General features: G+C 53.7%; 3 protein-coding genes and 1 long non-coding RNA gene across 4 annotated transcripts in view; 1 reads left to right on the top strand and 3 right to left on the bottom strand.

Annotated features, from left to right (window-relative positions):
- LOC119100250 (extended synaptotagmin-1) overlaps positions 1-17,171 on the top strand; it is a 21,299-nt gene extending 4,128 nt beyond the window's left edge. Inside the window, exons 7-21 of the mRNA XM_037223357.1 lie at positions 5,165-5,335; positions 8,847-8,938; positions 10,881-10,933; positions 11,172-11,260; positions 11,641-11,750; positions 12,219-12,321; positions 12,680-12,832; positions 13,205-13,314; positions 13,873-13,915; positions 14,298-14,435; positions 14,893-14,981; positions 15,352-15,444; positions 15,676-15,769; positions 16,359-16,496; positions 17,054-17,171. Coding sequence (XP_037079252.1) covers positions 5,165-5,335; positions 8,847-8,938; positions 10,881-10,933; positions 11,172-11,260; positions 11,641-11,750; positions 12,219-12,321; positions 12,680-12,832; positions 13,205-13,314; positions 13,873-13,915; positions 14,298-14,435; positions 14,893-14,981; positions 15,352-15,444; positions 15,676-15,769; positions 16,359-16,496; positions 17,054-17,140 — 1,563 coding nt within the window. The 3' untranslated portion in view covers positions 17,141-17,171. The remainder of the gene's footprint in view (positions 1-5,164; positions 5,336-8,846; positions 8,939-10,880; positions 10,934-11,171; positions 11,261-11,640; positions 11,751-12,218; positions 12,322-12,679; positions 12,833-13,204; positions 13,315-13,872; positions 13,916-14,297; positions 14,436-14,892; positions 14,982-15,351; positions 15,445-15,675; positions 15,770-16,358; positions 16,497-17,053) is intronic.
- A 4,659-nt stretch (positions 17,172-21,830) lies between these two features.
- Positions 21,831-27,677, bottom strand: LOC119100249 (regulator of G-protein signaling 8-like; the record flags this gene model as incomplete). The annotated part of the gene is given in 5 exon segments (XM_037223356.1): positions 21,831-21,898; positions 23,605-23,791; positions 24,565-24,728; positions 27,613-27,634; positions 27,636-27,677. Coding segments are annotated over 5 exon segments (483 nt in total), but the record flags the coding sequence as incomplete, so codon positions are not given.
- A 33-nt stretch (positions 27,678-27,710) lies between these two features.
- Positions 27,711-62,451, bottom strand: LOC119101530 (uncharacterized). The gene is made up of 3 exons (XR_005094573.1): positions 62,277-62,451; positions 47,708-47,811; positions 27,711-27,750 (listed from the first exon to the last, which is right to left on the bottom strand). It is a non-coding gene; the product is annotated as an uncharacterized LOC119101530 (long non-coding RNA).
- Positions 62,452-67,707: 5,256 nt separating this feature from the next.
- Positions 67,708-70,882, bottom strand: part of LOC119100248 (death-associated protein kinase dapk-1) — a 4,240-nt gene continuing 1,065 nt past the window's right edge. The window contains exons 2-5 of the mRNA XM_037223355.1: positions 70,233-70,415; positions 68,886-69,098; positions 68,168-68,304; positions 67,708-67,729 (exon numbers count right to left, since the gene is read on the bottom strand). Coding sequence (XP_037079250.1) covers positions 67,708-67,729; positions 68,168-68,304; positions 68,886-69,098; positions 70,233-70,415 — 555 coding nt within the window. The remainder of the gene's footprint in view (positions 67,730-68,167; positions 68,305-68,885; positions 69,099-70,232; positions 70,416-70,882) is intronic.

Below are 70,882 nucleotides of genomic sequence, written 5' to 3'. Positions count from 1 at the left end.
GCTGTCCACCAAACTCTGCCGTTTCGTAAAGTACCGCGGGCTGATGACCAGCTGGAGCCGGGTCTAACACATGGCTCGTGTCGTATGACAGGCTGGCCACACCCGTAACGACGACCCCGGAGGAGAAAACACGCCACGTGGGAACTGGGATACGGAAAGGGAATATGTCACTTGTTTGTGGTTGGGACCGAGATAGCTTACTTGTGGTCTTCGAAAGGACGCTCACACAAACAAACTTTGCTCAGGCCTTAACGCTTAGGTCCTGAGGTTAATTATGACTGACTACTTTACTGACGTATTCAAAACCAACATGCTTGGGAGAAAATAAATTAGTTGCTCGCCAATAGGAATGGTAGAGCAAACTACAACATGGCAAAACCTTTCTGAAAAACTTCGGTACTTCCGGCGCTGTCGGACGAACACATAGCATACCTGTGTGTACCGAACGCCGTCTGATCACTTGTATTTTGATAGGTCTGGAGCGTGACTCATTGATGGTCGATGTAAATCACGCGCACATTGAATCATTCCTCTGCAGTGCATATCGCGGGTACCCGAGGCCAGCTTTGTGTGACATTTTATGTGTGTCGGAAGGCATGCATACCAATGGTCGGAGTATATATATATATATATATATATATATATATATATATATATATCCTTTGGACGGAAAAGTTGCGAATGGTCTCAACTGTAAGGAAAACTGTGGTCGGGATGTCATTTTAACTTATATACAACGCACGCCTGCATTATTTAAAAGCGTCACCAATGAACAGGACAACGAACGATTTTTGTCCAGGAAACTCTTGTGACTGTCGTTTTGGGGACAGTCAAGTATTGGCACGAAGACATGTCATTTGAAAATCGAAACGTAACAGGCGCTGCCCGCTGTTTTGAAGCAAGTCGTTTTAGTGCCAGACGTCGGGAAAGGGTTTTCTTCGTTGACCTCTATGCATGACGTTAAATTTGTCCAGGATGGATGCTTTGGTGACGCTCGGGCTTGTGTCGCAACGAGACTCTTGTTGGCGGCGCGGCGGCGCAGACCTGAGTGGTCCGACTGAGGGCCGCACCGGCTCGGCGGTGGATGCGGGCGGGGCTGGAGCGTGGGCCAGACCCAACCGCTGCACAAGATATGCAAATCTCTAAGATGAGATAAGCCAATGCGAATGTATCCCTGTAAAATAGTAATGGGAACTTGTGCTTTCCTAAATGTCGGCGTAGGAGAATAGTTCCCACAAACCACGAATTTTCACCGGCGCACTGTAATCGTGAACCGGTTGTGAGTGGACGGTCGAAGTGAAGTGCTCCCCGTTCTGGCCGCTTTACTTTCACGACGCGAAGAAAGATTGCATACCGGTGTACATTTGTCGTGCGAAGGCAGGCTCGGACCGAGACCACCATGCGCCCTTTTTCGCACCAGTGCCTCACCATAAAATCTGTAAACTCGTGGGGAGCGGGCCGCGGCTGCCGGCGTGAGTCTGTCCCACGACCTCTCTAGCGGGAGTCCCGCCAGAGCACCCCCACACCGGCAACGGCCAAGGGTCCCCGTGCTAGGGAGGCTGGGTAGCCGTAATAGCTAGGATAGCCGTGCCATTGCTCTGCCTGCTCACTATCCCCTTAACCACGTAAGTGTCAGCTGCCATGCAGCAATAATCCCGATCAGATGATCACTTGCGGTCCAGTGAGCTCGAATAAAAAAGGAGAAAAATGGAAAACGCGCCAGGGGTTGTTCTGATCACCTGTTAAATTTAAAAAAACCCCGTCTCAGCAGTTATAAAAATGCATGGCATAAAAGGCTTTACACTGAGGTTGCACCGCCCTGTGGAGTGGGGCCGTTACTCTCTGACCGAGGTGTTCGGTCCTGCAACAGGCGCAGCCCAGTTCTTTTAAACTGTGTCTGGTCTTAGAATGTGGCTTTGAGCCCAAGCTATGTTGGTGACATTTAACCAGTTGTGGGAAAGCACAGATTTCCCGACGTCTTGGCGGAAGTCGCTAATAGTTTCACTGCTGAAGCCTGGTAAGAAAGAGACGGATCCGTGGGGCCGCCGTCCAGCGGCGCTTACCTCCTCCATGTGCAAGCCTCTAGAGCGGATGGTTCGGGCACAAGTAACTTTTTGTTGTTGAAAGAAACGATGTGCTTACAAACGCCCATTGTGGTTTCAGGAAAAACCGTAACACGGTTGCTCATCTTTTAGGCTTGGGCTCTACTGTGTGGATTACTTACATCAAAGAGGTTTATGACACAACCTGGCGATATGGCATCTTACGGAAGCTGTTCCAGCATGGTATACGCGGAGATACGGGTACCTTTGTTGCGAACTTTCTTGCTGACCGCTACTTCAGAGTCTGTGTTGGTTCCATGCACTCGAACAGATACACCCAAAGGAACGGCGTGCCCCAGGGCAGTGTGTTAAGTATTGCGCTGTTTGCGTCATAATGAATGATGTCGGGGCAACCTACCCCAGGCGATTGGTCACTCGCTTTTCGTTGATGGTCTCGCCATCCGTTGCAACTCCGCCATGGCAGCGTCCATGCCGCGCCAGTTACAGTTGGCTGTGACTGGCTTAGATACGTGGAGCATGCTTAACGGTTTACGGTTTTCGACCTCGAAGATCATTTCCATCCACTTTTGTCGACGCCGGCGTCATTGTCCCGACATGGCGCTTAAGCTTTATGGACAGCCGATCCCTTGCAATGCGGTGACACGGTTTCTGGGGTCACATTTTGATAAGCATTTGACCTGCAAGGAACATCCCATCATTCTGCATCACGGGTGTTTTAAGACACTGAACACATTGAAATGCGTGGCACAAGCTCTTACGGAACAGATCGGAAAACATTTTAATTGTTGTACCGCTCACTGATCAGATCTAAAGTTAACTACGGATGTGATATACATAACCGTGCGCCCACCTCCTTCAAACTAAACACCACATGGCACACAGCACTGCGCAAGGCAACCGGTGCGTTCAGAACGTGTTCAGTTGCAAGCCTACTGGTAGAGGCAAGTGAACCCCGCTCTCATTTCGGAGGGAAATGCTTGAGGTGAGGTATGCTTGCAAGTTGGCGCAGCTCCCAAAACACCTCACCACCCGACAGTCTTTTCACGACGTGTGACGCGACCTGTTAGAAAGAACGGAGAACACGTGTTGTGGCATTTGCTTTTCAGGTCGAAGAGCTATTCGGAGAGAATGGGCTCAGATGGAAGGGAGTGCTCAGATCTGGTCACTTGATAACACCTCCTTGGGAAATATGTGCACCAAGTGCGGTTTTCATTAGCGTAGGTTAAAAACGAGAACCCATTACGTGTGACACTAGGGTTAGGGGATTGGAGCTTATCTCGTCACATCAAGGATGTGTAGCGACCTTTGCAGACGGATCCAAAGCCGCATCAGGTGTTGGCTCGGCGTTCGTGTTTGGCCTTGCCGCTCGTTCATTCTCGCTGCCAGAACACGCCTCTTTGTATACTACAGAGGTTGTTGCCATCATTAAAACACTGCCATATTGAAGTCGCGAATGACGACCGACACTTGATCTGGCCTGACCCCCTCAACAGCCTCATGACGCTCAAGACATTTTACCCTCAGTGTCCCTTTTTGTAGGACACTTTGACCCGCTTGACATGGTTGATGGGCATGGGCAAAACCGTAGCGCGATGCTGGATTCCAAGCCATGTAAGGATAGCGGGCAACGATCTTACCTTCGCTGCCCGCAAAGCGGGCCACTCATGCGCCTCGCACGTGTTCTCTTCCGCTCCCAGCTGGGAACTTCTACCCAGCCATCACAGCTTGTTTAAGAAGAAATGGCAACGCTGGTGGGACAACGAAAGGAGCGACAAGCTAAGGGTGATACAGCCACTGTTGGGCCTTCTAGGGCCGTCTGGCTGGCGAGCTGCCAGGTGTGAAGAGGTCCCCCGTGCCGTCTGCAAATTGTCTATACGTACGCGACACATGGGTACCTGTTGTTTGGTGGCGGGAGGCCTCAATGCCCTAATTGCGATGCACTGTGGACAGTTAATCATCTGCTTTACTCCTGTTCACTTTTCAGGGAAGAGCGCCGGCGTCCTTTTAGGTGGCAAGCCATGTATGTCATGTTTGACTCATTGCGATATGCTAGGACACGACTCACAGTGTTACCTCAAACCAATTGTTTCTTTTCCTGGGAGGCGTCAAGTTTTTAGCTGTACTTGCTTCGTGCTAATTAAAACAAAACACAGCCGTAAACAGCCGCCATGGGCGCAAAATGACCTATGGTGTCAAAATCCCACATCATCACCATAACACCGAGGTCAGCGATACGGAGCCGGCTATCTCTGGCTAGTGAAACAGGCCACCCGGCGGGGTTGGAGGTGCCGTGGCGAGTCGGCGGCCGCTGGACGTGCCCTCCGCTGCCCCACTGGTCTCGGCGTGGGTCCTGGCCCGGCCGTGCGCTGCCGCCCACGCGGCGGCGGCGACAGGGCCTCGTCTGGCCGCGTGTGTCGGACTGTGAGTCGCACATGGCAGAGCGCCAGAGATTGCTGGGACATGTGGGCACTGCACAGGCAATGCGTAGCTGTCGGTGCTGGAAGGACCAGACGCTCGGTTGCGCTTGCCAGTACACGACTATATCTTTATCAGTATCAATATTGCGATATACGACTAGTCATAGACCTTTCGATATCCTAGTCTGTGGACTAATAGATCGGTAAACATATGACGTTCTTGTATACAAATACTAGAGCTCGGCGTATTGGCCGCTCGGCGGTCTTTCTCATCGAGACGAACCCTTGGTGGAAACACAGCGCGTAGTACGCTGTATGGATACAGATAACCGGCTTTATAGTTGTGAGAATAAACCCAGTGTGTGATTGACTTCGACGTGATCATCACCGAAGTATGACGCAAATGATTGCGTCAACATTTTAAGCAACGGTGTCTTAAGTAAAGGTGCATTTAACGCTGATAATAATATTTCCTGAGTCATTCCGCTTCATTCACTTTTTACGTTATGGGGTGTTGAGGCGGCAGCGCCGCCTGCGGCTTTGCCCTTGAGGTGGTGCGCGTCCGCCGTCTGGGGCTCGTGACCGCAGCCTTGAACTTGTGCCTGCGACGCCGCTCACCGCGGCTGCCTTGACAACGACCGCGACCGCCTGTGGTGGTGACCGGCACCGTGGCCTTGACCCCAGGGCGTGCTGCGCCTGCGCCTGATCGAGGGCCGTGACCTGATGAAGAAGGACCGCAACATCTTCGGCCAGGGCAAGTCGGACCCGTACGCCATCATCTACATCGGCGCCAAGCAGTTCAAAACCAAGTACATCCAGGACACTGTTGACCCCGTCTGGAACTACGTGTGTGAGGTGAGCTGGCTCCGCTGAGTCGGGCCGGGCCGCTGCCGCTGCCGCAGCCGTCCCTTCCGCGCCGGCGGGGGACCGCCGCCCACGCTCCGCTGTCGTCACGGCTGTTAGTTGCCAGACGGCCGGCGATGGGCGCCGGGCCGGTCTGGGGCTCGGCCGGCGGTGGGCAGGCGAAGGGGGCGGGGGCGGGAGACGGAAAAACCGCAGTATGCGGATTCAGGCGCTGGGCAGGGTTGCACACGGAGGGGCCCAGTAGTGCTGTGTTCACTGGTTTTCTGTTTTGCTGGGTATGACGCTTCTTTTCAGACGTGCGTCCGGCGGAAAGGATGGGGCGAGGCCGGCATTTTCCCAGGGAATTGCATGGAAAGACCAAACCAGCTTACGCACCCCAAACTCTGAACGGAATCCTAGACCACTGTTTTTCGGCGGCAGTTTCATGGGGAGCGTGATTTTTCCGTTTCTGTCCCAACTGAGCGTTGGTGCCAACAGAAAGATTAGATCCATGCGAGGCGTCCCAACATATCAACATTAGGAAGAGATAGAAGTGGTGGGGTCATAGACGTTCTTTTTCACGGATCTTACAGGCAATTCATAATACACGTCTAGATTTTTAGATGAAGTTGAGAGGGACGCGTATTTAATACTGAGGCAATTGATCCAGCAGCCTTTTGGCATTGAAATGATCAGCGCCAAATGGCGGCCGGCACAGGTGCGGCGGCGATTCTGCCGCTTGACGCTGCTGAAGTACCAGCGCCTGCTTGTAAAGCGTATGGCTGATGCCGGTCAACACAGGAAGTTGGTTAAGAGGCATGCAGCAAGACTGGTGACGTTTTGGACGTGCGGAAACGTTGGCGATATTGTGAAACTTACCGGGAGTTAAGTGTGCGCAACATGACTGCGGTCACCTTTATTCCGTGTGGCCTCCCATTCGCCTCGCTGTACCCTGTCAGCTGATCACGACTCGCCAGGTGCGAGGGCGCCTGGCCCCCCGCCCGCCCTCCTCAGCCGGCTGTTGGCGGCGGTGCGATGATGTGCGGTCAGTGTCAGCCTGGCGCCCGCTGTGTGTGAGACGGTCTGTGTGTCGGCGTCACGTCTCCTGTGACGGCGTGTGTGACAGCGTGCACCGGTACACGCGTCCGCGCCCTCCCACTCTCTTTAACGCGCTCTGCTCGGCCCAGTTTGACTTGATCGAGTCGGTGGGCCCGCGCCTCTGGGTGGAGCTGTGCGACTCGGACGACCCGGGCAACAAAGATGATAACCTGGGCAGGTGAGCGCGGCCATCAGCAGCTGGTGCACGAACGTGACCCCACTGCGCCGCGGATGACGGCGCGGCGCGGCCTCCCCCCCTCCCGCCCTCTGACTTTGTCTCTCACGCTATGCCCCGGAGCTTCTGCAGTCTTCTCTCGATCTGTCTCTCTCGGCTCTCGATTTGCCCCCCTCTGCGGCTAATCGGTGAATCAGGCGACGCTGCCACCTTGCTGCGGTCCAATTTCCGCCCCCATAACATCCAGCTAGCCTCAAGCCTGGCTGCGACGGCCGTAGGCCGGTAGCGCTCAGGGCTGAGGTATAAAGCGGAGCCGGTAGGGCCTGGCGGTCCAGTCGGCCGCCACGGCCGCGGCGGGCCTACTTGACACTACCTCGCTCTGCCAATGGCGGGCTGCGCTTGTCCCGCCCGCCCCGCCCGCCCAGCCCCCGCCCCAAGCCCCGCCCCGCCCCGCCCCGCCCCGCCCCGCCCCGCCCCGCCCCGCCCCCTGCCCTGCCCTACCTTGCCCTGCCCTGTCCCGCCCACTCTGCCCCGCCCCGCCTGAGCGCTCTACCGCGCACCCAGACCGTGCTGGAGCACCCGACGGGCACGCGGCTGGAGCTGACACTGTCCGACTACGACCGTGGCCCGGCTGATGATGATGCGTTGGGCAGGTAACGCGGCCCAGCCGCCAGGCGGGTCTGGTCTCTCGTCGCGTGGCTCCGGCCTGGCTGGTCCGGGTTCCGCCTCTGTCGGACGTACGGGGCGACTGGGTGTGCCTGTTCAGCTCGACGTGGAATGTTTTGTTTCGGGGAACCGTGACGTGCATCTGGGAGAGAGTTGTAACTGTGCTGCGCTTCGCCGTGTCTGCCTGTGACGACGATTGGCTGGTGAGAATGCAATGGCGTGGCATGATGTCGCTGGGTTCCGATGTTTTGTTGCCGACTTTGGGGCGTGTCGACGTAATTTGCTTTGTATTGCTTTAGCATTTGCCGACGGGAGCCTCCTGAACGGAGATTTGATTTGGGATCGTAAGTCGACAGGAGCCACGGCCGTTTTTATCACCACCGGTTGATGACTCAAGCAGTCACAGTCCTCGTCTTCTCAGAGGTGGAACGAGTCAGCATTGGGCTGCAGTGGATGAGAGTTGCGAGTATTGTTGGGCGATATACGGCGGAATCAATCAAACAACTTTATTTAAGTTGTGGGCGTAGGCAGGTTTACCCCGGATGACCTGGCCGACATGATATTGAGATTACTCGGTGTCCTCGCGCACTGCTGCTGGTGTTTCTCTACTGGCATGAACTATCCATAGTTGGTGGCATTGCAACAGGCACTAGTCAGAGCGCGCGAGAAAATATCAAATTGTGCCCGAACTCACGCGAAAATGAACCATATGCCTACGCAATCTCCCAACATCTAGTGTACACCGCTTGGCTCGACGGGAGGGAGGGGGAGGATCCCCATGGCTGCCTGCGTGGTTTGGGGTGGCATGCTTAAGTTTGGGTCCCATCATCGTCGCTCTAAGTTGCTTACGTTCTGCGATGCCTATATTGAAAGGCTATCGTGCTGCATGCGCTCCAAACGTGAGCTCTCGATGCGTGCTCACGTTCGTAGATGGTGCGGTATCACAAGCTGGCCGGCAGCCTGCAGGCACGCCGTCCATCTTATCTGAGGACGGCTTCGTTGGTGCCCGCAACTATGTCTGATCGATGGCTTTTTGCCTAGCGCGGGGATATCTCAGGTGACACTGGGATTGTCGTTGGGTGGCCCTCAATCGTTGCGTGTCGGACCCTCTGGGCTCGATGAACTGTTCTCCGGTTTCGCTTCAGTCATACATGTGTGCGGTGTACATAACAAATATCCACTGGGCCGTGACTCGTGTGCGTGCACGTGCGCGTGTGCGTGCGCGAGGCGGGTCCTGATCATGATCTTTATATTTTCATCCGTTACATGTTCGCGCTTCGAAGCAGGCAGCGGTTTGGGCGCGCGGCGGGTTGACCGTATGTGGGCCAGCGTCGTGTGCGTTTGCTTGTGGCTGTGCTGCGTGTGGGTGTGGGTGGCTGACCCGTCGCCGCTGGGTTCCGTGCGTCACCGGTCTCCTGGTGCAGTGTCGACGAACTGGAGCGGCGCGCGCTCGGCCGCCGTGACTCCGTCCTGTCCGCAGCAGCAGGTGTGGGGCCCGCTCAGCCGCTGCACTGTTTCGTCGTGCCGCCTAGCCGACAGTGGCGGCGACCGTATCTGGTCTGACGCTGCAGTCTTGCCTGACAGACGCACTTGCTCGAGTTCGATGGCATCCAGCTGCGGCTCGATCTTTGGGACTGGGACGCCAGCAGTCTGGCCAAGGACGATTTCCTGGGCAGGTCAGGCGGCGGGCCGGCGCCGGCCGCCCGGCGCATGCGCGGCGGGCCGGCGCGGCAGCGGGTGCCGGCGGCCTCGCTCGGGGACGGCACGGGGTGCACCGGCTGGACCTAGGGGCAAGGTCGGTCGACCGGCCGTGCGTGTAAAAAGCGGGGTCGGTCGACCGGCCGTGCGTGTACAAAGCGGGGTCGGCCGGCCGGCGATGGGTGTGCGGAGCGGGCTCGGCCGGCCGGCGGTGGGTGTGGGGAGTGGGCTCGGCAGACAGGGGCATCACGAGCTCGGCACACCGTGCACGGAGCTTCTACCATTACGAGGTCGGCGCTGGATCAGGCCTGGCCGGGCGGTGGCCCGCCTGACCCGGGTCGGCCGCCCCGGCGCCCGCCCCGTCCCCGCCGGGCCGTCCCGGCCGCCCACGCGACGGCTGGTCGGGCGAGCTGCTCTTTGCTGCTCACTGGCAGATGGTGGCGCCCTGTCGTGCGTCTGGTTATTTTGCTTTTGTTTTTGCATCAGCTGAAACTGGTGGTGTTCGATGTTTTGTGGACTTGTTTGACAGGAGTTTGTTTGGCTTTGCGTTTGACGTTTTGATGCTCGAAGTCGGCGTTCGCTATGGTTTCTGTGGTGCCCAGAGATTTTGTTGGGCTTGAAAGCGTCCTTCGAGATTTGGTGTGTTGAATTTCTCATTATTTGTTGACGGGATTTAGCTATCTACGTTTGTGCATTACATTGTGCGCCGTGTGCGTTCCAGTCGTTGTCCTGGCACCTCACCCTTGCACTCTGATCCCTTTTCCTGGAAGACATCGACCTTTCCCCGTCCCATGACCTCGACCCCTGATCCTTTCCTCCTCCCAGGGCATGTGCGAGGCTCATTACCGCTTAGAGATGATACTGTACGACTACGACCGTGGGCGGACTGACGAGCTGCTCGGACGGTACGCCGCCCCGGCTGCCGCCGCCCCTGGACCCGCCCATAGCCAACCAGCGCCTCGGCTTCTGCCGCTCCTGGACCCGCCCATAGCCAGCCAGTGTCCCGGCTGCTGCCGCTCCTGGACCCACCCATAGCCAACCAGCGCCTCGGCTGCTGCCGCTCCTGGACCCGCCCATAGCCAGCCAGTGCCCCGGCTGCTGCCGCTCCTGGACCCACCCATAGCCAACCAGCGCCTCGGCTGCTGCCGCTCCTGGACCCACCCATAGCCAACCAGCGCCTCGGCTGCTGCCGCTCCTGGACCCGCCCATAGCCAGCCAGTGCCCCGGCTGCTGCCGCTCCTGGACCCACCCATAGCCAACCAGCGCCTCGGCTGCTGCCGCTCCTCGACCCACCCATAGCCAACCAGCGCCTCGGCTGATACGCTCCTGGACCCGCCCATAGCCAACCGGCGTGTCGGCTGCCACCCCTCCTGGACCCGTCCAGAGCCAATCATCAGCGCATAGGCTGCTATCCCTCTGGACCTGGTCCACGCGTTAACGCTGGTCTCTGTCGGAGCTTCCCTTGTGATCCGCTGGAGTATGACGCTGGTGACCCGTGCAGCCGCCGCGGGTATGCTTAGCTCACTGCCGCTCTAAACATGCATGCACACTAAACTGAGTCGCACCTCATCTTCACTGCATGCGCGCTAACAAGTTGATTTCTGCTGTGTTTCCATGAGGTCGATTTTTGCTGCAGTTGTAAAGCCAGCGTGCTTGATATCTTGCTGTCCTAAAACCTCTTGGCGATGTTATGCTTCGTTTTCCGTCCAGGAACATGCCGAACGGTGGATGCTGAGCATTAACTGTTAAGACATGACAATGAATATAGCGCCGTTTTCGCCGTTGCCTGAGCACATCATTTTGCTGTACACTTCAAACGTTCCCGGGCTCCTTGCGCAACGTTGTCGAATCGGAGTTGCGGTGCTGTCCCGTCCGTCCGGCTGCCGCGCGCGTGTAACGTGGGGCTGTCGGCGCCGCCAGGTGCGGTCTGGACGTGGCCGACATCGCCAAGGCCGGATCGCAGGACGTGGTGAGTGCGCCGGGCTCCGCGGACCGGGCCGCAGCCTGCCAGCCGGGCGGTTGAATGCTGTTAGCCCCGGCCGCGTGGTGAAACGTGCGACTCTGGGATGGATGTCTCGTTCAGTCTCGTTCAGTCGCTGCCGGTGCACCGCTCGTCGTCGGTCACGCCATGCGACAGCTGCCATCGCGGCGTCAGTGCTCATGCTCAGATGGCCATTTTTTAGGCTGAGGAGACGTTGGCCGTTATTTCAGTGGTGCCGCTGGAGCAGGCGCGCACCGGCCGGATCCACATGAAGCTGGACTGGCTGGGTCTCTCCACTAACGCGGCCGACATCAAGAAGGTGATGACGCCGGCCAGCGGACGGCAGACGCGGCGCTCTCGGTCACGGCCGGTCTCAGTTCGGCCGGAGCTGGGAGTGTGTCCAATTGGCTGGTGGCGGCATATGCCGACCAGCGGGCGGCAGACGCGGCGCTCTCGGTCACGGCCGATCTCAGTTCAGCTGGAGCTGGGAGTGTGCCCAGTTGGCTGGTGGCGGCATGTTTCATATCGTCTGTATTTTCTTCAATGTTGTGTCTTGCTTTTTTATTAGGCACGCGCCTTTGTCGTGCCCGGCGCGGTGTGCTGCAGGGGATGGCGAGTCTGCAGCGCTGACCTTGACTCCGCCTGAACCCCACCCTGCTCGACCGGTGGCGTGACGCGACACGCCGGCCACTGTTTCAGCAACTGAATGAAATCGAGGACCTGTCGGCGTTCGACCACTCGGGCCTGCACTCGGCCGTGCTGACCGTGTTCGTCGACTCGGCAAAACAGCTTCCGGTAACGGCCGTGACGTGACCCGTATGATAGCGTCCCGCGGTGCTCGCCACTCGCCTCTGTTAAGCCTGACCGTGTAAATACCGTTCAAAATGTTACGTAACGTCTCACCACATGGAATGAAAAGTGAATCTCATTTTCGGCTACTGTATTTTTGTTTTTGCTTTTTGTGTGCATGCTGTTCTTCCATTTTATTTTGTCTGTTACGTCGGTCGTTACGGGTCGGTCGGTGGTTTGTTTTATCAGCACGCTTATCCGTCGTCAGTCCGGTTTTTTAAATTTCAAGCAGTGTTGTGCAGGGAATTAAATCATTCATTAAAGTGCTTCGCTAGGGACTATCTTTTATTATACACTACCATGAGTTTTTATTAACCAGATGATTGGACTGGCGCCGTGTCGCCCTACATAAGGTCGGCTGTCGCCGGCAGATGGCGTCGCGGACGGTGGAGCCCAATCCGCTGGTGCGGCTGGCGGTGGGCAACCAGAAGGAGGGTGACTTCGTGCAAGTACCGCACCCTGGACCCTGTCTGGGAGGAGGGCTTCAGCTTCCTCGTCAAGAACCCGCTGACGCAGACCATGACGCTGGAGGTGGGCACTATGTCCGGCAACCAGAGCGAGCGCCTGCCAAACGCCCACCACCGCTGGCTGGCGCGGAAAGGATCCTTCCTTCTTGGGCTTTTTATTAAATGAAAAGCATAGGTAGGAAGAATCCTTGCTATCACATCAAATCACATCAAATTTTGATGTGAGAGTGAGCCGTTACACTCATTCAAGGACAGTAATGCTCGGTGATAACGTCCATGCTCGTACCGTGGCGTTTAAGCGTGTTGGGGCGTCCCGTGGGCCTTGATCAGAGCGGGCGCTTGTGTCGCCGGCGGCCGGCGAAGCCTGGCGGCAGAGCTGTAGCGATCATCCCGACGTGTATTCCGGCTCTTGCCGTCGCCAGGTGGAGGACCAGAGCTCGGGCAAGTCGCTGGGCATGCTGCAGCTGGAGGTTAAGGACCTGCTCCGCCAGCCGGAGCTGGAGGTCAGCGAGCACCCCTACAAGCTGCACGAGTCGGGCCGGCACTCCATGGTCGTGCTCTCCATTCAGCTGCGGGTGAGTGAGGCTGGCCTCGGTGGGGAGCACCGAGCACCGGCCGGGCCTCACAGCCCTGTCTTTACGTGGCTGCTTCCCTGTCCCGGCCACGGTAGGAGTCCGAGCACCGGCCGGGCCTCACAGCCCTGTCTTTACGTGGCTGATTCCCTGTCCCGGCCATTTCACCGTTGCCACACCTGTGCCTTCCCTTTTCCGTTGTTTGGTATCAGCGCCATTTTGTAAGTGCGGCTGCTTTTTCGGCTTTCCCACACATTGTGCGCAATTGCATCGAGATTAGGCTTGTGACAGCCTCGCCGGCGCCCTTGATGGTCCTTGCTGTGAGTGTGGACGGCGGCGCCGACCCGTGCCGCTCACAGTGCGCGTCCGCATCAGGTTCTGACGCACGACAAGGGTGGCGGCCCAGGACGACGAGGCCCGCATTCCTTCTGCCATGCCGCAGCGGCCGGTGGCGCCCGAGCCGCCCCGACAGCCCTCAAAGCCGAGTGAGTGCTGCGGGCCGCTGCCGCCTCCGACCGGGCGGGGCGCGCGTCGGTGCCGCCTGGCAGCGCGGCGCCGGCCGGGGCGGGCCGCGGCTACTGCTGCGGCTCTCGGGGCCGCACCGCCAGCCCGCCAGTCTCTGGCTTCACGCGGAAGTGGTGCGTGCTGAAGCCAGGCCACGGCGGCTGGGCGCAGTGGCGGTAATTGGCCCGCAGGAGGACAAGTGTATGACGTTGACGCTTAATTCAGTGCTGAGACGCCAGCGTGAGCCGAGGTGTCGGTGTCTCGCGCGCGCCTGGTGTACCTGTGACCGCATGCGCGGATGTCTGCGCTCCATGAGTCATTGCGCTCGCTGTGACGGTCAGATGTGAGGCGACGAAAGAAGAACTAGCACCGTAGTCCACCTCCGACCTCGACACACCGACCGCCCGTGCACCCTGTCCTGACCTGGCCGCCGCCTTCCGTCCCGCCCGCCGTCGAGGTTGCGCGTGGCCCTCGCCGCCGAACCGAGCCGTGAGTACCCGGTCCGCGTGCCGCCGCCTTCCGCCCCGCCCGCCGTCGAGGTTGCGCGTGGCCCTCGCCGCCGAACCGAGCCGTGAGTACCCGGTCGGTGTGCCGCGCCTCCCGTCCTCCCGAGGCCGGCTCGAACTGACCGCCGGCGTCGGCGCACCGGGACACGCCAGCCGTCGTCAACCACCTGCCGTCCGTCCCTGTCTGTTGTCCTGGTGTGTACCATCCGAGCCCTGCCGGCCAGAGCTCCGCTGGCACCGGTGCTGGTCGGTCGGCGGTGTGAACTGGGACGCCGCGCCGACGGCTGCTCCCCCTCCTGCTCCCCCGCCGCGCTCCCGGCGACCTAGCTGACCGGCCGTCGCGCCACCCACAGCGGAGGCCACGACTGAGCCGAGCCCGCCGGCGGCACCAGGGGAGAAGCCGGCTGCGACGGCCGCCAACTCAGCCGGCCTCCCCGCCGCCGGCCTCCCCGCCGCCGGCCTCCCCGCCGCCGCCCTCTCCGCCGCCGGCATCTCCACCGCAGCCCAAGGCGGACGAGCCGGTGCGTCCGCCCAGCCCGGTCCGGCCAGCGCCCGCCGCCCGCAAGGAGTCGAGGCCGGAGCCGGTGCCGGCGCAGGTGAGCCCGGTTTGTGCGCCGCGCCGGTGGTGCAGGACGGTGCACCGTCGACCCAGCGTGACGGCGGGAGCGAGCTGTGCCTGTAGGGAAGGACTGGCTGCATGGCGACCAATGCCGACGCCTCCTGACTCGCTGCAAGTGGGATGCGCCAGCCCTTGTAATGCCGTGCTACGCTGAGAGGCGCGGCGTGTCAGCTCACAGCCCTGCCGAAGTGTGCAACAGGCGGGAAAACTGTACCGCCAGTGGAGCTTGACTTAGTTTCACCCTCAGCTACGAATGCAATCGCACTGGAGGCTGCATCAGTAGCTGTGGCTTTCCCATGTGTCCTGTGTACCTCAGTGACTGCGAGCAGTCAATGAGCAATAGTCTGGCGTCTTCAGACGGCCGGGCGGTATTTGTAGTGGGCGGCCGCTACGTCTGCCACGCACTGTACAGACCGTGCTGCCCCCACCGGCAGACACGGGAGGCCGTCGAGACGCTCATCCAGGACCTGTCAGCGGACACGGCGCAGGCAGAGTCCGGACTCCGACAGCGCAAGCCAGAGAAGTAAGGGACTGCCGTCAAACACAGCCTATTCCGTGCTTCGGTTGCCAGCGAAACGTAGCATATGTGTGGCTCGTGCAAGTATTCGGTGGTGTTTTATGATGGATCGGTTTGGCATCACGTGATGGGTTAAAAAAAATTAATCGGTTGGGCGAAAAGTGCCTTTTCATGCTGCGTGTCTGGCGGGCCACCTTGCCGCGTGTGTGGCTGACCACCGTGCCGTGTGTCTTGCGGACCACCGTGCCGTGTGCCTGGCGGATCACCGTGCCGTGTGTTTGGCGGACCACCGCACGGTGTATCTGGAGGACTGCCGTGTCGTGTGTCTGGAGGACCACCGTGTGTGGTGACGCGCTGACAGAGGGTTTGTGGGCAGCCCGGCCGGCGCCCATCGTCTGGGCCGGATCCAGCTGACGCTGCGCTTCAGTGACACCCGCTCGGCGCTGGTGGTCGTCGTCCACAAAATATCGTGAGTGGCTGCCGCCGCCGTCCTGGACTAGCTCGGGCCGGGCGCCTCGCCGCCGAGAGGGGCGCAGTCGGGTCACCTCTGCGGGCCCGGCGCGCATCAGCACGCTGGGCGTCACCTGGTCTCGATCAGGAGACCGCGGAGCGGACCTGGGCTCATGTGACAGCAGAGTGCACCAAGTGTTAGGGATGTGACTCACGCTCGTCCCATGATGTCACCGTGGGTGGTCCGCAGGAGCCTGCCCATGCAGGGAGACGACATTCCCGATCCGTACGTCAAGACGTACCTGCTACCTGACCGCTCCGAGGACAACAAGCGTAAAACACAGGTGAGCCGGTTGCCGGTGGGACGCGACGCCAGGGCTGCGCCGGCCGCCGCCTGCCGTCGGCTGCAGGCTGGGACGGGTCGGTCTGCCGGACTCTGTACTCAGTGACCCTGTACCGGTCACGAGTCCGGAGGGCCGGCTCAGCGTCCCCGTACCAATCACGAGTCCGGAGGACCGGCTCAGCGTCCCTGTACCGGTCACGAGTCCGGAGGGTCGGCCCAGCGTCCCTGTACCGGTCACGAGTCCGGAGGGCCGGCTCAGCGTCCCTGTACCGGTCACGAGTCCGGATGGCCGGCTTCGGGCAGGGCTGTCTGCTGCTGGCGATTTGGGCCACTGATCAGAACGTGTTCGCAATGATCATGTCGGAAGCATGATTGCTGGAGGCCCACTTCAAAGCGCTGCTTTGTCAGTGTGGACCATTCAATCTGACAATCGTGCCTTTTGTCGAGTTTGACCCTTCATTTATCCCGAGTGGTAACTTTCGAATGCGTTGGGGTCCACTTCTTGCGAGTTGCCAGTGACGGCCAATAGTACAGCTGCCCGAGCTGGATAGTGCGGTGGCGACGCCTGAGTGCCCCACGTGCTGCTACAGAGCTTCAAAGACAACCGCGACCCGGTGTACGACGAGGCGCTGGAGTATCGCGGCCAGCTGAATGAGATCCGGGTGCGCACATTGGAGGTTCAGGTGGTCAGTAAGAAGACCTTCGCTCGCAACCCCATCCTTGGCATGGTAAGCGGGCGCCCGACGGCTACGGTGCTTGAACACGGGTCGGGGCTGTGCATTGGGTCACGCAGTGGGCATTTACATGTAAGGTGCAACATCTTTAAGCTAGTTTGATTGTCCTGTTATCCACGCTGCAGGTGGAATCCCGAGTAGAGCATCGGCCGAGCAGCGTTGTTGGATGCTTAGATCTGGTGGTCCGCATCTCTGTCGGGCTCGGTCTTGCGACGGTTCTATGCTGTTTTGTTTGAAGGCTGGAAGCGGTATTATTGCCTTTGCCATTGTATGTAACGCTAGAAAAAGTTGTGGTGGCATTGCTGACCGGATGCATACTGATGTAGACGGTCGTGTGCGGCGATGAAAGTTCTTCGCGAAATCCACTTGTGTTGCGGCTGACGCCGTCGTGCGACGCAGGTTAGATCACAGAAACTAGGTGGCCGGCGTATATTGGAGGTGGACGCGCCGGCCCGATGGGGAGGAGGAGGGAGGGGGGCTGTGGCGCCGAGCGCGCACACATCTGGCCGGGCGGCGGCCGGCCGACCGGTGACCCGTCCTGCTCCCGGCAGAAACACATCGACCTGAGCGATCTGGACCTGGTGGCCGGCTCCACCCAGTGGTTCGACCTGGAGCCGGAAGAGCACTTCGACTCGTAGGTGGCCGTCGGTCGCTGCGTCTCCGGGTGGCCTGCTGGCGCGGGGCGGGCTGCTGAGCCGAGGACGCTCCGTTTGCCGTGTGCCGGGCCGCCGCTGTCTCTGGAGCGACGCTTTCTCCCTCCCAGTGGCGGCGCGCCGGCCATGCGGCGATGGTCGGCCGCCGCCCTAGTGCTCTCCGTCACAAGCGCCTAGGCTGTGCTAGTCGGTAACGGTCTGTCCTGGCTGGTTTCGGCGTGTTGTGTGATCCTCCGGCGAGGCATGGGTCGTCTGTGGGTGAGTGTGTGGCTTGGGTGGGGTGCTTGGCTTGCCGCCTGGGTGGCGGTGGCTGCTGACTGCCGAAGGCCGGTGGTGGGTCGTGTGTGTCTCGGTTCTGTTGGCGGCGACGCTCTCGGCGCGACGCCGTCCGTCGCGCGGTTGTCGGATGCTCTCAGCGGCTGCTGGCCGCTCCCGACATCCCGGTCGCTCTCGACAGATCCCAGTCGCCCTCGGCCGCTGTTGGTCGCTCTCGACAGATCCCAGTCGCTCTCGGCGGCTGTTGGTCACTCTCGACAGATCCCGGTCGCTCTTAGCGGCTGCCGGTCGTCTCAGCGGCTGCCTGTCGTCTCGGCGCACTGTAGTAGCGCGCACGCTCGCCTGGCGCCGCCGGCGTCGCCTGGCCTGTCGGTTCACGGCTGTCTCTTTCTCTCTCCTTTCCGTGTATGCCGACGGGCGGCAGGCCGCGGCGCAGCCTGTTGCATGTGCTGACCACGCCCATCTTGAGGCGACGGAGCGGCGTCGCGGCGTCCGCCGGGCCGGCCAAGCGGAACGGGCGCGGCGGCACGCTGCCGCGCGCCCGCCACTGACGGGAACGGCGCGCCGTCCGCCGCCGCCTGGCGGCGCCGCCGACCCAAGGCTGCTGCCTCGCATCGCTTGGACGCCAGCCGGTAGGTGGGCGTCTCGCTGAAGTTCCTCTGCTGCCTGCGCCTCCGCTGCTGCGCAAACGGCTGTTACACGAGTGCCTGAGTGCCTTGCGCGTCCGCCGCCGTCGCCGCCGCACGGTGAGGGCCTAGGCGTGTCTTCTTGTTGTACTGTCACCCCTGCTGTCTCCAGCAGAGGCGGCGGCTGCCGCGACATGGTGGACGAGCGTGGGCGCGCGTCCGATCTGTACGGGTGAAACGTCTGGTCTTGCTGCTTGTCGGGGTTCCTCAGTGCGCGCCGTGCTGCAGTCTGCCGAGCTGAGGGGGTCGGTTGTTAAGGCCGGCGGGTCAGGCCAGGTCAGGTTCGGAGCTGTGTTCTCCGAGAAGGCCGCCGTCCCCGCCCCCTGTTGTTACTTACTGCTTCGCGCGGCATTGGTTGAACTTATTTTCACAACCAGTCTCGGATCTGCGTGCTTTGCTGTTGCCGCTTGCCTGTGTGTGCTGCGCGTGAGAGGCTTGTTTGATATGGACCGAGGGAAATCAGCCAGACGTAGTGCTCCACTCGGTAATCTTGTCTGGTAACAGAGTTGAAGTGTTTCGCTAATCGCCCTCACCTAAATACACGTTATATCGCCTCAGGTATCTGTGAACACCGCCGTTTATACTTTTAGAACCCATCATAGGAATGAAGCACGGTCGAGATCCGATGCTGATGTGAAAGGAGTACTTCAAGGAATGTGCTAACGGACACAACTCTCAGATTGTGATGGAGGTGGTCTCAGCTATATCGCGCTGTTTTGTCAAGTAAATCCAGAAAACATGTTCCTCAGCGTCCTTCTGCGCTGGCCACGCATGGCTTGACCGATAAATCGGAGACCGGTCATCTTCACCGTTGGCGAAGCGCATGCCCCGCGTCTGGCAGTAGGACAGGTCATAAGTTTAGACACGACATGAGGAAAACTCGTATGGCGGTATCCCAGTCTGCGTATGGCATGTGGCGTACAGGTGAGCGTGTTGAGATGGGTAGTTGCATCGCATCCTTCTTTGGTTCGACGTTATTCCGGTCCGTGCGTGGTACGCAGGTGAGTGTATCTAGTTTGTCAGCTGCATGGCACCCTGTTAAGGCTCGTTCCATGCTCTGTCCTTTGTGTATCGGCGCAAGTCAAGCTGAGGTCCGCTAGCCAATGACAGCCATGTAATTGTAGTGCGCACATATGGATGATCTATTTCTTTAGGCTACTAAATAATCAGGATAACCGAGATATTTCTCGCTACTAGGTGTTTCAAAATGCCAAAGTTCAAGCCTCACCACGCATTTTACTCGTCTCATACGGGGTCATTTTACGCTTGTACAATCGCAGACCAATCTTACTGGTCGTAAAGGAGGAACTTTTTAGAGGTACTATTTCGGTGCGTATCGTCAGGGCCTCAACTGTTAACTCGAGCACTACATACTGATCGCTCGCGTGCGTGTGCTGTGTGTGTACTGTTGAGCCAAGGATAGGACAACCCGCCAATATTTTTTTGCCGCCATCTGTGTAGCCAAGTCTAAACTCGGACCGCTTTACCGCTTCTCTCCAAATTGACACCGATCGAAAGCAAGAACACGAAATCTGGCCGTTCAGAAGCAGGTGACCTCAGGTTACCTGCTCCCGTCACCTGGTCACTGAGCGGCGCTGGCCGAGATGGTCACGATACCCCGCGCGGAGTGGCGCTGGCTGAGGTGGTCACGACACCCCGCGCTGAGCGGCGCTGGCCGAGATGGTCACGACGCCCCGCGCTGAGAGGCGCTGGCCGAGGTGGACGAGGCACCAAGCGTGCGTTTGCCGGATGAACGCGGGTGGTCCGAATCAGAAGACCTTGAGATGCGAGGTTGCGAAACCAATTGAATCCACTGGCGCGTTTGCTTACAGCCAGCTACCCCCCCCCCCCCCCCGTTTCACAACAGGCGTCCATGCATGAAGACTCTCCTGTCTTAAATACTCGGGTTTTGACTACCTGCATGTTTATTAGGTCCGTCACACAGAAATCCATCGTGTGGTTTGAAATCAAATGCAAGATGGCTCGTTTAACCTGCGTGCATGTCATGCGCGTCAGCCGCCATATATGTAAGTACCTTGCGACTGTGATTTGGCCTTAAGAAAGATTGCTTTGATGCCGGGTATTTAAAGTTAATTTTATAATCTCCAATGCTCACCCCTCTGACAATTATGCGTGGCGCTAAACCAGCGCCCAGGATGTTTATGCTATCCGCCGGCATGGAAATACGCATCAGTCTGAAAGTTCCTGTCGGTTTACCAAGATGTGCCACGTGACTCTTTTCCCCCATTTACTTCTAATCGTGACTTCCGAAAGCTTTGACGGCATCGATCAAAATGCGGACAGATCGGTTATCTTGAAAGATGTGATTATGATGGCATGTGTAATCTCTTTCAAACCACGCCCAAAACATGAACAGGGCATCCAACCTGTACCCAGCAGCAGCAACCCGGATCATGGCCGGGAGTGCGGCCACTTCGGCCACGGCTTCAGTGGCACTCACGCTCGGACAGCTAACACGCAGCGGCCTGGACCGGATGGGCCCGGCTGCTATCCCAGACACGACCGTCTCCGGCCGTACTCGCCAACCGACCGTCCCTGGCCGTACTCGCCAACCGACCGTCTCCGGCCGTACTCGCCAACCGACCGTCCCTGGCCGTACTCGCCAACCGACCGTCCCTGGCCGTACTCGCCAACCGACCGTCTCCGGCCGTACTCGCCAACCGACCGTCTCCGGCCAAACTCGCCAACCGACCGTCTCCGGCCGTGCTCGCCAACCGACCGTCCCCGGCCGTCCTCGCCAACCGACGATCTCCGGCCGTACTCGCCAACCGACTGTCTGCGGCCCACCTGTCAACCGACCATCTCCGGCTGTACTCGCCAACCGACCGTCCTCCGGCCGAACTCGCCAACCGACCGTCTCCGGCCGTACTCGCCAACCGACCGTCTCCGGCCGAACTCGCCAACCGACCGTCTCCCGCCGTACTCGCCAACCGACCGCCTCCGGCCGAACTCGCCAACCGGCAGCTCCAGCCGCGTGCCGTGTGAGCGGCCGGATCGAGCCTGGCAGCGTTCCGCTGGGGAGCCAGGCCAAGCCGGTCGGCGTCCTTCTGCATGGTACCGGTGATTAAGATCTGCTGCGTTCTTTGTTGTGTTCCCTTCTTTTTCCCTCCTTGACGACGAGTCTGTCGACGACTCCCGCTTAATGCGTTATGAGCCCGCCACTGATACAAGATGACGGCCTTGGCCAGTCACCTACCTGGCTTGTGAAATATGACTGGTGGACACGCGCGTGCCACCCAGCATATAGTCGCTTTTCTGAAGTAGCCAACTAACTTGAAGGCCAAAGAGAAAGATGCCACCGCTGTACCATCCCTGCTGTACACACATTGGTCAGGACCTTCTTTGCACTGACCAAACATCGTCCAACGGTATAGTTTTTTGTTATGCGCCAGAATAAGCTAATGATTCCACAGTCGAAACCTACGAGTTGGATCATCCCGCGAAGACCGTATTCCAGGGAAATTTACGAAATGATGATGCAGAATTTGGTACCCTTGTGGTCGATCTGCCCTGCTACACTCCCATAAGAGAACTGTGCAGAAAATTTAGCCCTAAACGATCCATGCTTACAGTCCATGCCTTGCCTACGAAGTTGTGGGTGCACACCTTTGCCTATGATTTTTTAGTTGCCTACCTTCGTCATACGTATGTTATCCATTACGTGCCCGTGCTCACGAACAATCGCGTGCGCACTACATGCACACGTTCTTTTCCTTACGATCTTTTGTTCTGGAGCTTCCCGTGCGGCCCGTGGCGGCGCCTGGCGGCTCGGCCTAACACCATCTGACGTCGCCACAGGGGCGTTGGGTCCAACAGTAAAACCGTGCTCTGTTCAGGGCAGGCGGGATTCGGCAGCTGGGGCCACTGAATACCCGAAGTGCCGCCCGCTGACGCTCACACGGCGCGGCGTGAGCCAGTGGGGGACGTCACTGTGTGTGTTGTGGCAGCACCGCGGGCCGGCTGCGGCGGACAGTGCAGCTGGGTAGACGCGTCGTGTTATGGACCTCAGCGCCCGCGACGTTTGAGCGGTTCTGCTTTGCAACCGAGTTCACACGAGCTTCTGCATGTATTAAGTCTAGGTAATATCAGATCAGCTACCCACCAGACAAACATCGGCGCACTCTGGCACAGCCCGGGGCCGCCAGCCTGGAGCAGCCACCACAGACGTACCGACCCAATCAACGACGGCCTCATGGGACGTGTGGACACGTCGGACACCCGGTCATGTCCGAGCCCCCCCCCCCCCCCCCCCCCGGTGCAGCGACCAGCGTCCTCCGGCTATCCGATCCCTGACCTCCACACGGGCGGGCAATGTGCGTCGGACCGCTCACGCCCAAAACAGGTGGCACCGGACTCTCCACAGGGGTGGAAATGATGCGCTACGTCGGTCCCTCACCATGCAAGTGGGCGTTCTGTGCCACATTACTGGCTCTCCAAACAGCTGGAAATTGGACGCTGGATCACTGACTCTCTAAGCAAGTAGAAACCGTGCTCCAGCTCCCTGACTGCATCCAGGCGGTAACAGTGCACGAGATCGCTGACCCTGCATGCAGACATGAACGAACACATCCCACTGGCTCCCGAGACGGACGCGAGCAGTGCATCAGACCCCGGCTTCTCAAACCTCAAACCACTGGCTCATCTAACGGGCATGCACTGGGTATCTCACCAACCACCAACAGGCATCGAAGTCAACACGCTGAACGCATTCCACAGTTTCTGTGTGACATGCTAGCCACTGACACTGAACCTTCCTAACAGTCGATCAGATCCACATGACCGACTGTCGGAGCCAGCCCTGCCCACCACATCAAAAACAGAGGATGTCATTCCAGCCGTAACGTCAGCCCATAGCATCTGAGCTAAATTAATGAGTTCCGTCTGCGGTTGTCATATGGTCCTTCTATCTCTACCACAGCAAAAAATGACCGGCAACAATGCTACTTCGTACTCTAATCTTTGATCGAATGAAAAACGCTCATTTGGTAACGACACTCGTAGAAGTATATGACACCAGACAACTTCCGAAAGCCTCTGGTTTCTTGTACGCACCAGCAGCGCCTGTCTCGGTCGGGCCGGCGGCAGGTGTTGACCAAAGCGACACAAACGGTTCGCGGCGCTCGGCTCGCTCCAAACAGGAGTTCGCTGAACGACGCGCACTGATGTTGGACTCAGGGGGAGCCGTTGGCCAAAGCGGGGGCGCGAACCGAGTGAGCCGGGACGGTGCAGGTGGCGCCATGGACTCCCTCCGCGAGCCGCAGATCCCAGCGTGGTCTGTTCTGAACTGGGTCGAAGGCGCCGCCGCAGCCGCCCAGTCGAAGCGCCGCCGCCGACGCGTCGAGAACCGTCAGGCCTCTCCTGTGATATGTGCTCCCCGTCCGGAGAGATAGCGCACGCCCTGCAGCGACCCGGCGCACAAGCCTCCCCTCACAGCCTGAAGTGGCGTTGGCCGGCCGGCCGGGCTACCTGCGCGCCCGGCTTTCGAGTGCTCGTCGCGTAACAGCTCCTGATACATCTCTGACTGGAGGAAGCGTGGGAAGATGTCGCTCTCCATCAGGTGCTGCACACGCCGCTGAGCCGCGTCGAACATTTGCACATCCGGGTCCGACAGCCGCTTACCGATCACCGCCCGTGTGGACGAGTCGATGTTGATCTGAGGGGAAGGAACAGACGTCAGTTAGGTCCGCACTTCCGAGCCGTGAACCAGCGGGAGTGTGCGTACTTAATTTCACACGTCTGCGCCATCCCGAGATACCGCAGTAGGACGGCATCGGCCGACACTTATGATTGGCAACAACGGGCACACAGGAGAAACTCGGACACCGATTGCGACCCAAGTACACAGCAATGGGCATATCCCTAAACGAATCAAAGCATTTCGCTGGAATCTCACTCATCCATCTTGTTGCAGCTTCACCTACCTGTTGCAACTTTCCATAAGTAATTACTTTAAGACGTTTCGTGCTATATTTAAGGAGATCTTTCATCTGAATGCAATGTTTTAAACTTAAATGAACCGACGAGCAGACAAGTACCACAAAGCCAATTTGCGGATACGAGATTCGTTTACGACCAGTCTGGAAACCAGTGCTGGCACGCTCCACTGCTACAAACCAGTATAGCGCCCGATAACGATCGCCTCTCTCAAAGCCTGAGCAGCCAAGCATTCACCTCTCTCAGGGGCCGGAGTAGCCAGACAATCACCTCTCCGAGCCTGTGCAGCGAGACACTCACCTCTCCCGGCGCCTGTACCGCCAGACACTCACCTCTCCCGGCGCCTGTACCGCCAGACACTCACCTCTCCCGGCGCCTGTACATCCAGATACCCACCTCCCCCAGTGCCTGTGCAGCCAGACACCCACCTCCCCCGACTTCTGTGCAGCCAGACACTCGCTTCTCACAGAACCTGAGTAATCAGACATTCACCTCTTTCGGAGCCTGTGCAGCCAGGAACTCATTATAGATTTGTTGAGCCCTGGCTGGTAACTTGCAGTGTCGCGTTTTCTTGAAATCCTCAACGGCAAGCCAGAATTCCAGATTTTCATCAGCAAACTCTTGTGACAGGAATCCTTTGAACAACGCCACTCCATCTGCAACAGGTGTGCACATTAAGCAACACAAAAATCGACCTGTGTAGCTTACAGGGAGTGTTCCACATTTGGATGGGCTTTTGAGCTGACAAACCATCCTGAAGATCATTCGGTGCAGTTCACAGCCCTGCCCATCTTCAGACCTAAAATACTGGTTTCTGAGCTACACGCCCGCGAAGATGTTCAGACTATTTCGTTCAGACTATTTCAAGGTTCCTTGGCATCCATGACGCCATAATAACATTATTCAAATCCTGTCATGCCACGGCCATGTGGCATCCAGGTTAAGATAAACGTAAGTGTCAAGTCGTTCACAGCTGGCGTTCGTGAGCACGATTTGCAGACATAACGGCCCTCGATGGCTCCCAAACAATGTTGCACAAGCTATGCAAAATCCTGACACGCATTACGTTTGGTGTTTTATAATGGCAAGAAGTGATAAATTCTGCCCAGTTATTACGAGAATAAGACTTGTTATGAAATAACTTGAGAATAGCCTTATAACCGAGTATGTGGATGCAGGTAAGCGCCTTAGCATCACCGGTAAATATGCAAGAACATCGCGAGAAAGTGCCAAAACACCAGCAGCTAAGGATATTGGTTCAACTCAAATCCAACAGCGTCGCGGCCAGTTCTCGGGAGATTGAAAAACTACACGTGTGTGCCGCATACAAACGTTCCATGACGCGATGAAACAATTACATATAAAAAAGCACGTTTACTTAATAGAGAAATTTGGCTCTCTCAAGCAGCTTTTTCCTTAATACATTTCCGCTCGATTCCCCTCAATAATAAGCCCCTTCACTGAGCGCATTTCATCATATCTGATGCTTGCCTCAATACATTCAAATGTGGAGCATTTCCTTTGACAGACTGCACACAGGCATCGCACATCGTTGGTACTTGACTATCCACCGGCCGCATTTTCCATTGCATTTGTAGACACAATGGAGTGTGATGTGTTGCATTGGATTTTCGCACTCGGCTTCAGGGTCGACAGAGCTGACGGCGGAGCCGTTTTTTAACTGCCTTTGTGTCGGCTGTTGGTGCTGTCCAAATGTCAGCTTCCATGGGATGGGTGACGCCTAGCCGCTCGCTCTAACCGTTCTATACCGATTCTGGAAGAGATGTGAGGATGTCTACAACCACCAGCGTTCAGATGCAGCTACGCTGCTGCACTCTGCCGGATCCCATCGCGACCACGTGGCCTTGACCTGGCGCTGGGCCGTGATACGAGGTCACAGCTGCGGTCCGCCTGGCAGACCATAGGCAGATTCAGGTCGTGGCCAGCTGGGTCGGATGAGCCACCAGTGGTTCTGTCGTACTGGAGCCGCGCACGAACGGGGGGGATGAAGAAGCCGGACGGCGAGAACGGCTGCGACACTCCCACACGGCGGACGACAGTGCGACAGTGCGACAGTCGGCGGACGCTGACTGTCGGCACGTTGTCCGCCGCCCGTGAGCCATCATCGGCTTCTTGGGTGCCGTCGCGCTGTGTCACGCCTCGGCCCCGGACGCTCTCGGTGCTGGCCCGCCCGACCATCGGGCAGACCCTGCAGTCAGCACGCACCTCCCGCACCAGTTCTGCCAGGCCAGCCGGCACGCTGTCGATCATCCACGCAGATGTCCGGTCGTCAGTCCTGGGAATGGACTGTGTGCTTCAGACCGTACGCGCCCATGACCTGGACGTCACGTGCATAACCGAGACGTGGCTGACTGACCCAGTCACGGTCAGGATCTTAGTGTTTCCCGGCTACCGGCTGGTGCGCAGGGACCGCCCGACCCGGCGCTGCGGGGGGTTGTCACCCATCTCCAGTGCCAGTGCAGTATGCGAGTCGTTGTGGGTGTCGCTGAGTGGCGGCCGACATCTCCCGGCACCGCGGGAGATGTCGGCCGCCACTCAGCGCCGGAGTGGCGGCCGACATCTCCCGGCCACTGTGGGCGTTGTCTGTCGTCCTCCGTCCGATCCGACATCAGGCGGCCTTGGCGAGGCACAGGACCAACCAGGAGCGGCTGGTGCCATTGGGAGACGCGTGATTGTTTCGGTGATTTTAACATTGACTTCATGCGTCCCGACAATCCAGCTGTGCGTGTCTACTTGTCTCTTTTAAAAGATCTGGGTCTCGTGCGGTTTTTTGACACACCTACCCATCTTGAGCCGACAGCGACTCTCCTGCACCACGTCATTACCAGCATGCCTAAACTGGAGGACACCGGTCTGGTGCCGCCAGCGCCGACTGCAGACCATCTCGCCACCATCCCTCGTGCCCCGTTCAGGTGGCAGCACTCACATCCTGTTTCTTTTCGTGCTTGCCCCTGGCGTGATATCTGCTGAGGCGCGTCCAGTCTGCCTTTGTTGCAGGCAGACTGGGACCCGTTGTACCGGGCCGTAAGTGCGGCGGAGGAGCTGGAGTTCATATGCGTCTGGTCAAAGGCCATTCATGTGCACTGTTCTCTGGAAACAGCGACACTCCGCCGTCCACGTTTGCCCCTGGATTGAGGCGAATCCCGGTCTGGTGTGTGTGACGCGGGAGCGCGACCACGCGTACCGGTCATGGCGAGGGTACGGTGGGAGACCGACCTCACAGAAGAATGTCGGCGTCTGCGAAACCCGGTTGAGGTTTACTGCGCCCAGGCCAAGCGCGACTTTCTACGCGCCAGCATGTTATCCGACCGGGCTAGTCTGCTAAGGTATCGGGCCTGCGTGCGGCAGGCCGGCACACTGCAGCCAATGCCTGGGTGCGGTACACACTCGGAGATGAGCAAGAGTTCAGTGCCCGCAGCGAGAGCCACGCCGCCGCGGAAGACGCGTGGGACGTTGTCGAGTGCCGGTCGAAGCACACGGGCGTGCGGACAGCTGCGACTCCGCACCCGCTGTACTCACATTTGGAGTTGATCAGGGTTGAGGAAGGAGGTGGCCCACTGCTGGGCCTGCGCCCGGTCCGGTCGCACCGAAAATGCTGTTGTCGCTGGCGCCTCCGCCCGAAGAAAGCCCAGCCGCTGTCGACACTGGCGCACCGCACTGCCAGACAAGAGGGACGGTCAGCTGACACAGGGACGGAGGGACCAGAAGGCTGACACAGGGGGACGGAAGGGACCGAAGCCGACAACAGGGGATGGAGGGACTCGAAGGTCGACACAGAGGGGACGGGAACTGTGAACCGAAGGTCGACACAGGGATGGAGGGGACCGAAGGCCGACTCCTGGGGGACGGAGGGACCGAAGGCCGACACAAAAGGTGGACGGACGGACCGAAGGTCGACACAAAGTAGGGGACGGAGGGAAACCGAAAGGCCGACACAGGGGACTGAGGGACGAAAGGCGCACAGGGAACGGATGGACGCGAAGGCCGACACATGGGGACGGAGTGACCGAAGGCCGACAGCAGGGACGGAGGGACTCGAAGGCCGACACAGGGGACGGAGGGACCGAAGGCGACACTGGGGACGGAGGGACCGAAGGCCGACACAGGGGACGGAGGGACCGAAGGCCGACACAGGGGACGGAGGGACCGAAGGCCGACACAGGGGACGGAGGGACCGAAGGCCGACACAGGGGACGGAGGGACCGAAGGTCGACGCAGGACGGAGGGACCGAAGGCCGACACTGGGGATGGAGACCGAAGGCCGACACAGGGGATGGAGGGACCGAAGGCCGACGCTGCGGACGGAGGGACCGAAGGCCGACGCTGGGGACGGAGGGACCGAAGGCCGACGCAGGGACGGAGGGACCGAAGGCCGACACAGGGGAAGGGACCGAAACGACCTGGACCAGACGCCGAGGGACCAAAGACTGGGGACGGAGAGACCGAAGGCCGGCACTGCTGGGGGCAGGGGACTGTAGGCTGACACAACGCCAGGGACAGAGGGTCCGTAGGCCAACTCCAGGGACAGAGAGTAAGCCAACGCCAGGAACAGAAGTTGCATAGGACAACGCCAGGGACAGAGGAGGAAGGAAAGACGTTTGATTCGCCGCGGGGAAAATAAAAAACGTCGCCGACGAGACGTACTTTCGTACACAACACCACACATACAAGAAGCTACATGACCTAGACATGAAAAGCCAGCAGTCACAGTTGAAACGAGATAAGCCTCACGTCGGCCTCGTGCAAGCCGCCCAAGCAAGCAAGTTGCAAGCCCTCTTCTGATCCCAGACATCCCACGCGTGCAACTTGAAGTCAGAGACGACGGAAGTCCTCTCAAGCTGGGGGGCAGCCATTTTTGGTTATTGATTTCCAGTCAATACCTTTAAGCCAAATTTTAAGTGCTTATAAAATTGGGAACAGCCCTCCCCCCTTCTCCACGACACCCTCAATTACCCCACGCCAGCATAGGCAGCTTCACAGAACACAGCACTGAAGCGCGCAGCTTTCCACCAATCACCACGCTGCAGCAGGCGCCTTCACTGGCCGCTGACAGCACTGTATCGGACCAGCCTCGCTCCTACCCAAGGCTGCTGCCCTACAACAGCTGAGTCAACAGTGGCGCGGCGTTCCACCGCTCGAGCGGAGTGACGCACTCGGCCCGCGGCGATCACGTGATGCTCGCTGCAGAGCGGACGACAGACCCCGGGGTGTTCGCAGGCCTGCACATATTGGTCGCCTTTCGCGTTCCCGCTGGACGCGGGCTGACAGCGCCGAGAGCCGACAGTCCAAGCCTCTCTCGCGCCTGGGGCCGGGATCCACCAGGCGCGGCTCTCTCGCGCCTGGGGGGACCACCAGCCGAGGCTCTCTTCGTGCCTGGGGCGTGCGTCACTATGCGCTTAAGACTCCCGCGTGAGAGCAGACCGCGTACCGCTGACGACGGTTGTGTCAGCACATGAGGCTTTCTAAACTACTCCCGGTCATTTCAGAAGTATTTGCAGCATTATCGAAGCGGTTCGAGCGGTGTCATTGATTACAATTTCAAATTCAATAATGTATCCCGTCTACCAGGATGTGCAGGTTCGCTCACCAGGCATATTACCGCCGAAGCACGGCCAGTTGGAAGTTGTGATGAGGTGCTTCCATCACCTAGTCCCGGAGATACGTGCAACCAAACTGCCAAGCCCCGACATCGCCATCAGCAACTGGCAGACGTGTGCCGGAATCCCCGAGATGGATCCCCGAAAACTCGTTCTGGATCTCGTTATGGGTGGGTGGAGGGAGTACCTGCGGGACCCGTCACCCATCATTGAAAGTCGGGCACGTGTCTGGCCGCCAAACATGTCAAGTTGCTAGAGCAGTAGGCAGCACAGGCCCCTGCGGTTTGCTTGCTATATCCGTGATCGAAGCGGGACTCCAGACGCGTATGCGGGAAAACTGAGAGATATCACTAATTACAGGGCTGCACGAGAGGTCAATTGCTCATAAGAGTTGGTGGACTTGCATCACTCACGTTCCAAGAACAAACAAACGAGACGAATCGATTCCTGCCACCAAGCCTCTCTCTGGAAAACCCGAGGCAATCACGAGGTCCGCTTTCCCAGACTGGACGTCGATAACCGTCAACATCGGAAGCAATAAACCCGTAGCGGCGATTGCGTGAGATTACGGCGAGGCGCGGGCCCGCCGGCGGCTGCGGTGGCATGGCCCGTGGGGTCGGCCACCATCACCGCCGACGCCGGCTATCCTGCACTTCCGGCCGGCGAGGGCTGACGGCCGCGCTGGCGACGGCTCCGGCCGAGCCAGCTGCTGCCGTCTGGCGCGCGGGCTGCGGCGGGCGGCGTTGGCATAAGATGCTGGTGCTGCAGGGAGTTGCGGAGCGCGCCCATCTCCCATGAGGTGTGCACCGTACACCACATGGAGTAGGAGACCACGTTGTATAGCGCATATAGTCACCGATAGTTATGTGCGTTATGCTGTACCACGACCGGAAGGGGCAATGCGTGCGCCTTGACGTCCAGGAACACAACAAATCACTTCCAACCAATGCATAGGGACCAAAATACAAGGGTGAAAAATCTTCTCATTTACCGGATACCACTGGTAACAAAAATGGACAATTTTGTGAGTAGACTGGTGACAATCGCGACAATGGAAACAATACAACCAACCAGACCATATTACAGCAGACCATCCTAGCTAGATGAAGCCCAAAACTTAGTACTAGTTTGCATTCGCTAACGCTCGCAGCGTGGGGTTGTGCAGAGCGCATGTCGAAACGTTGACGTTTCGCTGTATGAGCAAGTTGAGCCACAAGATAGAAGCTTTAATCAGGATAGTTGTAAGTGGATGACAGACATATACTAGAAAATTATACTTCACTGCTGACGTCACGGGTCAGTGGTGACACAGTGTTTTTCCAATGCCCCTCAGATCAGTCCTTTCACGGATTTTTTGTCGGCCAACATTCGCTTCACATGCTACACAGGGCCAATATACCAGATAACTAGGCTTATTACTAGTCGTGAGAATGGTGGCTGGCCGCAGCAACCTTGCGAGGACGTGATCAGACTGCCAGGCAGCGTTTTAAAGCGTCGCGCATGGCTTCAATGTTCGCCACACAGTAATGATTTGGGTTCAGCGCGAGGCTGTGGGCTGCCGTTGGTTGTGTTCGTGTAAGAAGCTGAGAAGCTTGAAGAACGTAGCCAATCGTCAGTTTTTTTAAGGCGCTGTGCGGTTTTAAGATTCACCATGGAGGGCGTCACCGGGTAACGGCGTGAAAATGTCCTGCCGACCTATGAGGCTCGTCGTTTGCTGATAGCCGAACGGTGGCTTCAGAGGCCAACGAAGGACGTTGGAACGACACATATCAAGGATTCATTCAGGAAATCTTGCTGCTGCGTGGAAGAACGGCTTTGAGATAAAATGCCGAGCATCGCTGGTGAAGACCTCTCACACTCCGTCGCACCTCGGACTTAGCGTTCTGAGCGGTAGACAGGCGTGAGATAAAACGCTTTCATTGTCATCATTTAGAGCTAAATGAAGGCGCCAGAGGTATCAAAAAAATTCCGTTTGCACCTGCTCAGACCAGTTTTGCGCGGGTTTTGCACTAGTTGGCTGGGATCACGTTAGGAAGTGAGAGGCCTGTACCAGTGATACCAGTGATTATGCAAAGATAGTAAAGCTCGCCAACGCTTCCTGCTGATTGTACAATGGTGTCACAAAACCAGCAGTGATATTTTTCAGGTGCTTGTAGAATCAGATTATCGGCAGATGAACAGCCAAAAGGATGCATATTTGCAAAATACGTAGGGGTGAGGGAGGGGGGCTGTCATGTGATGTCCCAGGTGAAATGTATAGCGTCCTCAATTTAGGAGCCAGTTCCCCCACATCGCTATCGTGCCTTGTGCGCCACGGTGTACCTTGACGCGATTCCGTTGGACTCCGGTGGTGCAGTTCAAATACAGACGTCAACTGTGGAGCGTCGTGCGTGTGATCCGGAATTGAGAAGGCGCGAATGAACAGGTAACAAGACAGGGGTGGGGTGCAGGAGAAAAATGTTGGCCTTACGTCCGAAATCCACTTAAAACAATCCTTTCCCCAGATTTGACGAACTTTCTTTTTGGAATTTGAGGAGGGGCATAGTTTCTCAGAATAAGTTGTGGGGCTAGAACCTAAAAAATGGTGATGAAAAATTAGAAATACAAATGATGGATAAAAGAGGACACTACATCTCTGGTTAGGAGAGGCAGCCCCTCCCCAACTGAAAAGCAAACCACACACCTCTAGGCCGATATTACGTGATTTGACCTTCGATGTCTATGCGCCCTAAAATCATCATCACAAACCTCTAAGCTGGTTTGTCTTAACCATCATTCAGTGTTTGATGCCAACAAGTGATACTTTAGTGAAAATGAACTCCCAAACGAAAATGTTTGATGGTTGTGCTGCATTGCATTAAATTTGTTTGTTTTGTGGTTTAATAAAATTAGAGTCGTATTGGAACGATTCCTGATAAATTTGGCTCCAGGTGACAATTCAGCGATTCCAAATTCCATTGGTGACAAAAAAAAGGCATTTTTCATCCTTGCCGGGACATCAGCCGTGACTAGCATCAAGGAGCCCGGTCGGATGGTCGAGGTCGAGCTTCACATGCGGCACGGCCCCTCACACCCTGGACCGCGACCCACCACCTCACGTGACCTGGCCATGCTCAGCGAATCACCAAGCCGCGACCGCCTGGCTCCGCTCGGTCTCTGGGCAATACTTGGAAAGGCAGGACGCGGTGGAGGAGCGCCACGCCGGACGCGTGCGGGCAACAGGCAGGATTTCCTGCTCGGCCATTGACGTCAGACGACGGCGGCATCCGTCCCCCCCCCCCGCACCGACCTCGCCACCGGCTGGCCGACCACGGGAAAGCCGCGGACGGCACCCACCGCGGCAGGAACTGGCGCCCCAACGCCGTGTAACAAGTGGGGCGACCGCATAAAACACGGCACGTGGGGTGTGCAAGACCGCTCCTGAACAATACGCATTATTGCCCAGAAGAATGAAAAGGCGTGATAAACACGGGTGCAGCTGTAACACGCGCCGAGGTTCCTTGACCTGGCCCGGCCCGCCCTTCGGCGGCAGCCCTGACCGGCACCCCTCCCCCCTCTCACCCCCGTGCAGACGTCATACGGGCTTACTGTGCGCGGGGGTGACAACCCGTGGCGGCGAAGAAATGCAGTAGTGTATGTGTCACACCCGCGGCGGCGGTGAATGCCGTAGTGTATATGTGACACCTGCGGCGGCGGCTGAATGCCGTGTGCATGCGTGACACCCGCGGCGGCGGTGAATGCCGTGGTGCATGTGTGACACCCGCGGCGGCGGTGAATGCCGTAGTGCATGTGTGACACACGCGGCGGCGGTGAATGCCGTAGTGTATATGTGACACCCGCGGCGGCGGTGAATTGCTGTAGTGTATGTGTGACACCCGCGGCGGCGGTGAATGCAGTAAGTGTATGTGTCGCACCGCGGCGGCGGTTGAATGCAGTAGAGCATGTGGACGTATGACTGCTGCCGATTTCTCCAAAATGAGTGGGGGCGGGGGGCAAAGACGTGGAAGTCCCCGAAAGAGTATTTCAAAGATTTCAAAGAACTTCGAAGAACTTCAAACATCAAAGATCTAGGTGAAAAGCCACGGCAAACTTCTCGGATTCCATCCACCTTCTATGTTCACACAAACACACACGCACGCACGCACGCATGCACACGCACGCACGCAAGCACACACACACACACACACACACACACACACACACCACACCACACACACACACACACACACACACACACACACACACACACACACACACACACACACATATATATATATATATATATATATATATATATATATATATATATATATATATATAATCATATATGTCATTGTGTACGTATGTAAGCTGTCAACTATTTGTCAATGCATTTAAAAAATGCACTGTCCAGAATCTACGTGTGTATTACAACCATCTTACACGCACGTTCTCGACAGATCAAAATTTAACACGCGCTCGGGTGGGGCTTGAAAAGTCTTAAGGTTTAGAGACAAAAAATGGATGTAGGTGAATATGTATAAAGTTGATTGTATTATGAAGTTGGGATTGAAAAGAGAGCGTAAAGCGACGTCTATGAGCTGTTTTGCCGGTGGCAAATGGCCCAAAGTATAAGATATTTGGGGTAAACTAGGATTCATACATGATGTTTTTGCCAGAAATAAACCAGTTCAAAACGTCCCGTTGCGAACCCGGTCATCAAAAGAGGGAAAAAAGCGTGTCGCCGTGTCCGTGGGCTGGACGGACGGTGTCGGGCATTGTGGTACGTTAAGCTTTCGCTCCAGTCTGCCTCATGGCCGGTAATTTCACGATTGGCTGGTAGCGTTGGGGCTCACGCAACAAACACTGCTTATCGCGGCAGTTGATCCCAGAAATCAACCCAATGGAAGGTTTGAGCTTCATCTTTAATAATACCAGTATCGTGAAGGCCACGGTTTTTCGCAACATGTCTACAATGCGGTAAAAGCTGCTAGGCCACATCGTTCAGCTTTGTTTACCTGTGGCGGATATTTATGAATATCAAACTAGACGGCCAATTTTGCATTCGCCCGACGTCTCCCGTCAGTACGTCATGACAGTGTACTCAGATGGGTTGCAAAATAATTCATGTTGCCCCTGTTGCGGTACCTTAACGCACCCTGTTACCATATCCCGCACATATGGAGGGGCGCAGTCTCCAGTCTCCTAATATGTTGCCCCCCCCCCCCCCCACTCACACTTTGAAGAGGCCGGTCAAGTCCAGCATAAAGCCGATTAAGGGTATTTGGGGGATAAGTTTAGTTTTTTTCCCTGTTCCGCCTCCCCCATCTTACTTTGAGAAACTTCTCTTTGCTGTTGCTGTCACTCTAATCACAATACCAGCTGCCACCTCCGCATATCGATATTTGTTAATTTATAGGCGGTAGAATTGCCTTCTTCCCTGCATGGGACGATTACAACTTTACCGCCACATCCGCGAGTAGTGTCAATATTATTTTCATAGAGCGTCAAACATAGCGTACAAGAAAGTCTGGTTGCCTAGACCCCTCTTTATCGCTCCTGGATCCCAAGCAGTTCGCGTGCTTCAAACACCGCTTAACTACGCTCCTCAGTGATGCAAGAAACTGTAATATAACCCACGCCAGGCTATCGTGCAGGGTGCCTTGTTTGGATTCGTACCATATTAGGTTTTGCCATCCCAGCAAAGGAATCGTTTGCAGAACCTTTTGTCGCGTGCAGATGTGTTCTGAGTCACACACACAGGTCGTCGCGTCTATTCGGAGTTGATGGTTCGTCGGGAACATTTCACCGCATTTGGGTTTGCGTTGAGCTAGCAGCTCTGCGTAGCCAGATCTGTGCTCCGACTCGCCCAATGGATGACGTATGCAGCCGACTGCGACCGACCGATCTACAAACGCATCACACCGTTCCGGGAGCAGGGGCACCAGCTGCGCGCGCGCGCCAGAATGTCTGGCTAAAATCGAGCCGGCTGGGCTTCCCAGAAGCGCGTCATGCATATGGCAGCGGACGGCGGCCGCCGAACCCTCCAAGGCAGCGATTGGCACACGGTAGCCTACCAGACCCACACCTGCGTCATGCCGGCGGACATAAACACGCTGTCCAGACCTCCAGCCCACTCTAGACATCGCGGCCCGGCGGAGCTCAGACGTGTTCACTGCGGTACAACGTAAACTAGCAGCCGGGTCTAGATCCGGTGTCGCCGTATACATCGCGTCGGCTCGCACAACCACCCCTCCCTAGCAAAATATTTTGGCATTTGTTTATGTCGCGTACCATTAAAAGGTGTTGGGGGGCCGAAGTCTGCTGAAACGTCATCATGTCATGTGTTGTGTTACTCAGTTTCAAAACCAGGCTCGAATCTATCTATTTCGATATGAGTTGTTCCATCTTTCCGAAGCTAATCGCTCGCTGAAAATACACAGGAGATAAGATCATGTGCTGAAGCTAGAGCCACAGGGTCAGATCCGGCAGAGCCCGAGGATCGTAAATTCAACAGTGCTAATGCAACTGTCTCCGAGATGCATCACCCCTAGACGTCAGGGATGAATGCGCAGTACGTTTATGTCTGCCATTTATTCTGTGTGCGACTACTGACAAATCATGCGGACGCCATTGTCGCTGGCCTGCAATCCCTCCAAGGTCGCATGCCGTGATGTAACCAGCGAAATACGCGGCGCGAAGGATTCCGGCCTGGCTGCTGGACCATGATGTCCGCCGGCTTTTTCGAACATTTGATTAATTATCACTCGCAAGACGACGTTGGGCGTGAACACTGCCGCACATAAGTAAGGCTGTCTATTTGCACTCTTTGGATGGGCCACTGCCCCCCCCCCCGTCCAATGTCCAATCTGCCCCCCTCCCGATGTCCAATCTGCTCCCTCCCAATGGCGAGCCTGCCCCCCCCCCCAACATTACTGGGCCCCAGTACATATAGGACATTACAAATGCGAACTCGAAATTACAACAAACTTAAAAAAATACTTTTATTAATTGTTTACTGGTAAAAACTTACAGAAAACGAAGACTGCGATATCATGTACATTTTAGTACACCCGACTAAGTCGGTCACTGTTTTGAATCTCTGAGGTAGTAACGAGTTCACTTGAGTTTTGTTCTGTTTTTCTTGCATGCTACCTATTTCTATTACACGATTTATATCTCTTGCTATATCTGGTCTAGTTTTGTGCCACTGTTGGATTGTTTTGGCACTATTCAGCGATATTTCAAATATACAGACCGCAGCAAATTGTGCTGTTGTGCTACGTCTTATCACAATCATCCCATGCATGGGAGAAGGTAACTCCACCGCCTACAAATTAAGCAAATATCGATGTGCGGTGGTGGCGGCTGGTGTTGTGATTAGAGGCACAGCAACGGCATTTATTTATTATTCACCATTAGAACAATGGTTTCCTCTTTTCTGGCTAACGACAATCAGCTTCGATGTTCCATTGCATATGTGCAAAAGTGTAAGTTCTCAAAATAAGCTGGGGGAAGGAAGCTGAACAGGGAAACAACTAAACTGACCCCTTGATTACACTTAAACGGCCTTATCCCGGACTTGACCCGTCTCATCAAAGTATGAGGGGGGTGGGGGATGGGGAGGCAACAGAATAGGACATTGGAAACTGCGCCCCTGAATATGTGCAAGATACGGTAACAGGGTGCGTTCGGACACTGCACACAGGGGCGACATGATTTCTTTGGCAACCGATTTGGGTGCAAAGTCATGGCATGTGTTGACAGGAGACGCTGAGCGAATGCAAAACTGACCCCTAGTTTGATATTCATATAAATCCGCCACAGGTAAACAAAACTGGACGATGTGGTCTAGCAGCATTTGCCACATCGTAAACAGGTTACCAACAAAACCGCGGCCTTCACAGCACTGGGGTTTTTAAAGATGTAACAGATACACCTTTCATTGGGTTGATTTCTGGGATCAACTGCCGCGATAAGCAGCGTTTGTTGCGTGAGCCCCAACGCTACCAAGGCAATCGTGAAATTACCGGCCATGAGGCAGACTTGAAGCGAAAGCTTACCGTACCACAATGCCCGACACCGTCCGTCCTAACGTTTACGTTGGTTTATCTCTGGCGAAAACATTATGTCTAAATTCTAGTTTACCCAAATATCCTTACTTGAGGCTATCGTTCGGCAAAGTGACCCCAATAGACTACAAAGCTTCAAAAGATATAGTTACCAACTTTTCTACCCGCACATTGCTAAATTCACCACTGACAAACAGCTCATATACATCGCTTTACGTTCTCCTTTTTCATTCTACGTTCATTTGAAAACTATATTCATACATTAACCACCCACATTTATTTTTTGGCAACCAAACCTCAAGAGTTTCCAATCCAAATTCATTAAGCATATCATCATATGCGTTTTGCGACAACTGTTCCATTTATCAGAACGTAACTGCCAATGTTTGTAAACTCTTTGTAAGTCACAGGATAATTAACGTTTCGGTGGTCACATTAAAATCTATAACCACAAAATCACTCCGGTACATTCCGATGTCAGCCAATGCTGTCTCTGCGTATACAACTCACACGGAACAACTCACAACGAAATTCGTAGCGTGAAAAATGAGGCAAGAGCGCATAAAGCTACAATAAGCCCTCATGATACACCCAGCATCTTTGTCTTTGTCATGCCCATTCCCTTTACACCGTACGAATTCTGCAAGGTTGCGGCCTTACCATGCGCCCCACGACAGGCGAATGCCATGTAACGACGGCGGTACATTCCCTGTGGTCGCGTTTCTGGCCACTGAGAGCACCGGTCGAAAGCAAGACGCATAAGTGATAATATCTCAGTTAATCGGAATTTATTGATGTCAAAACCACCTTAAGGGACCACAAATACCTTCTCATGCCAGGAAAGCTTGATTTCATTCGCTCTTTTCCATTTCTGATTTATTTAATTTGATGGTTACTAAAACGCAGAATACACAGCCCGCGACAGCTGCGAAACAACACGTCGGCTTACGAAGGGCGGCCAACACACGCGCGGGCACAGCGCGGACTCACGTGGAGCTCCTGAACAATCTTCGCAGCAGGCGTGCCCGCGTCCCGGCAGCCCTCCCTCTCGGCATAACGCTCCGCTCCGTACTAGCCCGCCAGGCGGCTTCCGTCCACCGACCGGCCACAAACACAACTGCTGCGCCGCGCCGCGCCGCCGCCGCCGCACGCAGCGTCACCGCTGATGTCACCCGGAGCCGACGGCGGCGGGCGCCGGGTCGTGCGCGCGAGGCCTGCCGGGGACGGCCGGTCTGCCGACCGTGTGCTCTGGCGAGGGCTGGTGGACGGCAGCTTAACTGGGCACTGATGGACGGCGGCCTAACTGGGCGCTGATGGACGGCTGTTGTGTCGATCAGCTGATGGACAATGTGAACTGTACCGAAAAAGGTAGTCTTCTGGAACACAGTCTGTTGACCTTGGTCGGCATGCTGAACCAGGTACAGTTCTTTTTCCTCAAAATAAGTTGAGTCTGTCCGGCCAATCCTGGCCAATTTAACCGAAGGAAGATGAGCCTGTACAACAGTATACCGCACGAAACAGACATATGCTCGACACCAGTTGGGCAAGGCCGACGCTGATTCCGATTCACTACACGTAGATTTGATTCTGACCCGGGCCCCGGCGACTGACTGACAGTTTGGGCTCAGCTCTCCATGCGACTCAGATGTTGACGATAACCGATTGCAGCCTGCATCGCATTCAAATCTTCAAATGAAAACACCATACAGCCTGCCTTTCCACACCTATTATGATCTAAAGCGCAAAGCGCAGAAGTTGATCAGCTCACTGGAGTGACTTTTTTAACTGGGCTCGTGCAGCAAAGCGGGACCCATGCCGAGAGCGTAGCGCAAAAAAGAATCCGCTAATTGATTCACGAAGATCTGCCATGGGAGAGAAAAAACAGCACAATACCAAATGGATCGTCCACATCATATGTTACGCATGGAGTTGGAAGAGGGTTTTGATGGAGCGTGATCAAAGAGCAACAAGGAAGAATGGAGGAGGTGGGTAAAAACCTTAGTGTTACGCCCAGGTACGGTTGGAAATTACGTTCAAGTCCTTTAAAAAGCAAAATCTTACACTTCGATACAATTAGCTTCCTATCATGGCAAGCAACACGCGGCCAAAAACAGACGCTACACTTTACACACGGACGCAGCGTGACCAGGGGAGATGAGTTGAGAATGTCAAAAAGCGTGACGTGATTTATTGGCTTCTCATCTCAGGTATCCAGAGGGTGCCTCATTTTTGGATCTGTACTTTAAAATTTCGGTGCTGTCGCCAACCCCATGTCTTAGCGTGGACGCGCACGCACCAGAAGCGGCCTTGTTTGATGTATGCTGTTGGATCATTTAGCACCAGTGATAGCGCGGTATTTTGTCTGCGTGTGACAAGCGTCTCGCACGCGGCTCGTCTCAGTGCGCAGTGGTCGTTTCGAAGATCTCATTGCGGTGCACCGGAAGAGGGTGGAGCGGATTTTTTCGCAACTTCTCGCCCGTGTGAGACGCTTCTCAGGCGAAATTGTAGCAAATTACTGACTGTTGCACGCTAGCATTACCGACTATTGTGGTGACTGAAAACAGGTATTACTTTGGTCTGGCATTGGTCTTCACCAAGGGGCCACGGAATGCCATTGAAGGGAACAATTCGATATCTTTCGGGCTCGAAGAACAAGTGAATGGGTTAGCCAAGGACACTGCAGTGGAAGTGGCAAGCGCGGAGGATCACTTCACACCCAGCCACCGATTTGCTAGCTAGTGCTATGGGTCACCTTTCTTTTGCTTACGAGGTTCCGAACCAAACTGCCAAATTTTAAGGTTGGTCGACGGCGGCGGCGGCGGCGGCACTATTTCATCTAATCAATTGGCTGTTCAAATTCGTGGCAAGCCAAGGGCTTAGGCACGGTCAGAAACGATGAAGTTATATATACAATATTAATTCATCGAACTTCAAGTGTGTCACTGCTGATCCCGTTGCATATGGACGCAAACAATAAAGGCTTTGAGCGTCTGGTTGTTAGTCATGATGAGATGTGAAGCGAAAATACCCGGCCCTCAACATGCCGAGATGTAATAGCTTAACGACGATGTCAGGCAATCATCAGGTTATGTTTGAAAAATTCCCAAATTTGCACATGTCAGCGTTTTTTTAAGATGTCACAATTCTTTGGCATCGTCGTTAACTAATACCTCCTGGTAAAGTGACGACAGCAATTTTCAGGATAAGCTGTCTTGTTGATATTATTCTACCAAATGGGACCTACACCCTTTTAGTTTCTAGTCTACATGCCCGTGAAGATGTGCAGACTTTTTCGGGTAAACTCTTTCAAGGCCACCCAGGCATCCATGACGGCATAACAGCGTCCTTCAAATTTCGCAATTTCATTAGCTGTGCGATCAAGGCTAAGACAAACGTTGTTGTCCATTCGTTCATATCTGGCGCTCATGAGCACGATTTCCAAATATAACGGCCGCCACTTGGTTCTCAGTACTGTGCGAGGTAAATAAGGACGTAGTCAGACGACTTATTGAAGACTATATTTTCTAAACAGAGAGAGTGCGTTGTCTAGAGCAGTCTTTTCTACCTAAAAATGTACCAATAGTTATAAGTGGGCTTATTTCATAATATCTCATGCGTACTACGATATCTTCAAATGTGGGGGATTCCCTTTAACCAGTGCCTCCAGGAATATTAAAGGTCGTTAGCTTATACTAAGAACTTTAAACTCGTAATACCAAAAACCAGGAGCTGTATTCTCTTTTCTTATATCAAGTCCAAAATATGACCAGAATAAATCCGTGAATAAATGGGTTCTGGAAATAGAAGGTGTAAGACTCATGGGTTTGCCCCGCCCCCCCCCCCCCCACACACAGTGAAAAACGCAAAGTTCCATCCTTGGCCACGAGTCAAAAGTGGTGTGCCGGATATTTGTGGGCTGAGTCCCAACTTGGTAGGCAAGGGACAAGCTGCTGGTCTAAATTTGGTAAAATCCTGGATCTGCATACATGCGAGCAAATGATTTGGAATGATATCTGTAAGAACAGATATGTTGTCGATGACTTTGTTCTGGTTGTATTGGTTCCCCAGCTTCTAAGGGGATGACCAGTTTCAGCAGGTAACACAGCTTTTGCTGGGATTTTTGTTCTCAACGAGGCAAGAAAACCACAAAAAGGGATGTTTTAAACCTAGCCTTGCACTTGTAAGTCATGAACCCGTGCAATGATTGCTAAATATCGCTATAGTAGTTGACATGTCTGGACAGAGGTGTGGCAGGATGTTTCACATCAACCGTATGGAAAGATGGTATGCGGGTACTCCTATTGTAGAAGCATTAATTCGATATTGTTATGGCCGAAGGCAAGGCGTGTGGACATAAAGGGGCGACATTTCATCTGTCCGGAATTTGTTAGGGCTGGAAAGCTGCTTCTTGGAATACAAATTTTTCTTTAATTCCAGAAAATAAATGGAACCTGTTTTTTCGCATTCAATCTCTTACAAAACAGCCAGAGCAATGAAAGCCGATAACAACGAATAATGTATCCTTCACATCATCTGGAAGATGGTGGTCCCGCAATCCAGCGGGACTGGGTAAGAGTACCAGGGAGAACAGTTTGCTCAGCTTGTTTGACCCTCCGACATAGAAATGTCAGCTGGCACCTGGCCAGCAGGGGCCAAGGAGGATGCACGGGCCCGGGGTAGCAGTGTAATAGCGGTGCACTAAGCTGTAGCGGCATGTAAAACCTGCGCAGCCAAGTCTGGCAAAAACAGCAGAGGCAACATTGTACGATGAACTGGAGCAGCCCTTCTTGGGTGGTGGCATTGAGGCATAAGCAAAGCTCTGCTTAGCGAGTGCTCAAGTGCAAAGCAAGCCATGAAAGCCTTTCAAAATACATTGCCGAAAAAATGCCAATAGGAGCCCTCAAACCAATCATCCTCCCTGAGACACGTCATCAACCAGTCCGGTCCTCACTCCCGGGAAGCTAAGCTGACCGTAATCCAGGGAGCTAGAATCGTTTTTGAACTAGGGTGGGAGTGAAAAATTCCACCGCAAAGAGACTGTGCAGGAGTGAAAAAATCAATTCACAAAAGACCGAACTTATGAGCTCGTGAATGATGCTTCAGCAAACAAAGACATTTATTTCAAGTTGGCATGGACGTAATATAAGAAGCCTGACAAAACTGTTTTGGTTTTTAACATCTTAGGCCATTTAAGTAAAACAAAATAAATTAAAGCGTAGTAATTTCATGACAGTATAATGTGCATAAAAAATTACTATCACCGATAATTTGATGCACTTTACCTTCCCTTCCACACCACTTTTAACACAAAACGAGGCAAAGAAATTCAATTTTCGAGAATTGCAACAAAAGAACAGCAGAAAATTCAACAAGCATAAAACACTCAAACAAACAAAAAACCTTAAACTTTACGCATCAATCCATCACCAAGTCAAACACAATAGACACACCTCTGACTTCCGTTAAAATGGGGTCGGAAAAAAAACATTTGTCACTTTTTTACAAAATACCAGTGCTTATTTCCATGAAAGTAGCCTAACCATGCCTATCCCAAAGAGGCCTTACTTCATCTCATCCTGTCTGACCTGTTTGTATCACAGCACCAGTTGTGAATGACTGATTCTTGCACAATTCCTATCGTCACTTGCCATGCACTTAACCAACTTAACCCAACTTAGAGTAGCATGTATGTTGAACATCATCTCAACTCACCTATCTGTTGGCGGCAGCATTTGTGATAAAAGCATGATAAAGCTAATTTTTGACTGGTTTCAAGTTACATTTTTATTCATTTCATTTGTGTGTGCTTGTTGACATCAGGCAAAGTTAACAACACAAAAATCAAAACAATTTAAATCACTTTGAACAACTTACTTTGATTGCCATGGTTTACCTATGTCAAGGGCAATCATGGGTTTGCTCCACAAAACAATCTCCCTTCTCCAAAAACAACATAAATTTTAGATGACCATGCCATTATTGCTGCTTGCCTTTTCAGCTGCAGCAAAGGCGTCCATTTAGGCTTGTTTATTCATATTTAACGACAAAGTTTGAGACATTGGCTTCACATTTTAAATGGGATGGTCCAGCCATTTGTTACATACTAATATTTAACTCAAATAATAATTGCTATGCAGCTAAGAGTAGCCCTGAGTTACAAATATAGTGCGTATACAGTACAGTCAGTTGCCAGTCAGCAAACCATGACAGCTATGGAAAACGTCTGGTTAAAGCAGCCGTGACGGACCATTTCAAGAAATTTGGGGCAAATCAAGAATATGGAACAAATAAGCCCATTGCATGCCCTGTGGCATTATAATTTGTCCTAAGACAAAACTCGACGGATTAAAGCAGAAAATGGCTAACTCTGGTTACCAATCATGTATTGCAAGCAGGTAAGGTAAGCAATTACTTGGTCCACAGGAGACTTACTGGCTTCTTCCTACTCTCTCAAAACAAAAATTAAATACCTTTTGCATGGTCTGCTGGCAGACAGAGCCATCCCACTCACCCCCCAAATATAGGTATCAATCATGCCCACCAGCCTACGAGATTAAAATGCGAAATAAGTAAAAGGTGTGCATGGTACACATCTCCAGAGGGCGGAATTTCGCCATCAAACACTTCCGTATTAGCTGCGTCAGGTCCGTCCCAAAGCTCTGTGTGGCAACATTAGGACAGTGCTGTGTGTGTGTGTGTGTGTGTGTGTGTGTGTGTGTGTGTGTGTGTGTGTGTGTGTGTGTGTGTGTGTGTGTGTGTGTGTGTGTGTGTGTGTGTGTGTGTGTGTGTGTGTGTGTGTGTGTGTGCGCGTGTGTGTGTGTGTGTGTGTGTGTGTGTGTGTGTGTGTGTGTGTGTGTGTGTGTGTGTGTGTGTGTGTGTGTGTGTGTGTGTGTGTGTGTGTGTGTGTGTGTGTGTGTGTGTGTGTGTGTGGTGTGTGTGTGTGTGTGTGTGTGTGTGTGTGTGTGTGTGTGTGTGTGTGTGTGTGTGTGTGTGTGTGTGTGTGTGTGTGTGTTTGTGTTTGTGTGTGGACATCACATTCTGGCGATCGTGCGGTCAGTAGCGGCTGCGTGAGTCGGAGCTACGTGAGTCGGAGCCGCTACAGCCGTGACTCCACGGTTAGCGGCGGCTGCGTGAGTCGGAGCTACGTGAGTCGGGGCCGCTACAGCCGTGTCGACGTCGCGTTCCCGTCGCGACGTCACGCGCTACAGCCGATATCAGCACGAGCGCCGAGGTCAGGCAGGGACGGACAAACCAGGCCAGAAGTAGGCCGACACATGTGGTACCGATGGCCTCTTTTAGCTGGCAAAGCGTAGGCACCCGCGAGGGAAGGACGCAATCCAGGAGAACAGCGGAGGAGAGTCAGTCCCTGCCGACGTTTCAAGTGACCGCCATGATGCATCACAGACGATTTCCTGGACGCGATGTTTGATGTGGAATGATGTCAAGTACGCCAGGAACTAATCGGAAACAGATGAATCAAAGGCGCTTCACACCAAGTTCCCATAATTCACCGGGATCGACATGGAGCGTGCCAATCGACTGTTTTAAGCTCCTAAATGCTTTCACGGTAACTAGCTTGGATTGTGTTTTCTCGTCATCCTGCCGCGCTGATGATGCGCAATGGACCGAGTGCTGGTTGAAACAAAACACGATTCGATGTCCAGTATGACGACTTAAGACTGCCCGTAAGCAGCGTGCACCATTTTCCCCAACGAACCTACTGATGGTTCGCCTCTAACCACCGGTACCAATGACCAGAAGACAGAAGAGAGGTCGAGAAGTGCAGAGCAGCCTGGCCAGTTCACCGGCGCGGCTGCGGACGCGCCTGGCCGAGCCTGCTGCACTCGTCTGTCCACATGGCTGGAGTCGTCTGGTCGAGCCGCCACTGGCCGTCCCGTCGGCCCGCTCCCGCCGCAGGCTGTCACCAGTCGCCGGCCGGAGTCGACGCCGATGGGGCGGCGCGCCGGGCGCAGGGCGCGCCGTCGCCGTCGGCGGCCGGGCAGACGAGGAGCTCTGGCTGACCGAAGCGGCGACGCGCGCTGCCAGCGGCGCTGACACCACCCTCCTCGGGCCGGCTGCTGTCCGCGCCAAAAATACATCGGCGCCGTGCGCGGAAGCGCAGCCGCCGACTGTCACGCCGGCTCCAGTGGTGACTCCGCATACAGACACGGCTTCACGACGCACGGGAGCATCTTGGCCGATTCGTTTGATTTAATTTGTGTGTACTATGTATGACATTTTTATATTTTATTGGTATTTGTTGCTGCATTGGCTTGACTTCGCTCTCGTGTTCGGAAGGCGTTTTATTTCCGTCGACATTAGACCATGGGTAGAAAGAAGTTTATAAGCCTATCAGTGTGCGGTCCTTTGCAATAAATTAACACGCGCTCGGGTGGGGGTCAAATTGACCACCCCGAAGGTTTTTCCAAAATGGTTTCCGAACGGCGCGGCGTAGGCGCGCCAAATGTTGCGTAACTGCAGACAGTTGAATAGCGGATCGTTTGACGCGACAATTTGTATTTACTTTGTAAGGTCGCTGACCTATGGCAGGTCAAAGACAGGCCATGGTTTCAGCAAAGGCAATTTCTAGGGCATCGTTTAATCTGATACAATAACGGCAAGTTTGACGAAGCCATACATCTCTGAGATGCTTTCTTAGGCACCACAAATTTTGAATGAGCAAATTACGTTGACCTAAGGTCAGGTATAAAGGTTAGACCAATGTCAACACCAACCTGACTTATTACCCTAGGGCTTGCTGTATGGGATAATTTCTGGTGCTCATTTAGAATATATTGACAGCAGGAACCGCATTATACATCTTCCACTGACTTATGAAAAGTCAGAACGGGTCATTGACCTAAGATAACTCGGGTCGACTTTTTGGTTTAGGAACATATTGCCTAGCGGAATCTTTGTCGCTTATTCACATGCAAAACTCAGAGCAGTCTTGCATGATTTTGGTCACCATGACCTTCAAAAGGTTAAGCAGGGTCACTGACCTCAAAGGGGCTTGTGATCTTTTGCTTAGAAACAGTTGCCTGGGTTCAGGGGGCACTCTAGAGGCCAACCTGGAGTTTGACCTTATTTGACCTTATTTGACCTAAAGGTCATGACCTAGGAGGCTCAAACTTTGGCCTAAGTGAGTTCACGTACAGGTCAAGACATCCTGTCAATTTGGTGTCTCTAGGTTTCTTAGTTCCCGAGATCTCAGGGGGGGGGGTAAATTGTCCCCCTCCCCATCCGAGCGAAGGGTATCTAGCCGGCCACCCGGGCGCGTGTTAAGTTTGAGGTGCACATTTAAATTTGCGGCAGCCATTATGTATCTAACGGCTGCCGCCCATGTCATATACAGATGGAAGGTGCACCATAAATTAAATAGGCATGAGTTCTGTACACAGATGGAGAACTGTCGATATGGCCGATGTTTGCTGCGTAACGCCGGCACACCAGTGCCTTCTGGCATACGCAAGGTTGAAAACTCAGCACAAGAACACTGAGCTCAGAATTAGACCATCCAAGTGCTTACAACTTCAGACTTATACGCGTTAGTGCACCATCATTCCGTTGGAAGAGCCTCCTTCCCTTCATTGGCTCAGTCGTACAATACGAGCCGGACTACCCGCCAGATGTTCTGCCGGTCCGCGCAGTAGCTGATACGAGATCTCTCATCGCGCTGTGATCTATCGCAACGGGCTGATTATTGTAGCGGTCGCATGACCTCCCAGAGTACCACACTGCCAGGCATACACGGAGGAACGCAGGGGCCAGGGGAGCCATGATCCTCGATCCCACACACCACTTTTTGAGAATGTTTCACAATTATCCTACGAAAATGCATGTAGAAAAACAACTTCAAAATTGGCATTTCCCCTCCACCCACATCTTGAGCTATTATAAGGCCCCCGAACCGAGGGTAAACCAAGCACGTGCGGGCAAGTGGTAGGAAGCAGCGGCCGGTGTCACCTGCTGCGGATGGTGTCCTGGCTCTCTTGCAGGCGGTCATTGGTAGGCGTCGGCGAGCTCCCGGCCGAGCTGAGCGCCCCCACAGATCGACTCTTCGATATGGCCTGTAAGGCGCCAGTGCGTCAGCAGATGCGTCAGCACACCGGCGCGTCATCAGAGACGTCAGCACGCCGGCACGTCATCAGAGACGTCAGCACACTGGCACGTCATTGGATACGTCAGCACACCGGCGCGTCATCAGAGACGTCAGCACGCCGGCACGTCATCAGAGACGTCAGCGCGCCGGCACGTCATCAGGGACGTCAGCACACCGGCACGTCATTGGATACGTCAGTCGAAGCACATCAGCCGCGGAAACACTCCAGCGGCTATTTGCAGTCAATACTACATAAGCAGCAATGCAAAGTGCCTAGGACAGGAATTTTGCAAGCTAGCAAATGTGACAAGTATGGGAAAGGAATGGGACAGATAGCATGCACGACAACACGACCATAAAGTCAACGAGGTGACACACAGTTTTTAGGCTTGGTCCGGCTGGCTGCTCCAAAACCTTACCCATCTTGGAGTATGAAAAGAAAAGGTCAAGCGACTATCGTCAACAATCGCAGAGCAAATTTAGCTTGATCACGACGTCTCACGGAAAGAAACGAGGCCAAACCGCGTTTGCCCCTCAAGCATTCTTACACAATCTCGATCACCCGATCCCCCTTAACGCGCACGATCGCGCTTCGTGGGAAAGAGATGCAGCTCATACTGGTGACGAATGCACCTGTCTAGTGTAAGCCGAATGACGTATCATACGACATTCTTGTATGTGTATAAATGACACGTATCACTCCGGAGATCCTGCTTCTCCCCGTGCCAGTGTCGTCGTAATATGCTGCGACCATTATAGCCCCAGTGCTGGCAAACGTCGCATAGCCGCAGGATCAGATTGGAGAACCTCGGCAGTTGGCACCGCGGTGGATTCCCTCGCACGTCAATGGATCAGTAAGCGCTCTGCGTGGCGGGGGTTCCAACAACCCAACCGAACTTCCATCGCTTCCCATTAAATCGCCACCCCCCCCCCCCCCCCGCGATACGAATCCGGGCGTGCTGATAGGACGATTTCACGCCATTTTGGGACGACGACGTCAGCGCGCGGCCGCGCGTGCATGAGAGCCAGCGGGACGCTCCGACATTTCCAGCGGCGTCGTGTCGGCGGACCGGGTCACAGTGCCTCCCCTCCTCGCACGCGGAGAGAGGCGCCACCCTCGCCCCCTCGCACACGGAGAGACACGCCAACCTCGCCTCCTGGCACACGGAGAGAGGTGTCACCCTCCCCTCCTCGCACGCGGAGAAAGGTGCCACCCTCGTCTCCTCGCATGCGGAGAGAGGTGGCACCCCCCCTTCTCGCACGCGGAGAGAGGCGCCACCCTCCCCTCCTCACACGCGGAGAGAGGTGCCATCCAGCGGTCGCCGCCGCACCGCGGCCGGGTTGGAACCCTAGCGGCGTCGGCAGGTGACCGCGCCCAGCTGAGGCACGGCAGACTGCAGGCTGAGGGAGCCCGGCTGAGGCACGGCAGACTGTAGGTTGAGGCAGCCCGGCTGAGGCACGGCAGACTGTAGGTTGAGGCAGCCCGGCTGAGGCACGGCAGACTGTAGGTTGAGGCAGCCCGGCTGAGGCACGGCAGACTGTAGGTTGAGGCAGCCCGGCTGAGGCATGGCAGACTGTAGGTTGAGGCAGCCCGGCTGAGGCACGGCAGACTGTATGTCGGGCGGGCCCGGCTGAGGCACGGCAGACTGTATGTCCGGCGGGCCCTGCTGAGAGCAGAGTCCTCCAGGTAATGGCAAACCACTGCGGAGCAACAGTTCCACCTCATCGCCAGCTTTCACGGCTAATGGGAGGAGCCTGCTCGCGGCGCAGCGGGGTGTGTCCCCGGCCAGCGATATCTGACTGAGTTGCTGAGAACGTCGTTCCAACAACGCAATCTGCATATGATAACGTGACAAACTCTGGTCGTCGTTGCAAATGTTTTTGATCTTAGCCCAAGCCCCAAGACCAGCCCCCTCGCCCGTCACCACAAACCACCGGTCCCCTCGCGGGTGACTGCTTTGGTTGTGCAGCATCTTCTCAGGCGGTTTGCTACGATAAAGCTGGGGAGTCGGCCAAATATTTACACGAGTGTGATAAAAACCTCCAGGTTTATGCCCTGAAGTCTGATGCTACGATGACTACACATCTTGCGCCCCTAAGAGACCCGACCACATCACTCGCCGATCCTTGGTGTAGCTGGAGAGGAGGCGGCTCCTCGTGATTTCAGGTCACGTCAATGGCAAGCTCAGTGCGCGGCTGCGGCCGTGGCTAGAGCTTAGCTGAGTGACGACACCTGCATCCGCGTCCCGCACTCACTGGCCCTGCTGTCGTGACTTCCCCTGGTTGGCCGCTGCCTGGAAACAGGCGGATGGTGCAACGAGAACCGGGGAAAGGCTACAGGTAGCGGCCGGTTGCGTCAGCAGCTGCGTCAAAGCACACCCAGAAATCGCGAGTGTCCGGCGTGCCGGTGTTTCCCCTGAGCTGTCGACGCTTGCTGCGCGCTGGTGAGCCCAGCTGCAGGCGCGATGCCAACGACAATATTTTGAGCCATTTCACAGCACCGCAAGCGTCCTGGGGCTTCAGATGACTTTGAGAGTAAGCTATCTCTCCAAGTGCAGGAGACCAAGGGCACATCCATTCCATTGATCGGTGTCTGAGCCCGCAAGCTGTTTTGATTCAGAGAATCGTCTATTGAGCATGGCTGAGCACGCCCGCAAGGTATTAGTCATACCAGTCGGCCTAATTAAGATGACCCCACATGTAATGGTCCCTTTACCATGCCGCTTCAGTCCAAATTCCCTCTGGTTGGCTGCTTAGATTCTGAATAAGTCCTAAAAATAACACCACTGAACCGACGGATCTATGGCTGGCGCTGAGGTTTACATGACCTGCTGCGCACGCCGATCCAAACGTTTGCAAGTACGGTTGTCCATTTTCCCCGTCTTTAGCACGCGCACGAGTGGCCGGCTAGGTACCCTTCGCTCGAGTGGCGGTTCAATTTGACCCCAACTAAGATCCCGGGCACTAAGAAAGCGAGAGACAACCAAATTTACAGGGTGTGTTGACCTGTACGTAAACTCACTTAGGTCAAAGTTTTATATTCCTAGATTATGACCTTAGGGTCAAAAAGGTCAAACAAGGTCAAATTCCAGGTTGGTCTCGAAAGTGCCCTCAGAACCTAGATAACCGTTTCTAAGTAAAAGGTCGCATGCTCATTTAAGGTCAGTGACCTTTTTTGACTTTTTGAAGGTCAAGACGACCAAAATAACACAAGATTGCTTTGAGTTGTGCACTTGACTAAGCGACAAAGATTACGCTAGACAGTATGTTCCTAAAAGGTCATTGTAGGTTATTTGGGTCATTGTAGGTTAATGACCTATTCTGACCACTGAGAAGTTCATGGATGATGTATAATGCGGTTCCTGCTTCAATAAATTCGAAAAGAGCACCAGAAACTATCCCATACAGAAGCCCTAGAGTAACAAAACAGGTTGGTTTTGACATTGGTGTGTCCTACATACCTGACCTTAGGTCAATGTAATTTGCTCATTCAACTGTTGTGTTGCCTAATAAAGCATTTCAGAGATGTATGGCTTCGTCTAACACTCCGTTGTTGGATCAGACTGAAGGATTCTCTAGAAATTGCCTTTGCTGAAACCATGGCCTGACTTGTGGTATAGGTCAGCGACCTTGCTAGGTACATCTAAAGTTTTGGTGCCAAACGATCCGCTATTCAATTGTTTACGACTGTGTAAAATTTATTACGGCCACGCCGTGCCGCTCGGAAACCATTTTGGAAGAACCTTCCGGGGTGGGCTCAATTTGACCCCCACCCGAGCGCGTGTTAAAAGATGTTTATTTCGAGAGCTTTTATCCTGGATAGCCGAGATAAGTAGCCAGTTTGGTTCCTTAATATTCGTTTTTCATAATTGGAAGTTTTGTGCTTCCCATGTTTATCTAACTTGACATATACTAAATATGCTAAATTTGATCTAAATGTTTCCAGGGAAATGAAGTTCTGTCGGTATTGTAGTGCTGTGGGGCTGACCCGCCTGAGCTTGCTTGAACAGCTTGCATACAAAGATCTACCAACTGTTCGATCACAGTTACCGCGCACTCAAAAATGTGATGCGTTTTCTGAAATTTCCAAGACGGTAATGTCGGCGGCTGCTCGACGTATATCCATCACGAGTTTGACATAACTGGTCGGGCCGGCGGCCGAAGTTACGCAATGTTTGGTTGGTTGGCATTACGACAAGCTCGGCTTACAGGCTTGCCGTAACTACAGCCCTGCGTGTTTAAACACACGAAGTGGGCTTCCAAGCTGCCGGGTAACACGTTTAGCCTTATCACAACAGTCGGCTCCGCAGCGGTAATAAAATGTGGCGCACGTTAGCCTTATCACAACAGTCGGCCCCGCACGAGGAATAAAACGCCCGTCCACTTTGTGACCCTTCAATTATTTTGAAAGCTGCTACAAAGAACTGGCCCCGTCACATTCCATCCCAATTTCCCCACATTTTCAAACCCATGATAATAAGCTTGGCGGTGGATACTGGGAGAATGACTTTCATCTAATTGTCATTTATAGTAAGTACACACCAAACGCCAAGACGAATAGCGCGCACCTTTGAATCATTCACTTCAACCCATGCATCGTTCATGCCAAAAAGTCTCGTATGTGAGCGAGCGTGACGTGTGGCTCATTTACTGCCAGTACTTCGTGGCTGAATGACCCATGAAGCGAACAGTGTATATTAGGGCATCCTTGGCGAATTGTACGCATTTTTGAGACAGCAGCGCTGTTAAACATATCCAGTTTTGTGTACTTTTAAGTTAACGCAGTGCGACATGCTTTGTAAGAAGTAATGACGGAAACACAGCCGTTTTGCATCTGTAAAAATTTCCTGAAAACATTGGGAGATTTCACAGACGTACTTGACGTCCACCTCAAGAGTTAACATAGTCATATGGGTGTTGCTAGACCATCCAAATGCCAAATTGCACCTCTCAAAATATGTGGATCTCGAGACTAAAAAAAGTCCCGACATTTTCAGCATTAATCAAGAAAACTTGAAACCGTGCACAAAACACTGAAGATTATTTTCGTTCGGACCTTACCGACCACATGTGTTCAAACTCCTTCAAGTCATAGGAGATGGCGTTTTATATCTTCTCACTACGACTCTCGCCTGCAATGTTTCTTTGCACCGTAATGTTGGTTTGAGCCCCAAGATTTGTACGGGAAATGTTAAATATTATTTCAAGCCGATTTTTTTGGTTACATTTCAATGACTGACTACATAATGCTGCGGAAACGGAGAACCATTTGAGATCTGGCACAATTAAAAAAGAGCATTTTGTCAAAGAAGTGGTCCTAGTCCGTCGAGACACGCCGATTTACGTTGTTGGGTTAAAGGAATGAAGGAAAGGTTGTTGCACCCCCGGCACAGCCATCCCCATCATTTACACAAATCAACGATGGTATCGCAAGGCAAAGTCATATCTTACATTGCCTATGGGCAATGCCTCCAGGGAAGCAGCCAGGGCTTGCGACGTGTGGGCTATGATTATTTAGGACAAATTCCACTTCTATTCATAGCACCCTACGCACTGCGAAGAGACCACAGACACCACAAGGATGAACCGGTCCGGCCGAACCGGTGTCATGTCATGTCATTTTCGCCCGCGGGGCTGCGCGGACGAAAATAAGCCGGTGTCAGTTGCGGGTGTCAATTTGCATTCTTTTGTGAGGGCCTTGCCCACGCCCCCCCCCCGCCCCAATGTTGCGTTGGGCTCCCTAATACTGCCGTGCCCCGATCACTTCCCCATCTTCTGGGCTGGAGCATCACAAACACGTAAAAAAGGTTCGATGTCACATCAATGCATGTTCCTATTGAGTCTCCCGTGCAGTGGCGTCGTCATGGAAGACCAGAGGGTCAACTTAACCCTAGAATTTCAATTTTTTCTCAGATGTGGATGAAATTTAGGGGCTGGTGTAAACCATTTCATTTATGACGTTTTGTGTGCGTTGGCTGCCAAACATAAGTCTAAACGCTTTTATATCCGCAGCCTACACATAATGTTTGACGCTTTTATCCTACCCAAGATGGGCTACGAATCTAGCATTGTTTTACTTGGCATCCGGATTTTTCGGTTGTAGGGCTTCGTAAAACATAAAAATCAGGTAGCTTTTTGTTGTTATTTCGGTTTCGTTAGATCACATTAGGATCCGGTCAAGATACAGTGTCCATCAGTGCCCAGTTCTCTTGGCCCAGCTTAGCTACGAAATGAAAAGCGACACAGAACACAAAAATCTCACCGGGAAAGATTTTAAATCGGGTTCCTTAATAAAAACAATGATTGCTAGCACTCTGCCATCTCATGTTATAATGAGGGTTCAACAGGCGAAATTTGCCTTGTGCCCTTATCTAAATGGCACGAAAAAACGTTTTCCATCCAATGCAACTACAAGACTCTCAACACCGCTGTAACCAGGCTGACATCGTCAAGCTAACGGCCAAATGCCCTTTTTGGCGAACCCTATAGCAACGCTTGTTCAGGAAGTAGAATCCAGCACCACGCGTTTCGCCACATCACGAATGTGACCAGCATAACAAAACATAACTTCAGCGCTCTCCCGATGTTACGGCTAGCCAGCGACGGCTGGCACATTTGCATGGGGTAATGCTTGTTCTTTGGCGAGCTTTCCTTTTGTCTTGAAGTCAACGGGTTCGTAAAAAGGCGACGTCTCCACACTGTCGCTTAACGAGTTAGAGTGGTAAGAAACATCACAAGTTATACCATTTGCGTGGCGATTTTACGAAAAAGGTTTGAGCTTTGCCAGTTATTCTGTCGCCAATGTATGCCATAATCTTATTACTCTCTTTTACCATTGTCGGGTAATTCACCGATATGGATTTAAATCGAATTCGTAGACTGCGAGGAAGCAACTGATCAGTGTATAGCAGATATTGATGCCATTTAGCAATGCGAAATCTTGGGCATTAAAGTCACACTTATTTTATAGGTTGTTTCGTTGTCACCTCGTAGTGCTGATAAAGAGCTAGCCTAAATACCTGAAAATTGCTTACATAGTACGAAATACGTTTAATCGACGGATATTAGCTTGTACCTCATGAGTGCAACAACAATGTCCCAATAAGTATGCATGTCGCGGTCCTCTTGATAGCACATGCGTTGTCTACACCACAGCTATATCAAACTTTGTGTCACCGCTGCTTGTGTAGCATTTTTAGTATCTAATTGAAGCAGCTCACTTTTACCCTCAATGTCTCACTAAATACAAGCATTGGGCAATGCGAATTGTTGGTGCCATGATATACAGCTGAGCTAAAAAATGTGGCACGACGCCAACCTTGCACCAAAATTGTCACGCACATCCTGCATGTCACACAAAATCGCAACATAAATAAAGCAGTACTGCTTTACGTGCGAGGCGCTGGGACCTTTATCCAACAACAAAAAGACAACTGTACTAGGTTGTGTAACTTGGCCAAATGGCTTGGCCCCAAAGAGGGGTGAAAAAGTCTCTGATTTACCGGATGTGGTCGCTGATAAAAGCTAACACTTTTGCGAGCCAGTCAGTAACAAAATTACGCAAATGGGAACAATTTAGTATGGGCAAGTGGAGCCATAAGATATTTCCAAACATAGTAGCTTTAATCAGGATAACTTTTGAAAGAGGGCATAAAATATCCTACAAACTATACTCTGTCGGTGCTGACGTCATATACCAGTCGTGTCACCGTATTTTTCAATACCCCTCAGATCAGTGCTTTTCACGGATTTTTCAGCCAAGATTCGCTTCACATATTAATCAGCATAAAATGTCACATAACTGGACAAATTACCAGTCGTATGAATCATGGTTGGTCACGGCATTTTTGCGACGAACGTGATCAGCTTGCTACGCGGCGTTTTTAGGAGTCATGCCATTTGAGACACATGGGCTCGAGTACTCGCCACGCGGTAATGAATTGGGTTCCGTGCAAGGTTGTGGGCTGCCGTCGGTTGTGTTCATGTCGTGACAAGGTGACTGGCTTGAAGAAAAACGTACCCAATCGTTAATTTTCTAAGGCTCTGTGCGACTTTTCTAAGGATATACCTTGGAAGGCGTGCCTTAAAATAACATTAGAGTCCTGCTGAACTAGGAGGATTGTTGTTCGCGCATACCCGAACTAAAGCTTTAGAGGTCAACGGAGCAGATTGGAACGGCATACGCCGAGGATTCATCCGGGTCTTTCTGCTGTTGAGAGGAGCAGTGGCTTTGAGGTAAGTTCCCAAACATCGCTGGTGTAGGTCTCTCACATTGCCCGTCGCGCCTCATATTTAGCGTTGTGACCGGCGGACGGGCGTGATATAAACGCTTTCATTGTCATCATGTTGTACATAGCACGAGTGTCGATGTCTTAAAATGATTGCGGGGCAGAGTCGTGGAAGTCGTCATAAGGAAAGAGGTTCCAAATCTTTTCGTATTCCGTGCTTTATGTTCTGCCTTTATTTTAGACATGTATACATAGACACTTAAACATTTTTTAAAGCTCATTTGCGTAGCCACAGCAGTCATACATGGGCGCCTTGTGAATTGCATCACCTTCCGGTAAAGGTACCTGTGGCTATCACAACCCATTTACACACAGATTCTTGACACACCAAAATGACTTCGATAAGACAAATGCATCTTAGTGAATATTAGTGTGAGCAAATTCATGTTAGCTCTTATTAATGTTAATTCCGTGCATAATTCAAGACTATGGTGCTCAGCCTTTCCTCCAGTGCGCTTAGGCAGATAATCTCCTATTTGCGTTTTTAAGTGGAAAAAAGGAAATAAGGCTTTTCATTCTAGCATTTCTTAAACCACCGTTGGTTTTCAGTTTACAATGTTTTAGCGAATTCATTCTAAGCCGATAATACTCATGGACCGTGTCGGAATTTTCTGGGTTGTACAGAGACATCGTAAACGGGCATCTCACATCGAAATGAGGTCGTGAGCCTGCATTCCTATCGGCCTGTTTTGGTCTCAAAATTATCATCTTCGTGCGGAATCGAGTAGTCGAAGAATTACATAGCACAGTTATGACCATGCGCGTTCGCAAGTCTTCCAACAAAACCTCGGCGCACGACGTTGCATCTCCGGAGGCCGTGCGGCGTCGATCCTGCGTTTAACATTGAGCGGTGGCCGACGGCCGGACGAAAACCACAACGTTTCTGGAGAAAGTGCTTATAAATGCCTTTGATGCTAATTGGAAAGCTTAGAAGGCGTCCCGGGAGCGTGCTTTGCCCGTACAATTTTAGATTGATGATAGAAACGGACTGGCACTCACATCACCCCGAACCGGCGCCAGAATTTGATGGTAGAACTAGACAAGTAAAGGTAGAGTCTCTATTTTTGTGTTGCTGTCGCTGTCTATCTTGTCAGAGGATAGGCTCATAATTCTGAACGGTACGAATTGATTTTCAACGACTTTTGTGACGTCATGCTCAGATGAGTTCATCTGACTGAGGTAATCGCACTGTAAAAGCTGCAAGTTCATACCAGGCTACTTCAGTATTTTCCGTTTTTTCTTGCATGATGCATGCCTTAAACTATACGATTAAGGCGTCTTGTTAATTCTGATATAGTTTTGTGTTATTGTCTTAGTGTTTTGGCATTAATCGGTGATGTTTAAAGATCCATACACTACCGCAAGTTGCGTTATTTTGCCACGATACGACACGATGCATTGTCGGAAATGAGAGACAAGCTGGTCAAGCCGGCATCCAAATACGTGAACAATGCAACAAATATAAAATATTGACAATCGATACCACGCAACTAAACCGATAGCGGCAGTCACTTGACAACGACCATCAAAACAGTACTAGCGGTGTCGAACGTGCCTACCGCTAGTGTTTTGCTGCAGCCTCCATTCCGCCTCGCATCGACCAGCCGGGGGTCTCCGAAGCAGCGGCTAGGAGTCGCGCACACCAACTCGCTGTCTTTGCTCTCAAAGCCGTACCCGTCCCAGAACGTCTGAAGCCACATAACATCGGCCCTGCGTCGATTATCGAAACCTGGCCTCGACGATCGACGCTAAACAACATGATAATGATGCCCAACAACATCTTCTGCCGAGGCAGAGCGAAGAAGCGTTGAACAGCAGTTCTGTAGTTTCCTATTCAATTGAATGGAAATCCCACTCTATTGCGTTGAGAGGAAAGTGGGGTAAATTAGGAAATAAAAAAAATTCTTGTGTATTTAAGCCTAGGGTTTCCTCGCCCAGCCCCTGGCCTATTTTGCGACACTACACCCTTGCGGTGGAGGCTAAACGACCATGACGCGCGACCGATTCGCCACCAGATTACTCCAGTGTCAGGCCTGTGATTCAAGACCCACTTCCCAAACAGGGACAAGACCGAGGCCCGCGATTTACATCAGCCAGGCCCCCTGAAACAATAAAAGGGCACCTGCGTCGATCTGGGTATCACAGTGTACAACAAGGGTCCTATATGGCAAGGAGCCCAGAATCGAACACAGTCCTGCAGTGTTTAAGGTGGTCGCAAAGGGGCCCAAAGGGCCCTCAGGATCGACGATGAAGGGCCCGTTTGGAAGGTGCGAAGGGTTGGCTGTAGATTACATGAAGGACCTCAGCCTGCAGGGCAGGGCCCTCAAATTTCCGTCAGTGGGCCTCTTGCACCGATTGGGGACACACTTGGACAATACGGGCCTGCATTAGCCGGGGACCTCTGACAATGGCAGTGGATATGGTCATTTACCGGTGAGAGTCAGACATAAAGCAATGAAGACCGTATGTCAGTCAGGGGTTCCATTACAGATCGGGGAGTTCTCCATCCTATTTCAGCGAGTGGTCTGTTATGCTAAATTGGAGTCTCTGTGCCAATTATTGGACACCTGCATCGATAAATAATCTGTTTTGCGTCAATGAGGACCCCTGCGTCAATCTGGGTCCAAATTTCCGAGTCAGGGGGCCCCGGCGTCAGGAAGGCGACCAATGTACACGCAGTCATGCTCCTGTGTCACCAGAAAGGCAGCCTGAAGGTATGCCAGGCTGAAGCGGAATGACCCTTGCGCCTCTGACCGGGAAACATGATGTGCCCCTTGTGTTCTACCCGGTGTTCTCCTTGCCAGAAGGAGGTAAGGGGTTTCTTAGTGTTAAATAGGGCGGACAAAAAAGGGGTAAAAAATTAAAAGAAGCCAACGCAAACGAAGATGTCCAAACAGAGGTGTCACTTTGCATGCTTTCTTAGGCTGGAGCTCCCGTGCTGGCTTTAAGGGACTGCTCCACATTTGAAGACACCAAGGCAAGCATCAGAGATGATGAAATCAGCTCACGTACACCTATAAGCATACTTCTAAGTTGAAAAGACTGCTCAGCACAACCCAGTCTCCTGATTAAATAAACTTACTTCGCGTTGTGTCATTGTTTGATTACGTCATGAAACTTTTGCATGTCGCTGAGGTGTCGCCAAACCAGCTGTGCGAGATAGCACCCTGGCCCTCACGTATAGTACTTCAACGTACCGAAAGATGGCAGTGGCGGTGCTGGAAGCGCTCGGAGAGCCAAATATCGTTATGCCCTCGTGTTTTCACCCTTTGTCGTGGTATGCTTGCCCATTTATCACCGAGTTCAAGGAGCTAACTAGCATTCATATACTCGGCTGTGACATTTTTCTATCACAAGTGTTATTTCCGTAATAAATAGCAGCCGTGTCCAACTTCTTATATCAAAACACGATAAGTTATTCCCATATCTTCAAAACGTGGTAAGTGATTCAAACTTCTACAGCTTTCCCCATATTGAATGAGGGCCAATTGACATCCACTAGAGTTGGAAATCATGCTCATGGATGCCAGATCTGAATGGCTCGACAAAAATCCTCTTGACCTTGAATTCCGCAGAGCCTATGGGGTGACAGGATTTGAATGACGTTGCTTTCGCGTCGTGCATGCCTGAATGACACTGTATTAGTGTGCACGAACTAGTCTGCACATCTTCGCGGGCGTGTGGCTCAGAAACTAGATGGCTTTAAGTCTTGAGAAGGGTAAGGCTGTGAACTGCACCGAATGATGTTCAAAATGACTCAATAGTTCAAAACCCCATAAAGTCTGGAACACTTACTTTAAAACCCGTTCGATGCTCTATTGAACCTCCGTCCCCGAGGCATATGAGCAAAAGACGGGAACGCTGGGCCAGTGGAATGCAGCTAGTGACTGAAACGGCTGCTACAGTTGGTCCTCAGCGTATCACTATCTATACCATCATCCACATCTTATCATGATCACGGTAGCATGGGCTTCAAATGGGAAGTTATTCTTCACCATCGGAACAAATTTGGGATCAACCAAATATTTGTTTCTTTTTAGTTCAAATTTGAAATCAGCGACAGCAACTCAGTGGTCAAAATCTGGAGAGAAATCATAATTTAAGGGTAGGTTAGGTCAACTTTGCTGACTCAGCCTCCTCCCCACCAACACATGTTAGAAAGCTACACCCCTGCGTTCATCCTAGCTCCAGAGCAACCTGTCAAACCAATTACATAACAAAATAATTGGGCCTGCACGCTTGCAATCCTAGAAGCAAGAACACTGATGACCGAGGTTGTAGTTCCCATCAAACCGAGCGGCCTTGGCGGGTCAACACCGGGCGGCGGACGCCTGACGCGCGAGAACAGCCGTCGTGGAACAATACCTCCAAAAATCTTTGAAAATGAATGAGTTCCATTCACAATTATACTGGGGCGTAAATTTCACGTGTAAAACCTCCGGAAAATTCTTTAACCGATATAAAGCGCAAACAACAAGAAAGAGAGATTTTATGCTTACTTGTTTAGTTCCAACACAAATTTCCACCACCGGCTCACAGTACTATGAATGCTAATCCGGTGTTATTAAAAATACATAAATCATGCAGGTAAAACATGCACCGGACTCCCTTCTAAAAATACGCACTAACGTTTTCATCCTGATACACAACAGTCTGCCTCTGATTCAGGAACGGTTTCAAAATCCAGCCAAGTTTTCCCATAACAGGGCATCCTGATCCGTAGCCACGGTCATCTGATGCATTTAACGACGGTGCCTCCTGACCCCGAATACGGGCCTCTAAACCCAAAACAGGGACCTCCTAGTTCGTAAGGAGGACCTCCCGAACCAGCACAGGAGCCTTCTTAGCGCAGCATTGGGCTTTCTTCTCCAGCTCATGGGAGCTTGTATTCATAAAGGTAGCCTAATTATCCATGAAACGGACCTCTTGATGTAGCAAATGACCCTCTGCGCCCGATTTATTGCTCCCTAGCTCAGTTCTAAGGGAGTGTCCCATATTTGCGTGGGTTTCAACCGATATAGCCATCTGGAAGATCATTCGGTGCGGTTCACAGCCCTGCCCTTCTTACGGCGCAAAACACTAGTTTTCTGCGCTACACTCCATCGAGGAATGTGCACACTATTTAGTAGCCCATTTCATGGTCAGTCAGTCATCCATAACGTTAAAATGACGTCAGTCGAATCCTGCCATTCCATTAAGCATACTGCGATTGACGCCGAAAAATAATTTACTTGTCGAGTCGTTCGTATCTGGCGTTCGAAGAACATGTTTACTAACCAGCATATAAAAAGGAATTGGATTGTCTAGAACATATCAAAGAAGGAATTACGTCGTCTAGAGCAGTATTTTCCGCTGAACAGCACACCAATAGTTCTACGTGGGCTCATTCCGTCATATCTGACACTGGCTTTGATATGTTCAGCTGTGGGCATTCCCCTTAAAGGCAGTCCTGGAACTCCACTCTGGTAATTCAGGGCTAGCTAAAACGCCTTTAGTTTAGAAAAAGCAGCTCCCAAAATTGTTGAGGGTGGCAAAAGCATACTAAAGCCCCCCCCAGCCGGAGGGTAGGGGAGGGGGCGCTTGTCTCCTCTGCACTCCCTGCTGCGCCACCCCCGCATCCGGGTACCGCACACAACTCAACAATCTGCAGATCTTTTCACTAAACTGCTAATGCTGGGCTTAGCATGTCACTGCCCATGGTAGTCAATGAGGTTTAAAACTGATGTGAGTTTCCTGATTACCAGACTGCGGAATCGAGTTCAACATTGTGGTGCTGGAAGAACGGCTCTCGATCGTTACGGCGGCGAGAGTTAAGTATCATCCCTCCCCTTTGACTGCGCCCGTGATGGCGCCACACCATGTGGCCGTTGCCATCGGGTGGTCAGTCGATCTCCGCGACTGCGGTCAGCCCTGTCGATATTTCACACGGGATCGGCATATGAACAGGAAAATACCCCCCAATCGAATTGCATATGACTGGTTTTCAAGCTCCCAAATGAAATGTGCGAGTCAACGACAATTCGTTTCCGGCCCACATGCGGTGGTGGAACAAGTCTGCGTTAAGGGCAGTTTCACGTAACTGAGCTCCTCCCAGCTGGCATCGCGCACAGCGTCCGCGCCGTGCTGCCCGCTGCCGTCCACTCACCTGGCACTTGCGCGTGAGAAACATTAGCCGCCGCGCCGGTGTGCCGCGCGCCGCCGTCGACCTCAGGTCGCCGTCGAGGTCATGACCCGCCGCTTCCGGCACGCACACATTGGCCGACAGCTTTCACATGGCACGCTGCCCGGTCGAGAGCAGCGCAGCTGTTTTTACCTCACGCCCGACCGGCCCACTGGCGGGCGGCGCGGGCGAAAATCAATAATGCACCGACGACGGGCTGCTCTCGCGCCCGCGCCGCTCTGTCCTCGCACTCTCTCCGCGGGGGGCCGCTCTCTCCGCCGGCTCGCCGCGGCGGGACACGGCCCGGGTCGATCACAGCGGAGAAAAAACGGTCCCCGGGACCGGGACGGGCCTGGGAGGGGGGAGGGGGGACGCAGAATCGGGCCGAAATCGGGACCGGACTAGGACTAGGGACAGGGCTGGGACCGATGTCTGGCTGAACTATGACTGGGCCGAGGCTTGAGGCTTGGGCTAAGGCCAGGGCTTAAGCGCGTCTCAAGTGTGTCATAAGATGGCTGCGCGACGTCCACATCGGCCATCTGCACGCTCCCGACGACCCAGTTGCCTAAGCGTCGCGTCATTTTAACGAATAGCAAAGTGTTGTCTCGAAAACTCCGTCATTGCGTCCGACAGGGAGAGAGCTGCCAGGTTGTGAGTCTGGACTTCGCGCCATGGGACAAGCTTATCAGGCAGCGGTTGCGCGGAGGCCATGAGCGCATCCCGTCGGTTATGTGACGAAAAAGATGTCACATTACCACGGTCCAGTCGGCCAGTAGTGTTCAGTCGGTCACAGCTGTGCATGCGATTCTTTCTTGATTAAGTTGTGTTCTTTTGTCTGCTGTGCTGTTGCGCTGAAGTTCAAGGTCAACTTAAACGCCACATCCTTCCAAATAATCCCAACTTCGCCGGCCCACCAGCATTGAGTGACACGCTACCGGGGCGGAATGAATAAAATCGAAATTGAATTCTGGACGGCTGTGTTGTGCTGGCCGGTGATACCCCCCTGCTAACAGTACCGAATGCACACAATCGCCCTCTTCGGGAACAATTATGAGAATGCTTTCCTGGCCACCATATTCTGGTCATCGCGTATTTCGGCCGCGGTCAAATATGCACCGCCAAGGGGCGATTTTAACACAAAAGGATCTTGCCCGCCGATAAGCAAGGCACATTGGCCGCCGATAGTGTTCTCACATAGCATTGTGTGAGTATGACCGCACCCTCCACGCCCAAGGGAAAGCAGTTAGGTCATGGTGTCTTCGCAAATCGCTGCTCCAGCCGGCACGCCAGCAGTCAAGGACTTCCTGTCCTGGTGACACTCTTCGCCGGCGAATACAAGTTTTTTCCGAACCGTCGACCAGTGTCATCATAGAGTCGCACATTTTAGGAGGGATTATAAGTGTAGTCCCCCGGACTGCCATACTCTGGCCATCACGCTACGGGCAGGATGGAAGCAGTTAATGCGCCGGCAGGTGGTAGTGTAAACGAGAAAGGTCGTGTTGGCCGCTGAGCAACTGCATTGGCCGTTGATCGTGTTTCCATAATGACATGTGTGCATGGATGCGCCCTCCGCGCAAGAGTCAAAGTATTTTAAATTAGGCATGGTGTCTGCACATCGCTGCTGCGGCCGGCCAGCCAGTATCAAGGGCTATTCTGTCAGGAAATCGACCGAACGAAATAGATTAACTTGTCTGAGACGTGTGTCATAGAAGAAGATTATAGAACTATACCAGTGCACACGGCCGCATTCCACACGCGCGCTTATAAGTATTTTTTCCGGGACACCGTATTCTGGCCATCACACGACGAACAAGCCGGCCACAGTTAACAATGCGTCGTCAAGAGATTATGTTATCCCAAAAGGTCATGTCTCAAAGAGTCTCGGCAGATGGGAGATATACATTGCTGGCCGATAGTTCTCACCCAGTGATTTCGCGTATGCGTAGTTGTACCGTCTGCACACAATTTGAATTTCATTGAATATTTGGCATTTAAGATCACCGTATTTGTTTGGTTAAATTATATTTGGTTAAAATTAACTCCTTTTATTTGATTTGATTCCATTGGCTGAATTTAGTTCTTTAGTTTGGTTAAATTCAATTTGGTTATTGAATTATTATATTGCATTGGGTGTCTAAAATTTGGCATCCTTATTACACACCTTAGCACCTTAGCAACTCAGAGTTGTGGCCTGCCTGCTAGCATTGAGTAATATGCTGTCGGGGGTGGAGCGGGGGAGTCGACCAAAATAAAATAGCTTTCTTAATGGAAGGCATGTGCAGTACTGAAAAAACGGCTACCCTACACCATTACGATGAAATGCCGCTATCACACACCTCGGGAGTGGGGTTCTGATTCGGTCGACCCTCCGACAGCGTATCATTCAATGCTAGCAGCTCAGCCGCAGCGGCGACTTGCAAAGATGCAGCGTCCACTTGTTAATACAGTTACTAGTGCGCGGAGCGACGACCGTGTGTGTCGCGCACAGTGACCGTGACAAGACATCTAACCGTGACATTCAGGCACGGACAAGCTTTGAGGCTTCAAACGTCCTTAAAAACATTTTTGCAGCTGCTTGCTCTGAAATGGCATCGCTTCGGGGAAAGGCGGTGGCTAAAAACATCATCACCCATTTACGTGTGTTTAAAGAGATGTTCCGCATTTGAAGATATTGAAGCAAGCATCAAATCTGGTCTAATAAGCTCAATTGTAACTATTGGTATGTTTTTAAGTGCAAACACCTGCTCTAGATTACACAACTTTTCATTCTAGTGTCCACGCTCCTCAATAAGTCATTGCTTAATTGCGTCATAGACCGCTTGCATGACGCAGAGGCACTACCAAACTAACCGCGCAACATTGCCACTTACCTGTAGTACTCTAAACTCGTTAAGAAATGGCAGCACGAGCTAGAAGTGTTCACTGAACTAAATGCCGTTATTTGCTCGCGTCTTGGCCCTTTCTTGTGGTGTTTTGCATATGCATCCATGAGCTTAAGATGTTGTCTTCCAGTCACATATCCGATCACGGCGTTGTTGACAAGTTACTCGATTGCAAGTCTGTGTTTCATAGAACCTAGCAAGCGACGAACGCATGCCCAACGTCTCACGTTATGGAACACAAAACGTATTTCCTGACTGAAGCTCGCACTTGCTGTTCAACATTGTTTGAGAACCAATTCAGTCCTTGATGCCCACTTTGTTTGGAAATCGCACTCACGGACGCCAGATCTGAACAGCTGGAAGATAACATTCTTCCCGGCTTTAAACGCCGCCTGGCCTGTAGGGTGGCAGGATTTAAATAACGTTGCCATGACATCATGAATGTATGAATGGCGCAAGTTGTTCAGCGCATCTGCGAGGAACATTATTCGCATGGATAAGATAGAAGTAATAGCCTTAGTCCTCGGAGAAAACCAGGAGAATGGAGATATAGATGGGTTCATATTTCAATAAAGGCAGGTCGCCTAAATATCAATCCATCTATATCTCCATTCTCCTGGTTTTTCTCCGAGGAAAAAAGGTTATCACTGCGGTCTTATCTCTCTCTGAACAGCCTTGAAATGACGTGCACGAAAAAGTCTACACAGCTCCGCGGGTGTGTAGCTCAGAAACTGAAGTCTTTTAGGTCTTAAGAAGAACAGGGCTGTGAGCTGCACGGAACGATTTTCCAAATGGCTATTTCAGCTAAAAGTAACATGCACATGTGGAACACTTTCTTCGAAGGTGACATGGGCGAAATGGCCCACTGGTGCAGCCAGCGGGATCCCTTCGGCGACAAGATGAGCGCGAGTTGCCAAATTGGAACTTTGCCTGATGTCCGCGACTGAGGTGTGGACATACACATTTTTATGGCAGATGTGCGTCGGACACCCCGTGACGCACATGCGCACGTTTGGGGTCGCCTTGACCATGGAGTTATAGACCAAAGAGTGTATGTGTCATCCGGCTATAACTTTAGATACATTCGCATAGCACACGCGTGTCGTGGGGGCATTAACAGTGTCACAATGCCATATAAAGTTAAATCTCTATGCTGACAGGCTTTGTTGGTCGGTTGATTTGGGTAAACCGACATCACGTAGTATCTTGCCTAAAATAGATGTGTAACGGCGTTGTTTTGCTTAGGTTTCCCCAATTTGATCAGGCCAAGAGAACGGGCTATCAATTTTGCGTCACCATGTAGGTTAGCTGTGGCCACACTATCATGGTTTTCGATTTAACCTCACATCTTATCCTGGCTGCCAGATGTGTTCTAAAATGCAGTGTCCACGTAACGCACATACTATTCCTGGAAGTCAATGAAATAGTGGAATGGCACCCTGAATATAACGAAAGAGTCTTACGTCAGATTTTGGAATGAAATTATTGCTTCATCGCAGTTTCCGTTTGGAGACACAGGCTTCACTGATTTTACGCAGTGTCGAGTAAAAAGCTTCCTATCTATAAAATCCTCTGTAGCCGGTACCCTGTTGTTAATATGCACCCACTCAGGTCAGGTTTCTGAATCCGTCCGTTGGTATCCAAGCTGTGAACGGGGTAGATAATTCCAAGGCGCGTCCGTTCGTAGTGGTGGGTCACTGTTTGTATGGCCTGGTGCTGTATCCGATGCACGCAGCCCGGTGGCGGCGGTAATGACAAGAGTCACGGAGGCGACAACTGCCATTTCTTGCCCGACTCCATGAAAAAGACCTCCGGCCCAACCTACAGCAACATGCTTTTGCATCGCTGCGCTGTCGATAATGGAACGCAGCCGCACTTCTCGCGGGGTTGGCCCTTCTTGCCGTGATGATACGATCGCCATGGGGATGGTCTAGCTGCTTACAATGGCCCATGCCTTGAGACCGCCACGTAGGCAGAGCACACCAACGTTCAAGCGGTGGGGCATACGCAACCCCCAAATAGAGCCCGTCTCAGGTTTCCATTTGCAACAACCCTACACTCGTAAACGGCTCAAATTTTCTGAGGAATTCGAAGCTATTTTATTCTGGTTTAGTCACTTTGACACCAAACGTCGTGCGAGTGCAAACATCTGTGTGTTTTAATGCGTTTATTGTACCGTTCACACAACTGTTTAAATAAAACGTCTTAAAACAGAAAAAAACATGCGCGATCCCATACATTTAAAATAATTGACACACATTAAAGATTACAGCGGATTCCAAGCCAACTTATACGTGTGCGGATGCATCACATTCGGAAGTTATACAGGTAAATACGGGCGAACACAGAACACACAGACAAGACCACGCGGGGCAGACACGGGGGATCGCAGAGCGCAAGTGCAGACACTTGCAGTATCACTGAGAACGCCATCGCTCACACGCAGCGCAACGGAACGACCAAGCCACCGTCCTTCCACTGATGCGCCAGCGCTGCCGGCCGCCGACGCCGTCGTCTGCTGCCGTTGGCGCCGCCTACCGGCTGATGTTGGAGGAGCTGGCGGCCGAACCAGACGAGGTGCGCAGTGCCGTTTTGTCGTCGCCGGCGGCAGCGGCGCGCTGCCGGTAGAGCGGCAACGCTCGCGCCAGCTCGGCGGCCACGTCAGCGCGGCCGAGCTGGCCGAGCGCCTCGTGCAGTCGGCCAAGCGAGACGCCGGCCGCCGCGCACTCGTCCAGCACGCGCGCCGTCCGGCTGACGGCCGGGTTGTCGCCGGCGTCGAGCCGCGCCAGCCGTTCGGTCAGGCCCAGCTGCACAGCCAGCAGGCACCAGTCCTTGCCGAGCGGATCGGCCGGGTCGAGCGCAGCGCAGAGGCGGCGGCGCGCGGCCGCCGGCGCCGCCGCCACCGGCAGCTCGGCCAGCCAGACGAGCGAGTCGAGCAGCGGCTCGGCGCCGAAGCAGACCAGGTCGGCCACCGTATCGGGCGGCAGCTGGCTGTGCGGCCCGTCGCGCAGCAGCGCCGTTGCCAGCTGCTCGGGCGGCTGCACCACAGGCGCGCCGCGGTGCAGCCGCAGACTGGTCGGCGACAGGTAGTGGCGCTCGATCGGCAGGCCCGGGCTCATGTCGGCGAATACCTGGCGGTACGGACGGATCGCGGCGCGGTCAGGATCACCGGCGGCGGCGGGTGACCACCAGAGCTGCCGGCGCGCTCGGAGGGACCGGCCACAGGGGGACCCGAGACCTGCGACGTGTGCAGAGCTCATCCGATATCAGAAGGGGCGGACCAGGTGCAGCCGAGTAACACGACTACCACGGTAAGCACTGTTTACTGCAGAATGACCGCTACGGATGTATCGGAATGTTATTGCAAACTGACATGCAAAGCACACCACGCGACAGCCTGACTATAACATAAAGGTATGTTGTCCGATTGTGACTACTGGCGATGACTTGTGAATGCCTTCTCGTGTGACGCAACGATATGTTTTACGAACGCTGGTCTGACACGCATTGCGGAGATAAGGGGGAATAACATCATTAACAACGACGTCCGACAGGCCGCCGCACCTTCCGTGGGAATACCCAGATTTATCAGCAGTATGTCCCTGCCCAAAATAGCCACCGTCAAAGCGTGTCTGGTGGTGACGCCTGCCGTTGGCTGCACCGCTCGGCGCCGCGCTCGGTGCCGCTCTCCCGTGCGGAATCGCCCGCTCACCTGCTCCAGTGCGTTCAGCAGGTCCTCCATCAGGTAGAAGCAGGCCACGCGGCTGTCACAGGGCCCGCGCACCTTGAGCTCGAGCTCGTGGCCGCCTCGTGACAACGTCAGCAGGCTCTCCAAGCGACCCGTGCAGAACTTGGAGCCCTCCGACCACTGATACAGGTCCACGTCCCTGCTCGGGTACTCCTGGGCGAAGTGCCGCAGCTGGACCTGCGCAGGCGCGGCGCATGTTACGGTCCACCCGAGCACTGCAGATGGGATGAGGCGACACGACTGTCACTGGTCTGGTTCAGCTGAAACTGGGCTTCTGTATGCGTCATTACGAGTCCGTGGAGCCGTGAAGGGAGGCAGGGGGGGGGGGGGAGGGGGGGTAGGGGGGGGGGGGGTGATGCCGGATCACCCCCCTCCCTTTCCGCTGCGAAATCCCGATGCATCGGGGATGCCAGGATAGAGGACCGAGCCTCATCAGGACGAGCGAATGGACGACTTACGTCCCAAACGTCAGACGATAGGTCTTACTAATTCCAGAATCATGACATCTTATACTGGAAACAGCCGACCTCGGTGCGCTGGGAGGTACTTCCCAGACGATTTCACGTCAGTGTTAGTGTATATTGTGAAAATACTTGTGACCGTGAGCACTGGCTTGGGGTGCTGAGCATGACAACATCAAAATTGTGCTGTCATATCAACACAACAACCGCCAACATCCATTCTCCTACTTAGACTCATTCATGCACGCCAGAACCAACACGCTGACTTTTGATAATGGCCAAGATTTGGTTTTAGAGACAGATTCTTATCAGCTGGTTGCAGTAGTGGTTCCAGTGTTCTGGTTGCCAGAACCTGACAGCTGCATAGCTTCATGCAAATGACCTCAGAAACGACCTAATGCACCCGACTGCATCCCGACTGCATCCCACTTCATCCCGACTGCATCCCGACTGCATCCCCACTGCATCCCAACGGTATCTGAGGTAAGAAAGGGTTCACCAGGTGCTGGGTGAGAGCCGAGCTCACCTGTATGCGCGGGAAGAATGAGCCCATCAGGTACTGGGTGGGAGCCGAGCTCACCTGTATGCGCGGGAAGAATGAGCCCATCAGGTGCTGGGTGGGAGCTGAGCTCACCTGTATGCGCGGGAAGAAGGAGCCCATCAGGTACTGGGTGGGAGCTGAGCTCACCTGTATGCGCGGGAAGAAGGAGCCCATCAGGTACTGAGTGAGAGCTGAGCTCACCTGTATGCGCGGGAAAAAGGAGCCCATCAGGTACTGGGCGGGAGCTGAGCTCACCTGTATGCGCGGGAAGAAGGAGTCCATCAGGTACTGGGTGGGAGCTGAGCTCACCTGTATGCGCGGGAAGAAGGAGCCCATCAGGTACTCGGTGCCGGTTGGACTGCGCAGCCGCAGGCCTCCGTAGCAGAGCTCAGGCGCAGCCGGCGGCGGCGGTGGCGGGTCCCACAGGCCGTCCAGTGTCTCCACGAAGTTGTAGCAGGGGAACTCATACTCTATCTCGCCGTCGTTATCACACTGCAACGAGCAGACTCGGCTGGGATGCTGGGTGTGAATTGTGAGAGGGTCCGCCGCCGGCGACTATATCAGCGATAGCAAATATCAGGCTAGTGGTACGCTTGCTGAAGACCTGATTGAAGGAAATTGGTACATGCCAGCATGTTTCAGTCGCTATTTATTTCACCTAAAATTGTAGATGAAACGAAAGTGATGCAGGTAGATAGGTGAATAAATTTATTGCATGGAACTGAACGCAACGAGTAACTAAATGAAAGCGTAACTAACGAGAAAAACGTCATTAATAGTATAGCTCACAGGCACGCCTACCAAATACTACGCAAAGCAATTAACCAAATTATGCTAAGGAGCACCAGTCTACCAAAAGTTAGTCCCCACTACCCATGCGTTAATCAAACGGATTGTGTCTGCCGGACTGGGTTGCACATGCACGCCAGATGGATGGCATTATGGGGAGGTAGCCGCAG

The sequence above is a fragment of the Pollicipes pollicipes genome, unplaced genomic scaffold, assembly GCF_011947565.3.
Source record: "Pollicipes pollicipes isolate AB1234 unplaced genomic scaffold, Ppol_2.1 Scaffold_4881;HRSCAF=5763_pilon_pilon_pilon, whole genome shotgun sequence".
NCBI lineage: Eukaryota > Metazoa > Arthropoda > Thecostraca > Pollicipedomorpha > Pollicipedidae > Pollicipes > Pollicipes pollicipes.
This window is presented reverse-complemented; position numbering and strand designations above follow the sequence as displayed.